General features: G+C 36.2%; 2 protein-coding genes across 2 annotated transcripts; one reads left to right on the top strand and one right to left on the bottom strand.

Annotated features, from left to right (window-relative positions):
- Positions 1–21,230: 21,230 nt before the first annotated feature.
- On the bottom strand, positions 21,231–34,980 carry LOC127153449 (SLAM family member 5). The gene is made up of 6 exons (XM_051094503.1): positions 34,657–34,980; positions 34,288–34,354; positions 29,136–29,471; positions 28,863–29,047; positions 22,096–22,198; positions 21,231–21,882 (listed from the first exon to the last, which is right to left on the bottom strand). Exons 1-6 carry the CDS (start codon positions 34,978–34,980, stop codon positions 21,743–21,745), a joined length of 1,155 nt encoding a protein of 384 aa, XP_050950460.1. The 3' UTR covers positions 21,231–21,742.
- A 23,669-nt stretch (positions 34,981–58,649) lies between these two features.
- Positions 58,650–64,367, top strand: LOC127153448 (uncharacterized). Its single transcript, XM_051094502.1, has 4 exons — positions 58,650–58,752; positions 61,877–62,203; positions 63,779–64,108; positions 64,315–64,367. The coding sequence occupies exons 1-4, from the start codon at positions 58,704–58,706 to the stop codon at positions 64,365–64,367; spliced, it is 759 nt and encodes a 252-aa protein (XP_050950459.1). The 5' UTR covers positions 58,650–58,703.
- The last annotated feature ends 29 nt before the right edge of the window (positions 64,368–64,396 follow it).

The raw sequence follows: 64,396 nt of genomic DNA, 5'->3' as shown, positions 1-64,396 counted from the left end.
GACGTCGGTTCAACTTTCATTTTGGAACTATTTTTCAACCATGACGGGACGTGTCGGAGGGACGTCATTTCAACGGTCCTTACACGTCCAAATGTTTGCTGGGTGGTTATTCTAATTAATAAAGTTCTAATGGCTAAAGCTGAATGCTAATTATAATTATAATATTATATCAGATATTTAATATTAGTCTGGTGAGTAAACTAAAAATGTAATTAATTTCATTAAAATTTCATTCATTTAACATATTTAATATTGGGGTCATCCAAGTTATTTAATATATATATATATATATATATATATATATATATATATATATATATATATATATATATATATATATATATATTAAGCAACACAGTAGTTACGATGTACTAACTCAGTTACTATTTGTGAGAAGTAACTAGTAACTATAACTAATTACATTTTTAAAGGTACGTGCCCAACACTGTTAAAGGATAACTCCACTTTCAGAACAACAATTAACAAATAATTTACTCAACCCCTTGTCATCTAAGATGATCATGTCTTTCTTCAGTCGTAAAGAAATTATGTTTTTGAGGAAAACATTTCAGCATTTTTCTCCATTTTTCTCCATTTATGGTGAAAATGGTGATATGGTGCCCCGATTTTGAACTTCCAAACTGTAGTTTTAATGTGGCTTCAAACGATCCCAAATGTGGTTGTAAATTATCCCAGCCGAGGAAGAAGGGTCTTATCTAGCGAAATGATCGGTTATTTTAATAAAAATAATATCATCAAAACTTCAAAACTTTCATCTCCCATCTCATATTCTCCCTCAACTTTGAAATCGATGATCTTCTTCGCATGTTCACTTTGCAAAGACTGGGTCGTTACTTCTGCAGTGATGTAGGATGATTTTGAAATTAATTTTAAGTTGAGGGAGAAAATACGATTGTATGTTGAGTTTCTCCTGTCTTAAGTCAGAATACACAGAGTTCAGGGAGAGAAAGGCAAGACGAGCGTTTGAGATTAAAAAGTTTTTTTTTTTTTTAATGAAAATGGAGATTGTTTACAACCACATTTGGGACCGTTTGAAGCTACGTTTAAACTGCATTTTGGAAGTTCAAAATCGGGGCACCATATCAGTCCATTATATGGAGAAAAATGCAGAAATGTTTTCCTTAAAAAACATAATTTATTTACGACTAACGAAAAAAAGACACGAACATCTTGGATGACAAGGGGTAAGTACATTATGTGTGAATCTTTGTTTTGGAAGTGGACCTCTCCTTTAATGTGGCACATTTGAAGGCTCTTTGAGGTTTCTTCCTTCAATTCTGCACAACTTTGATTGGCATGTGTTATTCAGGTGTTATTCAAAAACTATAATAGTCAGATTTGACTATCAGTGGGAATAGCCAGTCTGACTACGAGCTAAATACCAACAGCTACGCATAGAACATGTCAAAGAAATGAAACCAAACACCTTGTAAACGCTGTTCACTTTGCTTACATGATGGAATATCATATATCTCACAAGTCATTTTGCCAAAAAATGACATGTATCCAAATTCAGGGTTATTTGGGCTAGAAGGGGGTTACACATAACCGGACTATACCGGGTCTAAAGTTAACCTAGACGGTGAAATGACGGCTATTGCTTGCTGTGAAAACTCAACAATGATCTGTTAAAACCATAGGTTCATGAGTTCAAATTTTAAATATCGTCCTCTAAAGGAGTGTGACGCAACGAAGCATCGTTTTCTTAAATAACGCACTGCGAACAACTTAATTAAAACAAAATCCAGTTGCTGACATAGTTGGTGCCACTGGGCGGGACATTCATGAATATTTTTTTTCATGAATTTCTCCTTATCATGGGTGTGTCCTTTAGATAAGACTCAACTGAAAATGTTAGTACACGTTCAAATTCTTGCTTGTATGATGGATTTAAAATGACAATGACATTTTAGTTTCCAGTATTAAACAAACAGACTCGCAATTTCAGCATGGCTGTTAAATTTAAGCTAAAGTGTTAGCAATGTTTTTTTTTTTTTTGGATAAAATACGTTTTAAGACAATATATTTAAATATTTAGTACATTCTACGAAAAGAAAGAGTCAGCAATTTTACATCTTATGCTGTTTTTTGTTTTCTTTTTAGACCTTTTGACACTTCTACATTTCACATAAAATGGAATGCTTGTGAATGCTTTGTTCGATGACACATTCTTCACTTTATTTCCTCATTCACTTCATTCCCGTCGACTTTTTTCTACTTGACAGAGGTTCAAGTGGGATCCACCTTGTGAATTTTCAATTCAATCAATTTATTTTACTGTTGTGATTTACAAAAGTAATAGATTTATATTATTTCATAATAAGAGTTAAAACTGTACGTTAACGTTACCTGTTCATCTGAATGCGCTGCCAACATCTATTTATCAAATGCCTGTAATCAATCAGGCAAAACAGGTTAGACGAGTTATCATATTACTCAAACTAAAAATAGTTTTAAAACTAGGTACAGCTGTAGTTTAAACGAAACTTTATTAGACTTTTCAATTTATTTATAATTAATCAATTTACCATAATATCCCTTGAACAATTTGCCATTTGTAGACCAAATATTCTCAGTGTCATCCGTTTGTATGTTCCCTTAAGGACACTCCCACAAAAGGTGAAGCTCGGTAAGTTCGGGAGGAAGATAAACCGATCCATGCTTATGAGGAAACGGGTCGTTTGTCAGACGAAAAATGGGGAAATATCTTTTTTTCACTAGTTTGTGTGTGCTCTTCATGCACGGTAAGATTGTTATTATTATTATTATTATTATTATCATCATCATCATCTCTAACAATATCTTTGCTGGTTTAAAGAAAAAAATCAGTCCTAACCTGTTGTTGTTAGGCTATCTAGTGTTGTCTCTATATAAATGAAATATAACATTCATATAACATGTTCGACATTCATTGGATATTCGGGTTCATACTCATTAACCATTCATGCTTTGTGATGAATTTACACTGTAGATAAACAAACTTGCGTATTCAAGTCAAGTCAAGTCAAGTCAAGTCAAGCTTTATTGTCATTCTGCTACATGTGTGGGCATATAGTAGAATGAGATGTCGTGTCTCACAGGACCACGGTGCTACTGTGACGAGGCTACAGAGGGGTCATGAGACGTTGGATCCATTTGCAACAGTTTATTTAAATCGGACAGTTTAAACAGGCTGTGGTCAACAACGGCAAACAATCGTGGCGAAGGCAAAACCAAAAGAGTAGTATAAGTCCATGCAAAGGGTCGGGGCAGGCGGCGATCAAAGGCAATAATCCGTGGGAATAGCGTGGGTCGATAAAGGGCAGGCAGCAAGAGTTCACACACGATAAAGACAGTCCGGTTGGCAACAGTAAAGCAGTCCGATAGAAAAACGCTCAGAGTTTGGGGACATAGCCGGCAAAACTTCGCAACGAGCGAGCCGGCGAGGCACGCTGAAATGGCCGCCAAGGGGGAAGTGAACAGAGAGACCCGGAACTGGTAGCGTGAGTCCCCAGGCACGGGATTGTGGGTAATGTAGTCAGAATTCGGGCGAAGGTTCCCGCTGACGCAGGACAGAGGGAGCCACAGAGACCGCGTTCGTGACAGCTACATACTAGTTAAGCATAATATAATAAGAAAAGCAATTACAGACTTACACAACGGTTAACCATTTGACTATACATACTATAAATACTATAATAAATAGTGGACTACACATACAAAACTTTTAGACAACAAAAACTTTACATAAGTACTGTACATGACGTTTTACAAAAGAGACATTTGTACACGAAATTGTGCAAAAAAGATATTTTGTGCATTAAATTGTGCAGAAGAGAGATTTTGAGGGAAGCAGCGCATAGTGCCATGCACAAATAAACATATATAGTCTGACTGAGTCTTTGTAGCAAGTGTTTATAAAAAGTGTCTAATGTACGTAAGTGTGTTACTACAAGTGGTTTGTATAGCCCACTCACCTGTGTGTAACACACTCAGAATTGCACTTTGAAAGATTGTCAGCAGAGTTGAGGGGAGGAGGCTGAGGTTTTCATGGTTTAAGAGGAGGACAGGGAGATTGTTAAGGAGTTAAGGACTCTCACAGCCTGGGGGAAGAAGCTGTTGAGAAATCTGACAGAACGAGCTTTGATGCTCCGGTACCTTCTACCTGATGGCAGGAGCTGGAAGAGATTGTGGGAGGGATGGGTGGGGAAATACAAAGGCTTTGAAGCTTCTCAATGACCGCCGGCAAGAGTTGGTGTTTGTGTGCATTGCCGATTTCCAAAAGACTTTGGCGATCGTAAATCTGTTTTGGAGTGCTTTTCCTATGTTTTAGCGGTACATTTACACTGTTTGGAGACGAACGGATGACATTAAAAGACATAAAGGCACCGTCGTTGGGACCGGGAGTAGCCGCTGCGTCCGACCGCGCCGCCATCTTGGATTCTTTCTTTCTTTCTTATAAATTAGCCATATAAATCAATCAATTATTTAAACTATGTGACATCACACTAATAGTGAAAATTGCAGAAAATATTCATAGCGCAATTCCCTATGGATTCTTTAAGGAATAATAGGACTGTTTTAGGAGTATTTCAATATTTTGAAGAGAGAGAGAAAGAAACCTCAAAAACAAGCCTTGCTCTGTAAAGGGAATAATATTCTGATAGTTTGAAACTTTTGGATCAAAGTTGTCTTTAAGTTTAATGGTTTTAGTGTCACGTTTGTGTGTATAGAGAAAGCGCATGAAGACAAGAATAGCACGACAGGTTATAAAATTACCTTAAAAAGTATCATAAAAAGTATAAAAGGGATGATGTTCACTTTTTACTTCACTGTAGGTATGATATTGTCACGAATCTGGTCACTGTCCTGCTGTCCACTCACCACCAGATGTAACCCTCACCTTATCACTCACTGACTGTTGCATCACACATCTCCCAGTATCCATCGCGCTGATTGCATCAGCATCTGTGACCAATCACCAGCACTATAAATGCCCCGGTCCCTCCCCACGCAGGTCACGGATTGTTGTGATTGTATTGTTGTATTTGTTTCGTTAGCGTTTTCTAGTTTCCCAGTGTTTAGTTCTCTTGCCTGGCCCATCCCGTTTTCGACCGTACGCCGCCTGCCTTTTCGGACTCTCGCTCTTGCTTATTGGATTATTCTCTACGATTGCCTGTTACATTCCTGTCTGCTCCTGTTTCGACCCTGCCTGTACGACCATGTCTTTGTCACGTCCTATAAATAAAAGCTCGCGCATGGATCCGCTCGCCTCACGTCTCTCCTTCCTGGTAACAGATATAATGTCATACAGTTAAATTGTTTGATTGATTTATAGGACTAATTAATATATGTTTATATTTCTATAATGAAGCCTTGTGCTATGCGAAGGAAATAAATATCTAAAGACCTGGTAGTACTTTATTTCTTGCATTTATATTCACTGTCCCTTGTATTTGCACCCCTGTTGGCACTTTTAATTTCATTCTGTTGTGTACAGTAGTATACCTGCTAGAACATACGTACTGTATAAAGAAATTGTATTATTTGAGGCCTAATGTGCTGAAATGGCAGTCTGAATCCCCTTTGAAAGGGTAGTATTAATTAGGGGTGTATGAAGGTATGCAATCTATTTTGAGGACATGGGTTGTTTATGTGTAGTACAGTGTCGTTGTTCTATTGTTTTGGATGTCATGTATGTGCTGTTTTGACATTTTTATGACATTGCCTACAATTTTCATGATCTGTAGAAAAAAAACTGTATTACTGTTTAATTTTGTCTTACTATCCCAGATGGATTACGATTAACTGTTTTTTCTTCTCCAGGTGCGACTGATGATAATAACGGGACAGTTTCAGTGATGGAGGGAGATTCAGTCATTCTAAACACTAATGTTACAATAAACCATCAAGAAAAGATTAAATGGTATTTCAGTGACACTCGGATCGCTCAAATCACTGGAGATCTCAGGGTCTGTACAGATGTTCAGTGTAATAAAGATACTGAGAAATTCAGAAATAGACTGAAACTGGATCAACAGACTGGATCTCTGACCATCATTAACACCACAACCACAGACTCTGGAGTTTATCAAGTACAGTACTTTAAAAACAGCAGCAATAGTGAAAACATCTTCATTGTTACTGTTCATGGTGAGTCATTTAACAGATGTTTACAAGCAGGTCACTCACATCATCATGTTTATTGACATTTAGAATTGTCTTATCTCTTTACCTGCATCATTAAAGTAAATAGGATTTAATGTAAATAAGCTTGTTTGTAAGCACAAATTGTGGATAAATTCACATGATTACAAGGAAACATGTAGATCATTCATAAAAGTGCTAGTACCTAGTAATATAACAATGCAGTAAATTATATTATCATGCACTAAAAGTGTGTATAAAGTATGTGTATGATTTTAAATCCAACAAAGATATGTAATGATTTTTTGAAGTTTTTGAATAAAAAGATATTTTTAACCACAATTCTCTTGATATTTAATTTAACTTAGCATATGACTATAGCAGCTGGTTTGGTTTGGTTTGCGTTTCAGGTGTTTCTGCTTCTGAACAAGATGAAATGAAGAAAAAGTCAGTGAAGAAAGGAAAATCTGTTACTTTAGATCCTGGTGAAATAAAGAACAAAAATTGTGTGATGATGTGGTATTTTAATGAAACTCGCATCGCTGAAATCATTAAAGATCAGAGAAGAGTCTGTACAAATGAACAGTGTAAACACATATTTAATGACAGACTGACAGTGGATCTTCAGAATGGATCTCTGACCATCATAAACACTACAAACGCAGACTCTGGGCTCTATCAATTACAGATCAGCAGCGGAAGATTCAGGATCATAAGGAGCTTCACTGTTACTGTCACTGGTGAGTATCATTTAGTCATTCAGTCATTCATTTATACAATATAGTTCAATATTTTGTTGTTGTTGTGTGGTATGTTTTGAAAAAAATCATGTTTTATTCAATAATAAAATAATATTAATCAATATTAATTACATCATCTCTTCCATTTCATTCCCTCTAAAAAATATGTTTGAAGAGTTCAGATGCAAAACCAGCTAAAAGCCTTCTTGGTCAAAAATGAGATAATGATACTGAGTGAATGCTCTCAACACATATTATACGTCCATCAAATACTTTTACTTCAAACTCGCTAAATTCCAGCCTCAGCCCAATCAGAAGTACCAGTACTTACATAGAAACCTATACAAAGTAGCCAGAAAGAAATGCTAATTTTAAAGAAATATGTCAGATGGATTTAGAGGCTTTTGCATCTGAACTCTTCATTTGTTAATCATATGACTGACATGTAACCAAGTATGGTATCCTGTACTCAGAATTTGTGCTTTGCATTTAAATGATCCAAGTACACACACACACGTTTGTTTTTGTGAATTGTGGGGACTTTCCATAGACTTTTTATACTGACTAAACGATATTGTCTATCCCCTAACCCAACCTAAACCCTAAACCTACCCCTTACAGAAAACATGTTTGCATCCTTAGGTTTTCAGATAAACATCTTTACTATTTCTAATCATTTTTTTTTTACCGTTCCCTACAATGTCAAAAATTTCAGGTTTTACTATCTTTGTGGGGACATTTGGTCCCCACAATGTAGCAAGAACAAGTACACACACACACACATACACAGTGGCGTGCACGCACAGACCGCCGGAGGGGTTCCCGCTTGGTAGACATGTTGACACGACCACAAGGGCACTTTTGCATTGGACCTCAAAGGGGCAGGGTCTTGTGGAACTTGTGATATGTTACAAAATGTCATGTACATTTCATCAATGTCCAAAAAAAAAACAAAAAAAACTATATAGGTTACTTTTATGCAGGCTTTTCAAGAAAAGCATGCGGCCGAACACGTACCGCGTGATACACAAAACACAATCCACGTGGACAGAAGACCGTACAGCCAGAGCGAACTCGAGACCGCACGCTCCCACAAGAAGACAGAACATGGAGCGTGAGTGTCCGAACCCCGACACGAAACTGAAACTCAACAAGACATGAGTGCCGGCATCCAAACACTACACTCCAACAAGAAACAAGGCACGCAGACAACATGAAATCGAGACATGACGGGAGTGTCAGGGATTTGTCACAAAACCACAAGAAAACTAGACCAAAGTGACAGAACCCTGACAAAGCATTTTAAACTCTGAAATGATTGATTTTATACTTTTAATTTTGATAAACATTTAGATTAACAGTGCACTCTCAAAACTGGAGATAAGCACTGAGATTATGATGTCATTATGCAGATGTTAAAAATTTAATATATTTTTATTAAAATTGTTTTAATGACAGCGAGGAGTGCTATAGGCGCACAAAAAAATCATCTTTAAAGTAAACTGCAGATCACGTTATGAGAATTTTTTTTTTTTAGTGTGAACAAGGATAAATTATGCGCACTTCGACATTACGGCAGACGTGATGGATTTGGAAGTTAACTGACCATTGGCCGGTTTGAATAGTTCCGATGATAATACTGTACAGCAGGGGTGCTCAACCCTGGTCCTGGAGATCAACTTTCCTGCAGAGTTCAGCTCCAACCCTGACCAAATACACATGAACCAGCTAATTAGGATCTCAAGGAGCACTTGATAATTACAGACAGGTGTGTTTGATTAGGGATGGAACTAAACTCTTCAGGAAAGTCGATCTCCAGGAACAGGTTTAGGCACCCCTGCTGTACAACTACTACTGTACGGAGATGTAAATAGAATTTAACACTAGAACCGCCACGGGGTCAATTTTACCCGTACCTGTTATTCAAATGTTAATCAGTTTCATAAATAAAGTCAATATGAGTAAAAGAAGGCAGTTTATTGATGCTGAAGAGGTATTAGAAGCACTAAATACCTTGATTATTGGAGAGTCTGTTATGCGTCCTGGGTCGGCTCAGCATCTGACAGCGATCTCACATTTAGATGTTTTAGCCTAACGTTACACATATTGTTAAAACTTTGGATTATTTATTGTTTATTGTTCGCCCTGAAAAAAAAAAAAAAACGATCTATGTAATGAATACAACCTTTTTTTCTTTCTTTCTTTCTTTTTTTTTTTTTGATTACCCTAAGTTTATTCGTGTTGTTCTCTTATTCAAATTATAAATGATATAAGTAAACAAATTAATCATTCATTAAGTGAAGCTGTGCACTTGAATTTGACGTCGCATCATCATATGCAGTGTGCGCGAGTTATTATTACACATTGTTGTCTATGGGCTATTTTCGTAATTTAAATAACATGAATTGTCTTAATTTATTGAATAATGACAACGAATTCTAATATTACACCACACAATTATGTAGTTACTTCCTTTTAAATCCCTTTGTCAGCGCAGTCTTGTTAATGTTAAATTGACTGTTATGAAAACGGACTGTAGCTGTCAGGCATTCACCACAGCCACCTTCACCTGCCACACCACCCGGAGCACCGCCCACTCGTTCCTCATCACCGGAGTTTTGATCACGCGCACCTGCAGCTGATTACTCCACCCTTTAAATAGAGCACTGGATCCATTCTCAACTTGTCGGGTCTACCGTTTACACCCCCTGCGTTAGCGCCTGACTCCTTATGCTTCTCCCTTGGACTCTGCTCTCCGTGTTCCGGCTGGACTTATTGTGGCTCATTATCGGACTTTTATCTGCTCATCTCTACCAGGACAGTCAGCTAAGCTATTTCTCTGCATTTCAAACTACTACTCTGTTCTCCCTGTGTTGTGAAATAAATCCTAAACTCAACTGTTACTTACCTCTCGTCTCCTCCTGTGTGCATGTGTGTGACAGTAGCCTGCATAAAAATCTATAAACACAATATAGATTACACATAATCTTCTTTAGCCATATCAAAACACTTGTTTGCGCGTGGGTAAAATTTACCCGCATGGCGGTTTTAGGTATACAGCGACCTCTGGCGGTTCTAGTGTTAAAGGAAACTGTAATTTCCTGTTATAATAAGTATTTTATACTACTTAGTTTTTAAGGATATTTTGAAATATTTATTCTAAAACATAACAAGCTGGAAGATTTTTTTGCAAAATAATTTGAATGGTACAAATAGAATTTAAAGCCCAATCTCATATTTTTCTACCTTTGACGGTGTTAAACATGTCACATGGATGGAAATATGCATGAAAATGATATGCAGATGAAGTTATGCATAATAAAACTAGGTGCTGTAAGCTCCATATAGCCTATGGTGATTTCATGGAGGAGACGGAGTGGAGATGCACATATGCACAATCTTCACCTGACTGGGATTTATGAAGAGATTTTTGCACAGGTTCTGGCATACAAATGGATTCATAAATCAAAAAAAAAAAATTGTGCATACGCAAAATCTAGCTTATGTGCGTATGTACACTTTTAGGATGAAATCTCTGGAAAGTTTTATAAATGAGGCCTCAGGTCTCTAATTGGGAGTTCAGTGGCTGCTTGTTTCCTTAAATTTCATTCATATTTGCTGATGTTTTATAGTGTTTAACAGATCAGACAGATGACTGTCTGCTCTGTTTACTACAGATTCTCCAACACTTTTCCATGATTTGATAGCAGTATTTGTTGGCGCAGTCCTGTTGGCACTGACCATGGCTACTGTTGTGTGTTTGATGTACTGTTGCAGGAGCGTTATACGAGAGTTTTGTAAGTATTACTGCTATTACTGTTTAAGAAACAACACCATGTGTGTTTGGATTGTGAGGACCTTGTAATGAATGTTTGTAACCACACAACACTTATCAACATAAGTGAATATTTTCAATATTTTCAAAACAACACCAGTAAAGTAACACTATACTACTGAAAAATGTAAAAACAGGTTTTTAGTAATGATACTGCTAAATATGTTAGTGCTTTAATGTTCAACAGGAAGGCTGATATGGAGCAAATGATCAGCTCTGATTTTGTTCTTTTCTCTGTAGCACGTCAGAGCAGATCATACAATTCAAGTATCCATCAGAACATCATTGAAACACAAGGAGCCGAATTCCACAAAGAGGCCCAAGACAACAAATTCGACAGCTATAACAACATGAAACACTTGCAACAAAAGAACACTTATTGGTAATTTCAACTCAGGAGGGAGATTATCAAATTTGGGAAAGTAACAAAGATTAATGGTCAAAGACACAGCACATCATGACTATCACATGAGGAAAATCATTAGGTTCCCCCACCCAGGGCAAAGGTCTAGAAGGAGCCCCCTTCTAGACATTTTGCCCTTTCGTTCCTCACAGAACACAAAACATATTTTGTGTTTTGTTTTTCCCTCATTTTAATATTTTGCATTACATTTTACATTTTAATTACATATATTAAATCTTGCTTGTTGTATACTATTGTTTTTGTTTTTGATTCCTTCTTGCTTGCAAAGCACTTTGAACTGGATTAAGGTGTTTGGAAAAGTGCTATATAAGTAAACATTTTCTTGCTTGCTTGCTTACGTTCACAGAACGACACAGAGACTGTCTTTTACATATGTAGATGGACCAAAATTATGCCGAAAAGAACTTGTAAATGATGATCAGTCCATTGCATACCTCCATATCATGTATGTAACTCTCACATTTGTCTGTCATTTTCTATTCACTCATTGTGTATATCCTTTTAACAACTATTGAATATCTTAAAGGTTTATAGTTGTGTTTGGTGTGCCTAAGCTTGAAATTGCTTTCTTGAAACGTTTCTATCATTCAATTCTTTGTAAAATGTATTATATTCTTGTTGTAGAAATCATGTACAAATTATACTCTGCAAGAGTGGGGAAATTCGGACCATGTGACTGATGAGATAACATGCTCATTTATGTATTGGGAGGACAAACATAACACCCTGAGCTAAGACAATGACTAATCGATCAAGACACCATTTGGGATGTGTCCAACAGGCGAGTTTAAAAACTCAGGACACATAAAATTTAGCTTTTTAGCTATTGCTTTTTAGCCATTCTTTTTAATCACAGCTTTTGGATATTGCTTTTTGCCACCGGCTCTTAGCCATGCTTGTTTGCCACTGATTTTGCCTTTCAGTTTTGCGTTCGTCGAGCGCTCTTTTTGGCTTTCTGGCTTATATGCCAGCTGCTCTTTTAAAACCATGAGCATCGTCACACTTTCTTTTGCTCTAGTTACTTTCTCGTACTGTTGAGTTTCATGTTCTGAATTAAGTTTTGCCACAAGCTGTGTCCCAGATGTGTGTGCCCACTTGAACTTCAACCAGCCCACAACTCAAATCAGCAACTTTGGGAAACCCCTTTACTGCAATGATGACAACAAAAGGGCATCCCCTACATGGGTACTAGCTGAACTGGTGCATTTAATATAAAGTTCAATAGCCTCATTGAGAAAATGAGTGGGTTAACTGGATGACTGATGGTTGTCCAGGTCTAACCAATACCGATATAAAGTTGGTTCGATGTTTGAGGTTTGACATTTGTCAGAGATTCAGCCTTGGAAATCTTCAATAGTGCTTTAACGATTGAGCACAGTGACAAGTAACATGCTGTGTTCTAATTGTTTTCAAATGTAGAAGGCAACACACAATGTGTTTTATTTGTTTTAACCTGCCTTAAGGTATTGTAACTCATAGACCTTATAATGTAATAGTGAAGGACAAAAAAGCACAATTATTTCATCTAAATGCTTCACTTGTGAAAGTATAAAAAATAAAGCTCAAATGTAAGGGGTGTGTCTTATTACTGGTTCATAAAAGAGCATTTAGATATATGTTTTATTCACAGAACTATAGCACAACAAAAGTTATTGAAATGAAACAATTAGAAAAAGCTTGTAAACTGGTTCCCTATTAAACATTGTATAGATTTTAAAATCTTGCTAATTACTTATAAAGCCCTGAATGGTTTAGCTCCTCAGTACCTGAGCAAGCTCTTATCGCATTGTAGTCCCTCATGTCCGCTGCGTTCTCAAAACTCTGGCAATTTGATATACCTAGAATATCAAAATCAACCGTGGGCAGCAGATCATTTTCTTATCTAGCACCCAAACTCTGGAACAATCTACTCAGCACTGGGAGCCTAATGATTTGGGAGGCAGACACACTCTGTCAGTTTAAATCTAGATTAAAGACCTGGTTTACACATAACACATCAATATATTCCTATAATTCAAAGGATTGTTTGTTATCACATGGTCACTGCAGTCCCCCGGATCCAGTCCGTACCCAGCCCAGATGGTGGATCGGCACCTAGAGACAACCTCTACAGCACTGAATGTCAGCGGAGACCACATCGACTAGATGAGCCCCAGAGACGGATCCACAGTGAAGACCTCGTCACCTAGACGGCTGTCGGCACAAGACCACGGGAACCAGATGAGTCCTCTGCGTCTGGCTAGAGGAGAACTGCCCCCCCCCCCCCGACTGAGCCTGGTTTCTCCCTAGGTTTTTTTTTTCTCTCCATTTTGTCACAGATGGAGTTTTGGTTTCTTGCTGCTGTTGCCTCTGGCTTGCTTAGTTGGGGACACTTTTTTTCTTCAAACAATATCGTATCCTATTTGAACTGAACTGAGCTAGATGATGACATCATTGAATCCAATGATTGATCCAAATTGAGTGTTTACTGTTGCCCTTTTGCATTATTGATGCACTATTTCCTATTTAATACCATACAGCCGCTTTGTCACAATTCTGTATTGTTAAAAGCGGTATATAAATATAAAAAGGTGACTTGACTTGACTTGACAATGAGCATTAAAATGTTTTCACAAGAACCTGGAAGAAGCCTATTGCGTAACCACTGGATTATGGAATAATAATGATTTTTAATATTGTTTTGCTTTTAACGTCAAATGTCGAACCAACTTTATATCAGTTGGTTGAGGCGGTTGAGGATTCCGGTAAGAGAATCAGGCATTGGAAAAGAGATTCTTCACAAAGATGCATTTATTGAACAGTCTTTGGGTTGTCATCTGCACCATTTATTCTGTGGCAGTGATATCTGTATTAATGGTATCAAGGCATAAAACGCATTATACAGACAAACAGAGATGAGCATTCACCAAACGGTCTTTTTGTTGTAACACTAAATCAGTCCATGTGGACAACAACTTTAGTTCCTGGGACAGGCTTTCGTACACCTGTGTTTTACTAATTTCCTTGTTTAGTTCCTAGTTACTTAAGCCCAGTGTTTCCAGTGTCTAGCTTCCAGTGTTGAATGTCTTTCTGTTGTGTGCTCCCTGTGTTTCCCCTTGGTTTTGGTTTTGGTTTTGTGATGGGTTGTTAAATATGTTTATCTTAAACTATCTTTAAACTGTAAACTATCTTTGACTATGTCACTCCAATTTACACTGGGTAGGAGATCCCAAGGCCACCAAAAGAGGGGTCCCGCACGGCTATTCAATTCAATGAATATGCAAGGCAGAATTACCATAAATAATTCACTTTTATTAAATACAATAAATATAATCGTATCTGATTGTGCTCACAAGCTGGCCAAATACTGCTCATATGAGCTGGAAATACAGGAAGTCAGGGGGTAGTACACAGGGGTAGTACAACACTTCCAAAATCAAACCAATCATTACAATGAAAAACTAAAAATAAAATAAACCCAAAATAAATTACAATCTTCTTACACAGCACACTGACCCATAAGTAAAAAAGAAAAATATGAGACACTCTTAACACCCCACACTTCTGTAATCACACTGAGCAAGGCTATACATCAAGGCCTCGCTGGAACACAAAATAAAATCAAATAAAAATACGAAAGACAAGTCCTGGGCAATACTCAAAAAATATTTAATATTCACAAAACCAAAGTTACTAATCACAAAACAAAATACAACAAGAAATGAAGGTGGGGAAAACAGTGATCAACTGAGCTGGACTGAAACAAACTCTTTGAAACGTTTAGCTGATCATACACATGCTGCGCTGCTCGTTCAGCATCTGCCATGTTTGTCCAGCCCTAGTTAACAAGCATAAAGACTCAAAACATCTCCAGCTGAATGCAATATGCAGTGTTGATCATTCAGTATCCATAAGTTATTCAATTCAGAATAATCAGCATGAAAACGTCTAAGACACACATCTAAAAATCAACAGCGATTGTTCTTCCAGCGACAGACAACCATCTGCATGCCAAACAATTGGAATGCCGCTCATCAACTAATCGGAAGTACGTATTTAAAGATAATCCTGCCTACCACCTATAGGTACAACATTGCTTCCTAGTGGCTTGGCCACAGTTTGTTTATTAAAGACTGTATTTTGAGTTCACACCTACGTCTCCTCATCTCCTCGCTCCCATGCCGTACACAACTGTGACACCGACATATTAGTGTTACCCTGCTAATAAACAGTGTTTTTATATGTCCTTTAATTGTTTCCTTTTCTTTTTCTTTAAGTGTGTCTTTTTCTATCTTTACACGTCGATGATTTAACAAGTTAAAATCAGCTACTTTCTAATAGATGAATAAGGACATCACGATTAGATAAGTAGCAAAATTATCTTAATTCAATTGCATCGATTGACTTGGTGAAGAAAAAGCAATGGAAGTTTTTGTTTTGCTCACTCTGTTTGTTTTTGTCGTTGAGGGTAAGTTAGTCTACTTGAATTTTCAACCTTTGCTTTTTTCTCCCAACCTTTTCAACCTTTGCGATTGGTTTTGTTTCACATCAGCTGCGTCTTCCTCTTAACCATTTGTCTTCTGTTTTCCCTGTCGCTGTTTTAAATAATATCGTGTAATTTAGTACAATTTAGGGATATAAAGTAACATGATTTTTAGTCTTAAAGTACAGTTTTCACGCTTTCTATTCAACAAATAAATCATTCTTTATGTTTTAGTCATTGACGTTTAAATATTTTAAAATATCGTAATTAGGGAAGCGTTCAAGTCCTTGTTGTCATGCTATTATGTTATCATCTAAATTACAGTAATTACATGGCGTGAATGCAACATCAGAAAAGTCATATTTTACAAGCTGGAATTACGAGTTCTGTGAGGACATAAACACTTTTTACAAAATAAAATAATTTCAACATGTTGTGAATTCACCTGTAGATTAGCAACTCCTCATTTTGCCTACCTGCCATGACACATTGTCTACCAGATTTCTCATAATGCAACAAATTGCAGTGGTGTTGAAGCCCTTGTAAAATGCACACACTTAAGTAATTATTGTTCACTTTTTGTCTCCAGGTGTGGTTGGATCGAACATGGTGTCAGTGATGGAGGGAGATCCTGTCACTCTTGAAAGTGGTGTTACCAAGCAAGGAAGTGACAAGATGCTGTGGTATTTTAATGACACCCTAATTGCCATGATCAATGGAGATCCCAATAAGAGTTGTGTGTACCATGGCGAAGGTGAGATATTCAAAGGCAGACTGGAGGTGGACTTTGACACTGGATCCCTGAGCATCACAAACATAAGATCTGAACAAACTGGACGCTATGAAGCAAATTTCATCAGAAGCAAGAGCTCAGGAACTAGCCAAAGCTTGAACCGAATTGGCAAGTGTGACCCCACAAAAATCACCAGGAAAATGGTCAACACTGGTGACACCATAAAGACATTCAGCGTTTCCATCAGTGGTGAGTCATTCAGTGGTTATATAATCATTCAACGTTTTACATTATCGCCCTCTTGTGTTTTCTTGCCTCACTGTCAGGTCCTGAAAAACTCACTGAAGTTTCGTACAATGTGGAGAAGGAACAAGAGTGTGAAAGGAGTATGTTTTCTTCTTGCTTTCTTTTTTTTATATAGAATCTTTAATATAGATTACACCACATATATATTTTTATTTATAAAGGCACATTGTTCTAAAAAGGTGACAGCTTCCCTTATATTTCCTATATATTTCATAAGCAATCTCCAGTATGGAATAATCCCTATATTTTAAGAGAGGAATTAATCTTTCACATGGATCTCTAAAAAAAGTCCATAAAGAGAATAAATCCAATGAATACTGTAAGCCTGTATACTGTAATACTGTAAATTGTCAGATTCACTCACACTAATGAATGTCTGTCTTCATCTGTTCTAGATTCAATTCTGTCTTCAGGTCTTATAGTGGGAATATGTGCTGGTGTTGGTGTTGTTCTGCTGGTGGCTGCAGCTTTTGTTGGTGTGATTTGCTATTGTTACAAGAGCTCTAAAACAGGCAAGTATCACCTAGAGATACTTTAATGAATGGAAAACAATCTTTTTTAAGCAAAACTAGTGTTTAATTGTCTGTTTGTTTGTTTTTAACAGAACACATGGAGAAAAACAAGTTTGAGCAGCTTTTGAATGTCCAAGTATGAGGTGAGATACTGTATTACTGTAGCATATCTAAAATATAGGGTATGTTGCAAATTACATGTCCTTTACCAATTTTTTTAAGACAATTATAAATATCTTTTGCTTCAGCGTTCAGTTTTCCAAACATTCTTTTTGCCATTAATGGTAATTGTCCAGTTAGATTTCTATATGAACAAAGATTGTGATAATAGATGGTATAATGCACACAGAGATTTGATCTCACCATCTTCCAGTCATGCTTGGCGAAATATATAGTACCTTTACATTAACTGTATTTTTATATTTCCACTTAATTATTTCCACTTAATAGGACTTTTTTTAAATTTAGGCAAATTCACCTAAATGGAAACAAAACCCTTAAACTTAGTCTTATTAACTTATTATTAATGACAGATGTGCTGAGTTTCTGTAATTGTAAACATGGTAACTTTCTCTTTCTTCATCTTGTGATTCATTGTTTTCTTACAGAAGGGGTGGTCCCCAAAGGGCATACTACACTGGACATCCAAGGGTAAAACAGAACTAAAAGCACATTGATTCTCTTTTAAAACACTAAATAGCACAAACATTCACTTTTCTTAAGGTCATTTAATTATGTATGTGAACATTTTGAATTGCTTTAGTTTCATATTTGTAAAAAAAAAAAACAAAACACCTCATAATATAAAACATAATAAATATTTAAAACATACATCTCATAATATTAATATAAATCTAATAGTAAGTAGATTCATGCCACCCCTGAACTGCATTAAACAATCTGTGTAAATCCATCTAAGGCCTGCAGTGCCAACATGGATTTTGTTATTTCACTGAATAGGTAACAGTGTCTTCTAATTAAATAGATATGTAACAAATTTATGAATTTGACAAAACAAAAAGAAACTGAGGCTGTATTAAAGTTAGTAACATACATTGGTTATATTTTGTTCTTGTTGTTATTTGTTTTTGTATTGTTTGTACTGTTCTGAACTGATGATTTATGTGCAATAATAACTTGTCTAGTGTTCATTAAGGGGACACAGATTTTAAATATTTTTTAAACATATTTTGGTTTAAAATGATAATAAGTTCACTGAAAATTATATTTTTATCTTTTAATTTCTGTAATAATCTTACTGTTGAATATGACATGTTAAGATATGGAAAGTTCATTAAAACTTGTAATACCTTGGTGGCATGTCTGATTAAAACTGCAAGAAACACCAAGTCCTTTGCACTCTTTAATTCCACTTCAAGATCAAATCTTTAGCCACTGACATCAAATGCAGTGCAGTAATTCACATAATGCAGGACTACCATGATAAACATGATGAAATGAATGCCCAGGATAAACAGGATAGTTTTAGGTCTCTACAAACAATATGAAAAAGAAATTAAAATCATACAAACAACTCATCAATAAACACCAATATTATACTTAATATACATAATGATTAAACATCTAAACAATTCAAATAAACAAATTCAAACTATACTATTGACAAACAAACCTACTTAACACATCCAAAGGAAAGGACACAAAGGACATGGTTGGGTGCCTAATCAAACACCCAGACACCACACCAACACAAAAAGGGACAAAGGAAGGAAGTAAGATGTATTTATAGACCTTAACCAGAGGAACATGGGTAATGTAGTGCACCATATGCCTCACATGCCTAAGTCAAACTTGTCCAGACTGGTCTGGTGCATGCGCAAGAAGTTTTCATTTGGATAGCATATAGCATCCTTTAAAGTCTTTTTTTTTCCTTGTGTGGTATTGCTGTGCGTTGATAACTCCATAAGTAACAATATTTAGTATCATTGCAGATGTGTTTTAGAGCGTGTCATAGCATAATTCAGCTTATTTTACCTCAGGAAAATTATTGCAACAGTAGCCGTAATGCTCACGCATTTGACAAATGATTAATTTCTTTGTAATTTAAGATGCTAATTCATTCGTATAATTCAAATTCAATTCAATTCAAATTTATTTGTATAGCACTTTTCATGATACATATCGTTGCAAAGCAACTTTACACCAAATTGACATTTTTACAATATATGCAGTAGCAGCTTGATGTACATATGGAAGAGATGTGTGGTAAAGATCAATTAATGATGTAATCAAACAGACAAAAAACACTATAAATTAGTAGCAGAATTCGGTAATGATGTATGTTTTTAGGGTTGGCATCATCTGAAGTCCTCTGAGGGGTTGTCATCATCTCTTCTTAAGTGTTCTGGATCCACACTGGAGCTTGTGAATTCCTAGTTACCATGGGATGTCAATCCATTTCAAAAACAGAGAACAAATAGGAACATAATTAGCATAGCTGCTGTTCAAACTAAGAAAAGAAAGATTTGTTAAACCAGAGCTAAAAGATTAATAATGAACATTTGATCAGATATAGCTGCAGGAAAAGTTTATGAGATGCATTATTTGAATGCTTGGCTAAAAAGATGTGTCTTTAATCTAGATTTAAACAGAGAGAGTGTGTCTGAATCCCGAACGTTATCAGGAAGGCTGTTCCAGAGTTTGGGTGCCAAATGTGAAAAAGCTCTACCTCCTTTAGTGGACTTTGCTATCCTAGGTACTACCAACAGTCCAGAGTTTTGTGACCTTAAGGAGCGTGATGGATTGTAGCGTGGTAGAAGACTAGTTAGGTACGCAGGAGCAAAACCGTTAAGTGCTTTATAGGTAAGAAGTAATATTTTGTAGCTGATGTGGAACCTAATAGGTAGCCAGTGCAGAGACTTTAAAACTGGGGTAATATGATCATATTTTCTTGACCTGGTAAGGACTCTAGCAGCTGCATTTTAGACTATCTGTAGCTTGTTTATTGAAGATTCAGGACAACCACCTAGTAGTGCATTGCAGTAGTCCAGTCTAGAGGTCATGAATGCGTGAACTAGTTTTTCTGCATCAGAAACAGGTAACATGTTTCGCAGCTTGGCAATGTTTGTAAGATGAAAGAATGCTGTTTTTGTAACATGAGAAATATGATTTTCAAAAGACAAGTTGCTGTCTAATATAACACCCAGACTTTTGACTGTAGTGGAAGTAACAGTACATCCGTCTAGTTGTAAATTGTAAGTCAAAAGATTCTGTGTATTGTTTTTAGGTCCAATAAGTAAAATCTCTGTCTTATCTGAATTTAATAGCAGAAAATTATTGGTCATCTGATCTTTTAAAATTTTAACACACTCTGTTAACTTCAATAATTCAGAAGTTTCATCTGGTCTTGTTGAGATATATAGTTCTGTATCATCAGCATAACAATGGAAACTAATCCCGTATTTTCTAATAATATTACCAAGGGGCAGCATGTATATTGAAAATAGTAGAGGACCTAGAACAGATCCTTGTGGCACTCCATACTTTACTGGTGATAACTGAGATGACTCCCCATTTAAATAAACAAAGTGGTAGCGATCAGACAGGATCTAAACCATCTTAAAGCCTGCCCTTGGATACCTGCATAGGAGCATCATGTGTGTTGATGTAAATGTTTATTCAGGCTTTTATCAGCATATTAATAACTATAACAAGCACATACATAGTGTAATTTGACACCGCTTGCAGCAGCAGCCCCAGTCTGTTTATTAAAGCTGCATTTTGTGCTCATGTGTAAAAATAAAAGCTCTTGTTTAGTTTTGTTTACCATTGCCTCAGACAATTATGTAGTTTATAAAGTTTGTATAGTTTTATCTTTGTGTCTTTGTCATTGCATACGATCACATGTAAATTTATCATCTGTATTTTGTTCTCTGACAGAAAGCACATTTTGTACATATCCACACAAACTAATCAACATAGAGATTGGGCAAGTTCACTCTGGAGGAGCTGCAGTTCTTTCTAACCAAAAAATTAGGCCAAATGCACACAGAATATCCCAAATATAGAGTTCACCCTAAATGAAGTTGACTAATGAAACAAATTCACAACACTTACTCTGATATTTTTATACATTTTACCACTGAAAAAAAAAAAGTTGATTAAAATTAAAATTGTTTGAGTATATATATGTTTTTCCTTATTTCTGACAAACAGCACAAGACCATGTGAATTACAGTAATAGTGCTTTTTTTCATTGTTTTTTGCACTTTGTGCCCTAGTGACATCTTTGTTAATCTGCTTTAATATGGAATATGTCCACATGTATTTATACAGAAGGAATAGATTTACTGTTTACTGTTGTTCTTAGTTTGTCCACAGTGAGGGGCTATATAACAAGCTGTGAACTGAAGTCATCGCTAGCGTTCATAAGATACATCCTTCTAAATTAGGATAGGAATTGGAACGTTTGTGAATAATTGAATTTTTTTTTTTAATAAACTTAAATTAATTTACATCCAGATATTAAACCTCTTGTTTTGTTTGATAACTGTATTTGAATTTAAATCCCTTTTATATGTTTTCCTCTTAATAGTTCAAAATTCCAAGATGCATCAGAATATTTATGATATTTGTTTCTTGTCTCCTGTTCTTGTGGATCTGATGTCATAAACCAGAACAGCCACAGCAGCCACGCCCACCAGAGCAGAGATGACCAATCGGAGCACAGCTTCACTAGAATCACAACAGTGGATGTGGAATTCTGAAGATAAATAAATAAAATTGTGAATTTCTATGCTAAATAAATTAATAAGTATATATGGTGCCCAGACTCAAAACATAAGTATACGTCAGGTTTACATATTTTTTTACAGTGCATTGAACAGACAAATATGGGGGAACTATTAAAGGGTTTGACAGTGTAAATCACAACCAACTTTAAACAATTTAATTACTAATATCAGCGCTGCTGTACCTGCACATGTGTGACAGAGTTTGTTGATATTCAGATGTGTGGTCTGGTTGCTGATGGGATTGTTGATCACACAGCTGTAAGTGTTTTTATCCTGATATTCCACCTCCAGGGGTAGAGAGAGACTGATGCTGAGATCAGACACACTGATGCTGGACAATAAACTGTTTTCTTTGTACCAGGAGAGACTCACATGACCCACATTCACCACTGAACACAGCAATGAACAATACTGTTGTGATGATGAACAACATTGTGAAGAGCCTCTGCTAATGACAGGAACAGGCAGACAAGCTGAAAACATGAGAGAATAAAGAATAGAATAAGTTGTTAGTGAGTGTCTCATCATGTACTGACAGTCCTGATATTTACATCACTCTTTCTATGCATATACAAAAGATTCATATTTATATTATTCATATTGTAATTTGGACAAATAGCAGAGAGGGCAATTTTGCAATTATTTTAATAATCAAGGATCAAATAATAAAAATATTGAGCTACATCAACATCTAAATGAAACAGGTGAAAACAATATTTAACTCACCATAGACCGTGAGACTGAAATTCTTGCTCACACTGTTGGTCAGTAGTTTATAGAGTCCAGCATGTTGAGTTGTGATGTTTGTGATGGTCAGAGATCCAGTTTGATCATCTACATTCAGTCTGTCTCTGAACCTCTTATCATCATCATCAACATCATATACAGTGATGCTATTGGCCATTACATCGATTTTAACTATCAAAGTGTTTTCAGCTCCAAACCTCCACAGAATCAGATCATCATCCATTATTTCAGTAAGACTAGAATTTAGAGTGACTGAATCTCCCTCCAGCACTGACACTGACTCCACTGTAACCGTATCACCAAACATAGAGAAAACATAGAGTTGCTCACATATTAAAACTAAATAGCTTGTTTGTAACCATAAAGAATGAACAGAACAGCAGTACAGACATAGATTATCATGCTGCAAAAGTAATTAAAGGTAGAGCAATTTAAAGAGTGCACTGTGAACTAATGGGAATCACAGTATGACAAATTCATAATTCATCTCTGAATTATCTGGATGATTAAAAAAGTAGTCAACTGCTCTGAAAAACAGAATTCATGTCTTACACAGAATACAATTGTAACTCACCAGTCAGATGCCGCAAGCAGAACAAAACAAACAGGTGAACCATTATCAAATAATAGCACTTGAAATATGTGGACATTTCTGTCACAGACAGATTGTAAACTAAGAGCACAGTGTTAAACTGTGGTATTAATCTAGCATTGTGTGTGATTCCTCCCACACAGGATTTGACCACCACCCACTCACTGCAAGATGTTCTTGCATGTGCTGGTTGTATATACCCCTCTTTCAATTATTATCATGTACACTGTTCTTAATTGCAGACAGCACTGTTTGTTTTAACATTTAACACAAATTGTACCTTTTTAGTTGTGTATAAATTTTAATGATTAAGTTAAGACCATGTGTGATGTTTGCCAAACTTCACTGCAAGTCAGACTCACAAAAACACATTTCTTTGAAGCAGAAGCTGTTTGTCCACTAACCAGGTCAAACCACATCTCTGAGGTAACCACTAGTATTACTTTGACTCACAATGTGAGACAAGGTTAAATGAAATAAGCATTTTTGTCTATGCATTTCAACCGAGGTTCACCATATGCAGTGGCATTATCTCAGTGTTCACTTTCGTTTTTCTAAGGTCGATGTTTTCATTAACTGTGATGAGTGTGTGGTTTATTTCAGATGCATATGGCATCATAAGCACCCACTCATCGCAGTCATATTTGTAAGGGTTGTGGACTTTATTTCTGGCCACTAGAGGTCCCCACTGCCTTTTTTGTTGGTTTTTAGTCTGTCATTATGTCTAATAGTTGTCACCTGTGCCTTGTTTCTGTTTGTGTATTTAACTCACCCTTTTTCCTGAGCACTTTGGAAAGGCAGTTTGACCAATCAAATAAAAGTGCCATTTCAGCACCACCCACATGCTTCAATGAAATACTGGAGCCATAAACTAACTTACAAACCACCAACAAAATAAAATATGTCATTGTTAAACAAAAACAAGCATACAAGCCATCTTTCCATTTCTTCAGTCTTCCTCCACAGAATGCCAACTTTCAATGTTTGGTTCATATTGAAATAAATAAATATATAAATACTGACCAGTTTTTCATTTGCCAGTGATATAGCCACTGCTTCTTGATTTCTATCCGTGTTTAAACGACAAAGCAGTTCATAATGTTTGTGTCTTATCATGCTTTTAAAATCCTTCATAAATAATTATGGCACTTGATGGAAAATCAAATTGCACTGCTTCATCCTATACTGTATAATCACAGAGCTATTATAATTAAAAACTTTAGATTAATAACTCCTCACAAAGACTGCTGAATCTAGGTGATGATATATAATGTTATAAAGCCAACTGTGAAGAGCCCAACTAAAGCAAACACTAATCACCACAAAAAAGAAAACATCATCATCATCCAAATCTCTGTTAATTCTCAATAAGTGCTTTTTGTAGATGTTCTGTATGTTAATAATGTGTGAAGCTGGTGATGTTGTTTGTGGAGTTCTTGAATCATACTTGGCTGAGATCATATGAGATTTAATGTCTTTTATTTCAGTTGATTTCATCAAGTCAGTTGTATATGTTTGGAGAATGTTCTTATAACAAAAATGTGTTAGCTGGACGTGCACTCATACTGTGATATCACTGTGATTGAGAAACTTGAGAAACAGGATATAGTTCCATATGGAACTTAAATTCTGCTGCATACTCGATATATGCACTTTAGCCTTTGTTTCATACGTAACATCACTAATAAATCATCTTTGCAGGTTTATTCTGATGTAGATGGTCTCTAAAACTAACCAGCTGAAAGGTGCTCAAACTTCTTTAAAAGCAGCAAACAAGCCAGGTACTAGCAAACAATGTTGGTTTAAGGTATTTTTCAGCAGAGCCAACTAGTCCAACATATTCAGTTATAATCACGTCTGATCATAACTACATTGTTAATATCTTATCTATACCACCTTTGGAATTTGAAGCACACATTAGCCTGGGTTACTAGCGTACTTATCATGTAACCAGGAACAATGTGTAATATGTGCCCTTTATTCTTTACTGTATGTGTCTCTGTTTCTTACTGTTTGTTGCTTTGATTTATCAGGTGAACACCAGATGAAATAATGGAAATCTATTTTGTTCTCACTCTGTTTGTGTTTCTGGTTAATGGTAAGTCACGCAACTTTCTATTTACAACTCTTTCTTCTTTAAGCGAACAGTTTAATTTCATGTCTTTCTCCTTCTGTAATTCCTTGTCTAACCCCTTATCTTAATTTTAATGGTCCATGATTTTAGTCTTAAAGAAAACCTTAGTAACTTGTTAAACTCGTAACTTCTTATAAGGACACAGACACAAGTTGGTTCCTTAACATGGGGGTTTATTCCATTGGCATGTCTGGTTCACGCTGTGAGAACTCGTTGGCTGCTTGTCATGAAAAGAGATCCTTGAAAACTATTAACTACTATCAATATCAGGGGATTGAAAATGCTTTTGAATTATGGTAATGATTTTACAAAATAAGATATTTGTTAATGATGCTTTTTCAAGCCAACTTAAGTAGAAGAAGAAGCCAACAGTAATAGTCCACAGTGATAAACCACTAATAATAAGTTAAATAGCATTTCAGTAGGTTCAGTAAGTTTTCCTGCTGCCTTAAAAGAGAGCTTGAAAAAAATAAAAGAAAAAATATTTAAAAAAAATTATAAATTGTGTGCCTTTTTATTTCTTTGTTATTCCATTGTGTTTTCCAGCCCATTTGTCTGGTCCAGACAAAATCAGTAAAAAGTCGTACGTTATGGGGAAGGTAAAAGAGTGTGAAAAAAGTATGTTTTCTCCTCCCTTCATTTTTTCCCCTTTATTATTTTCTTTTTGTTCACTCACACTAATAACTGTCTGTTTTTCTCTTCAGGACTGTCTTTAAATCTTATGGCGGGAGTATGTGCTGGTGTTGGTGTTGTTCTACTGATGGTTGCAGCTGTTGTTGGTGTGATTTACTTTTGTTGCAGGAGCTCTAATAAGGGCAAGTATCACCAACAGATACTATAGTAAAAACATCAGGCAAAATTGTTTATTAGGCAAAATTGTGGTTTAATTTTCTTTTTTTTTTTCTTTTTTTTTTACAGAAAACATAAAGAAAAACAAGACTAAGCCACTGATAAAAGCCCCAGTATGAGGTAAGATAAGATACTAAACAGAATAAACAGAATCTTATTAGCTGTAAACACTGTATATATTCCAGGATCAGCATTTTATTCCCATTCAAAACAAATGTACTATTGCTGTAAACTGAATAAACTGAATAAACAGAATCTTATTAGCTGTAAACACTGTATATTTATTTCTCTTTACCTTCTTTTTTTTCTGACAGAAGGAGAAATGTCACATAATCAGAGAGAATTTTAACAGGATTTGAATTATCTGCCCTATGATATGATTTTTGCCTGTTTAATTGACTGCAGTTGTGGATTACATTTCAATAAACTACTGCACTTGGATCATCAAGTGTTTCAAAGCAGTTCATGTTTGTGGTGAAGGTTTGTTTTCAGCTCTTTCTTGAAAGTTGAAATGGTCTCAGCAAATCAGTTGGAGGTTGAATGTTTTTGGAGTCAAGCTACTAAAAGAAATCCACTTCTATTGAACCACTAGCTGGCTTTATTACAATATTATTACATTTTATTTCTACATTGGTAAGTTTAGTGAGTTATGGGCCCTTCAATTAAAAATATAGGCCTATATATGATTTATAGACATATATCAGTTCAGTAGGTGCTGTTCCAGTTTTTTTTAGACTTTTATTGGCATAAACAATATTTTTATTTGTGTATTTCCAAAGCATTTGCAGTATAGAGAATAAAAGGAAATATTAAAAACCACTTATCATCTTAGCCATTAGATGGCATTAGCATATGCAGTGTTAAAATAATTTGAGCGATGAGCTATTTTTATGATTCGAAAGAGCAAAGCATTTGTAAGCAAAACTTTGTTTCGACATTACTGAACAAAACCTTTAGACCAAATTATATTTTGAATGTAATTACACTGACCAGAATTATAAATGCAACACTTTTGTTTTTGCCCCCATTTTTCATGAGCTAAACTCAAAGATCTAAGACTTTTTCTGTGTAGAAAAAAAGGCCTATTTCTCTCACATATTGTTTAAAAATCTGTCTAAATCTGTGTTAGTGAGCACTTCTCCTTTGCTGAGATAATCCATCCACCTCATAAGTGTGGCAAATCAAGATGCTGATTAGACAGCATGATTACTGCATAGGTGCACCTTAGGCCACAATAAAAGGCCACTCTAAAATATGCAGCACAATGCCACAGATGTTGCAAGTTTTGAGGGAGCGTGCAATTGACATGCTGACTGCAAGAATGTCCACCAGAGCTGTTGCCCGTGAATTGAATGTTCATTTCTCTACCATAAGCTGTCTCCAAAGGTGTTTTCAGAGAATTTGGCAGTACATCCAACCGGCCTCACAACCGCAGACCATGTGTAACCACACCAGCCCAGGACCCCCACATCCAGCATCTTCAAGATCAAGATTGTCTAAGACCAGCCACCCGGACAGCTGCTGCAACAATTGGTTTAAATAATCAAAGAATTTCTGCACAAACTGTCAGAAACCGTCTCAGGGAAGCTCATCTGCATGCTTGTCATCCTCATCGGAGTCTCGACCTGACTGCAGTTTGTCATCGTAACCGACTTGAGTGGGCAAATGCTCACATTTGATGGCATCTCCCACTTTGGATACAGTAACTGCACATTTTAGAATGGCATTTTCACTGTACAGGGCAGATGGCAGACAGCATCGTGCATGGCATCATGCTGTCTAATCAGCATCTTGATATCAACACCTGTGATTTAGACAGATTTGGAACATTTGGGATGGGATGGGCAGGCGTGTGTTATGGAAAAAGTCTTAGGTCTTTTATTGAGCTCATTTTGAATACAGTAAAAAACAAAAGTGTTGTGTTTATAATTTTGGTCAGTCAACATCTTGATATGTCACACCTGATAATGTGACTTTTTTTTTTTTTTTTACCATATGATATCTAAAAACATTTATATTTTTTGCATCAATATTTTTTTGAAATTTGCATTTGAATGTACATAGAAAAAGTCTATTTTGATCATTACAGATTAAAACTCCAAAATATATTACATTATTTACAATATTTCTTTCTTTTCCCCTCCTCCTTTAGATCTGATGTCATAAACCAGGAAAGCAACAGCAGCTACGCCCACCAGAGCAGAGACAACCAATCGGATCACAGCTTCAGTAAAACCACAACAGTGGACGTGGACTTCTGGAAAAGAAAGAAAAACAGAAAGAAAGAAAGACATAAATAATAAATAATAAATTAGTCTCTTTCAGGAACTCCAAACGGCAAAATACAGGTACTATCTACAAGATGAAAACAATCCCAAGGTTACAAAAATGAAATCTATGGAGGAATTTATTTGGGGCTTGAACAATGTGACTCATCAGAAGCTTTCACTGTATAATCATTATTGATATTATGATGATTTATATAAAAAAATAAAAAAATAAAAAAAAATTGGTGCTATTGTACCTGCACATGTCTGACAGAGTTCACTGATGTTCAGATGTTGAGTCTGGTTGCTGATGGGATTGTTGATCAAACAGCTGTAGGTGTTTTTATCCTGATATTTCACCTCCAGAGGTAAAGAGAGACTGATGCTGAGATCAGACACACTGATGCTGGACAATAAACTGTTTCCTTTGTACCAGGAGAGAGTCACATGACCCACATTTACCACTGAACACACCAATGAACAATTCTGCTGTGCTGATGAGGATGAAGAACAGTCTCTGCTGATGACAGGAACAGGCAGACTAGCTAAAAATGAGAAAAGGATGGGAAATATAAAACTTTCAATCATTTTACAGTGTTAATGTGAGCAGCTAGACCAACCATCTCTACTCACCATAGACAGAAACACTGAATGCTTTTGATAATCGTTTCGCACCACTTATCTGTAAATTATAGAGTCCATCATGTTCAATTCTGGTGTTTGTGATGGTCAGAGATCCTGTTTGTTTGTCCAGCTTCAGTTTGTCTCTGAATCTCCCTTCAGGAACACCAGATGTGAAGAAGATTTGCTGCTCTATGCTAATTTTAGCTATCAGAGAGTTTTCAGGTCCAAATTTCCACAGAATGTCATCGTCTTCATGTATTTCAGTAACATCAGTGTGTAGAGTAACAGAGTCTCCCTCCATCACTGACACTGACTGTGTTTCATTTGTCTCAACACTAAATACTCCTGAAAAAACATGAAGAGGAACAGATTAAGACTCTTGTTGGTTTACAAAGCCTGAGGTCAGTTATAATTTGTATTTACATCCAGAAAATGCATTAGAAGAATGCAGGATATATATGTATATATATATATATATATATATATATATATATATATATATACACATGCCGTTTTCAACATTCTAGGCCTCGAAATTTGGACACATTGCACTTCTTTTGTTCAAGCTGAGTCTAACGCATTTAACCCTAGAGACTCAAAAATCCCCAGATAATCTAAAAAGGTAGAATCTGGTATAATGGAAAGGGTTTGTTCATGAATGTAAAAAAAGCCTCAAGCAGAATCTTCAGCCCTATTAATCCACCTAACCAGGATACATTTTTGAGCAGAATAAACTAAAATAAGGTCTCTGTTCTGACAGTGCAAGGGTTACCCAGTAAGCAGAAAGCGGGTATCTAAAAAATAGAGTTTCATTTAATGTCTAACCTCAGGTGTAACAGTCTGTGCAGAATTTCAAAAATGACCGGACTCCAAACAATTGCTTATAAATCTGTCATCATGCCATATTATCACCAAATATTGGATTCAATCTTTTTGTCAACTTGTTTTCTTTCATTTAGGACTGGTTTTGTGTTTCTGTTTGCATCCGATTAATCGTAGGCCTCATTTATCCGGAAGTAGGCAAAACTGTACAAAATTGCAGAAAATCACACTTGTCAAAAATGGCCGGCCATTGAAAGTGAATGGGGAACAACTAGTGTTCAGGAGCATTTTGTGCTTGCAAACATAAAGGCCTTGGACTTATACCCTGTGTGAACAAAGTCAGTAAGTTTGAGTCCAATGCAGTAACATTAACTAGTATTTTTGGGAAAAAAGAAAATCTTTTCCGGGTCTTCCGGGTTTGACCCGAACACAACCAGAGGGTTAATATTGTCAGGCTTATCTGTTTTAAGGTTATTACCATGGCCTTCCAGTTTCCCAATTTGTCACCATTTATTCCACATATTATTTAAAATAATGATACTTTTTATCAGAGCAGAAACGTATATATATATATCTCAAAGCTATACAAAGAGCATTGATTAATGATGATAAGAAGTCTTCATATATTTTGTGAGGAGAACCTCCATTCCTGCCACTAAATTAAAAACATGTCATTCTGACAATTCTGACTTTTTTCCCCCAGAATTATGAGACACAAACTCGCAATTGTGAGAAAAAAAGTCACAATTATCTTTTTTTATTATTATTATTCAGTGGCAAAAATGGCCTCCCATACTATAAACCTGTGCTTTATTATTAGGAAGAGATTGAATACTATTTTTAATTTCACTAATAGTTAACAGGTCATCTAAAGCTCTGAAATTTGATGCAACAAATTTTAATATCAAAATGTAAAAATTTACTTTATTCAAGGACCCTGTGCATCACAATCACAGACCTGAATCTAAAGCAGATTTCACAATACTGTTCGATTTAATTTATCTGTGAAGAAATGCAAAGGGCAAACATTCTAGCTTGTTACTAATATTACGCCATACAAGTGCTTTTATAACTTACCAGTCAGATGGCACCAGCACAAACAGAACAAAACAAGCGTGCGAAACATTTTCATCACCGTTTTCTTTGGGTTCAGGGTAAACTCTGATCAAATCAGACAATCTGCTGTTATCTCAACTGTTATTCTGGTTTGTGAATCCCCCACCTAGTTTTCACACACTCACTCACATACATGTTCTTTGAATCTTATTAAGACAAAGTTTTCTTAATGATAAAACCATTCTTCATTTTTGTCATTTAACACTTATTTTTGTTTTGATACTGGGTGGATTATTGTGTGAATCTCCTTATTTCATGGCAAAATAGAGCTGATTTATTTTATAATGGTCGTAATTCATTAGTTCTTAGTTGTTGTGAAAGTCAAACCAAACTAACAAAAAGTCAAACTGAAACCTGCCATGGTGGTTCAAGGTTTTTTTTTTTTTAGAAAAGTGGTTTGACCTGTTGGGTGGACATGAGTGTTGTGCATGAGTGCTTGGCGTTCAAAGAGTCTGTGCTTAGTTTGTAGGTAAGAGGCCTCTTCCTGTCATGCTGTTATGATTCTCACAGTCTGGCTTCCTCTCTAAATGAAACTGCTTTACTGAATCAGTCAAAATAATAGTCACAGGTCTGAGGTCATACAGGACCAAACAGGATTCTTACCCATCGTGCATGATGCACAAATTGACAGCAGATCATCTCTCTAAACTGGAAAATGGAATCCAGCTGACAAATATGTCATGTTAATTTGAATGTTAATGAATGCTAAAGTTCTGGCACAACGCATCTAAAAGCCCTAGCAATTATATAGCTTAATTTGCATTTTGGAAAAGTCAACAAATCTGCAGAGGATGATATTAAGGAACACAACAGAAGGTCAGAAAGACAAGGAGGGGCCAAATTATGAAGATCTTTAAAAGTGAGCAGCAAGATTTTGCAATGGATACAGTAGTGAACAGGAAGTGGTAAAGTTGCACACATTAGACGTGTTCAGAGGTTTCTAACGGCCATTTGTATAACCACAGTTTTACAACAAAAACACTTGTTTTTAACTATAATTGTTGCGTTAGGATGGCTATTTGTGCGAGTTTTGTGTTCAAACAAGCCAGGTGAGACCAATGTAACAACATGCAACTTTTATTGTCCCTCCACTAGGGGGCAGTAGTTTACCATATCACAACATCCCCCTTTTCTGAGAACCTTCTCTACTTCCAGAACATATATATACACACAAAAATGGCATGATGTAACCATACAATACTTTTGCATTTTTCTATAATAATACTGTAGGGTGTCAGAGCGAATCAGACAATGGAAGATTCGATCAGAACATTTGGTTGAAACCAAAGAGCCGAATTCCACAAAGAGGCCCAGGACCACGTCATAAATCTGTCCAGGATACCCTGGCGCCAGCCAGCCTGAAGTAAGCCTAACCAACCAACTTTCACAGCTTTGAACAACTTGCAACATTAAAACAAAAGAACACAATTATTGATAATCCCAACTCAGGAAGGAGATTGTCAATATTGGGGCAAGAAACCCAAGATTAATGGTCAAAGATACAGCACATCAGGACCATCACATGAGGAAACTTTGTTGGGTGGTGCTCCCCCACCCAAGACAAAAACCAGACCGAGTTCCTTCTAAATTCCTTTGCTCCTTGGAACATGCCCTTAGTTCACAGAATGACAGAGAGACTGTCCATTTTACCTAAATGTGCATGCTTAAAAGGACTTATGAATGAACATCAGACCATTGCATAACTCCCTACTATGTATGTTACCCACACATTTGTCTGTTATGTTCTAATCACTCATTGTGTATGTCCTTTTTAATAACTATTGAATAGCTTAAGGGTTTATATTCCTGTTTGGTATGTATGAGTTTGAAAATTCATGCTTTGAATGTTTCTACCGATCAATTCATTGTCAAATGCGTTGTATTCATGTCATAGGAATCATGGCCAAATTATACTCTGCAAGAGCGGGAAAATTCTGACCATGTGACTGATAAGATAACATGCTGATTTATGTTTTGGGAGGAGAAACATAGCAATATCCCGAGTTAAGACAACATCTAATTGGTCAAGACACCATTTTGGGATGTGTCCAAAGCTGAGTTTAAAACCACAGGACACCATAATTTCGCTTTTAGTTTGTGATTTTAGCTATTTCCATCGCTCCTAGCCATGCTCTTAGCCATCAATTTTGCTGCTGCTCTTTGCGTTCTTTGAATGCTTCCTGGCTTGCATGCATTCCTCTAAACGAAAACATGAGGAGACCATCACATTTCTTTCTTTTACTTTAATCTTTTCTTTCCGTTGAGAGTTTCGTGTTCTATGTTAAGTTTTGCCGCTAAGCCGTGTCTCAGACTTCGTGGCCGCCTCAAAACTTCAACCAGCGTACACGACTCCATCCTCCAGCCAACTCCCAAGACATCACTTCCAACGACCACGAACTTCGGACCAAACAGCAACCTTGGGGAACCCCTTTCTGCAACGACGTCATCAAACGAAACCCCTTAACACAAAGGCAACGCAAGTACAACCTCCAGATTCTGGCTGAACTGGTGCATTTAATATAAAGTTTAATAACCTCATTGAGAAACTCAAGGCGAGGGTTAATTAAATGATTGATGGTTGTTCAGGTCTAAGCAATTGCATATACTTATGCTATAAACTTGGGATTTCACATTTTCACTCTTCTAAACTCATTCTTTCCTCATCTCTCTCTCTTTCTGCAACTTGTATGAATGTGTGAATGCGCGTCTATGTGTTAGATTAGTTTATGTGTCTTAGGTCTTTCCAATAAATTCCTATTCATATTGAAAAGAGAAGTATCTTGTGTTTTGTGCTTATAAATTAATGTCTTAAACTGCCGACCTTGTTACCGTGCTAATAAATAGTGTTTTCACTATATTTTGGATACTAGTATCCAGTACCGAATTGATGTTATACGGCTCGCTCAATGAATCACTGGCCGATACATTGATCCGCTGTAAAACGGAGATTCTGTTCAACCTTAAATGATTCCCTTTGAGCTAAATTGACTTCTGTAGATCCCCTACAATACAAAGCTGTTATCTTTTTTTTTCTCTTTCCCAAACTTTCCACACACATTACATCCACATGAACAGAACACAGTTTTTCTTTCCTTTTTAACTAAGAAGAGTGGGGTAGACTACCCATCCCTTCTACTGAGTGTGGGAGTTTATTCTGCCCCGTAGCAAATCACTCAGTTTTCCCAATAGCACCTGCTAACTATGTACAAAGTCCTTCAGGTACTTTGGGGGTTTCCTTTCCCTAGAAGGATATCTTTTCTTAGGAATGTTGAGTAGTCCTGGAACATTATCTGAACACAGAACATCTTGTCCTGGTACAGAAGCCGTGTTTTCCAGTTCAGGCACCGGTGTACACCCTGAGATTCCTTGTGGTGGTCTTGCCACAGGTGTGGGTACTAGGTGACTCCGGTTTTGACGAAGGATACCTTTAGGAGAATCCACAAGGTAAGATCTGGGAGTCCCTGCTTGACATAATCACAGTCCCCTTTTCTCTCGTGTCACCGACCCACACAGACTCTCCTGGATGTAGCTGTGGTAAATCATGTGCTCTGTGTCTTTTATTAAATTGTTTCTTTTGTTTTCCTCTCCTAACCTTTTCTTCTTCTTTCAGATGATCCAAATCCATCCAGCCTGGGTTCAACACAGATGGCATGACTGGGACTGTAGTGCGAAGCTTTCTGCCCATCAGCAGTTCTGCAGGACTATATCCATTGGCTAATGGTGTTGCCCGATACTCCATAAGAGCAAGGTATGGATCTGCTGCTTTGCTAATAAAATCCTTCACAGTCCTTACTGCTCTTTCAGCTTCCCCATTGGCTTGGGGATATCTGGGACTGGACGTTGTGTGAGAGAAACCCCACTCCTTAGCAAATTTCTGGAAGTATTCCGCACTGAACTGTGGGCCATTATCTGACATCACTTCAGTAGGAATTCCATGACGAGCAAACACACTTTTGAGATGAGTTACTACACATGCAGCAGTTGTTGATGACAGTTTTGCTATTTCCACGAACCGGGAAAAGTAGTCAATCACTAGCAAGTATTGATCATCCTTCCACTGAAACAGATCTGTTCCAACCTTTGTCCAAGGTCTCTCAGGGAATTCAGTGGGAATCAAAGTCTCTTTGAAGTTCTTCCGATGGCTAGCACAAATGTCACATTTCTCCACCTTTTTCTGAAGTTGTGCACTGAGACCTGGCCACTATACTGATTGCTTGGCACGTTCTCGACACTTAGCTATACCTTGGTGTGCAGCGTGCAATTTTTCAAAAATATCACTCTATAGAGATTTTGGAATGACCAGTCGACAGCCTTTTAACAGCAGTCCATTTTCTACCGTTAACTCCCCAGCAAATTGGAAGTATGGCTGCACCATGGCTTCAACTCTGCTTTTGGTTGGCCAGCCTTCTAGAGAGTATTTCCTCACCAGCTGTAATATTGGATCAGCTTCCTGATGTTGCTGAATTTCGTGAAGTCTCTTCTCAGTAGCTGGTAAGCTTGTGACAACTAAATTCACATACAGGTTCAAATCTTCTTCATTCTGCTGTTTGTCTGTGTCTCGTCCTCCTTCACCAGGTGCTCTGGAGAGGACATCAGCAGTCGCAATGCTCTTCCCTGGAACATGTGAGATACTGTAAGTGAATTTCATGAGTCTCATTCGCAGTCTTTGGATACATGGTGGTAATTCATCTAGGTTTTTAGAACCCAGGAGAGGTACCAATGGTTTGTGGTCTGTATCTATGTGAAAAGAAAGACCCACCAGAAAGTCTGAGAAGCGCTCACAAGCCCAGGTGACAGCTAAAGCCTCCTTTTCAATTTGCGCATATTTCCGTTCTGTGTTTGTGAGTGCTCTTGATGCATAAGCTACAGGTTTAAGCTGTTTGTCGCCTTGCATTTGTAGCAACACAGCTCCCAGCCCATATGACGACGCATCTGCTGACACAATTGTGGATGCTTTTGGGTCATACAGAGCAAGTACAGGTGGAGTACTTAAGTCTTGTTTAATGCTCTCGAAAGCCCTCTGTTGTGGCTCACCCCATGCCCACATATTCTTTTTCTGCAGGAGATCTCTCAAAGGCTGTGTTTTCTCTGCTAGGTTAGGTAAAAACTTCCCTAGGTGATTTATCATACCCATGAATCTCCGCATTTCACTTGTGTTTGTTGGTTCACTCATATGTGTGATCGCCCAAACCTTTTCAGGATCAGCTTGAACTCCTGACTCATCTAGTATCTGTCCGAGAAACTTCACACTCTTCTTGGAGAATTCGCATTTCTGATTGAGAGTCACTCCGCCCTTCTGCAGTTTTTTCAGCACCGCAAAGAGACGTTGGTCATGTTCTGTCTGGGATGCTCCGAACACTAATATGTCATCCATGTGGCACAGAACACCCTCTAGACCTTCCAGCATTTGTGACATTCTCTTTTGGAAATATTCTGGGGCTGACGATATCCCAAAACAAAGTCGGTTGAAGCAGAACCTTCCAAAGGGGGTGATAAAGGTTGTGAGAAGGGCTGAATTCTGTGACAGAGGGATCTGCCAAAACCCTGAATTGGCATCCAATTTCGAAAAGATTTTGCCTCCTTTGAGCTGACCCAGAGAGTGTTCCACTGAAGGAAGAATGTATCTTTCCCTATTTACTGCATTATTGAGTTTGGTTAGGTCTACACATATTCGTACTGCACCACTGGGTTTTGGAACAACAACCATGCCAGCACACCAGTCAGTTGGTTGTTCCACTCTTGTAATCACACCTTGACTCTCCATGTGTTCCAATTCCTGTTTCACTTTTGACATATATTCTCCTTGCATTTTCCCTAGACCCTGGAATAAATCGGGAAACTGTCTTTTAACTGACTCAAGACTGTCGAGATTCACCGTATCAATTCTCGATATAATTGCTAGAGCATGGATTGCTGGCCTCCCTAGTAGAGCCATTTTCAGTCCTGAGATCACATAAATATCTTGGGTTTTACTTTTTGTGCACATTTTTACAGTGCACATACCTTTAACCTGCAGTGAGTCTTGACCTGGTCCCAAAAGTTTCTTTGAAGTTTTCTGTAATTTTCCAAAATTTTCCTCATTAAACAGCTCTTCTGAAACCACAGTGGAATCTGCTCCTGTGTCCACTTTGAACAGCACATCAGAATCATTCACTTTGAGTTTTATCAGCCAGGGGGCATCACTCTGCTCTGTCACTCTCATGTTCCTCATGGCTCATACTCACTTCACTTATTCCTCTGGACCTTTAGCATAATGTCCTTTTTTTCCTACAAAGGTTGCAATATGCATGTTGTGCTGGGCAGTGAAATTTGCTGTGAGATGGAGTTTTTCCACACCTCTTGCACTGAATGGACTTATCCGATGCTGTTTGTTTCTCTGCCCTTCTAGCAGGCCTCTTACTCTGCATCATGCCTCGTCCTTTATTGTAAGGTCTTTGCTGAGAATGAACACTGTCAATATTTGTTGCAGTGTCACTTTTGAAATTGGCTTTCAGCTCCTCTTGCTGTTTTTTTACCAGCTCACTTTGGCGTATGCGTATGACTGCCTTCTCTAAAGTGAGTTCGGGATCCATCTGAAGTTGTTCTGACAGTCTTTTATCCCTGACTCCAACCACTAATCTGTCCCGAATCATTTCACTGTATAACTGTCCATACCCACAATGTTCTGCTAGGCAATGTAGGGCTGTGATGAAATTATCTGCAGACTCTCCTGCTTCTTGCTGTCTCATGTTAAACTTTGCACGTTCAAATATGACATTTCTTCGCACTACGAAGTGCTCATTCAGTCTCTCTATGACAGTATTATACTCACTGAGCTGTTCTGAAGTGAGACGCAATGATGTGAGAATATCCTCTAGTTTAAGTGTAGAAATCTACCATGTATTTTGTTTTATTATGATGTGATTTAATGATTATATAATGTATTTATATGTTTTAAGTCAGACAGACAATGCTGCCATTCTTCTGAAAAAAACTGCTGCTCTTCAAAGAACAGTGTAACATAGACTCAGGGTTATTTGGATCCATATGCAGCTTTATTGCAGTGTCAAACAGAACAGGGTCAATCGCCAGCAAACAGAGTCCTCAGAGGATAAACACAAAGCATAAACGATAAGGCAGGCAGAGTAACAGCAGAAATCAATAAACAATCCGGGTCGAAAATACACAGAGGAGAATCACAAACGATAAACAATCCAAGATCGATAACGAGTAGACAAAAAACAATGAAAGAATAAACACTCAGAAATGACAGCCGTGGCAAATCAAGACTTTGCGGGGAAGTGCTCTGTGTGTGTGGCTTATATGGTGTGGATAATGAGGTGCAGGTGTGTGTGTGGGTGTGTCATTCCAAGGTATGAAGGGGCATGGGAAATGGAGTCCGAATGTGACTGAATTAAAACTCAGGAGAGGGTTCCCTCTGGTGGTGCGGAAGAAGGCAGTACGGAAGCCTCCTCTGTAACAAACAGTCATCAATCAGGTAATTTGCACACTGAAATATTTTTGGAATACCATTCATTTACCCAGGTTATCTTATGTCTTATCCAGTTACTAAATCTGCAAGATAGCACTTTGACTAACTTAATCAAGTTTATTTTAAAGTATAAGAGATACATTTTCAGATCATCCAACCGATTACCATCAGAGTAAGTCTATATATTGCCACTTTTCTCACCTCCATTCCTAGAGGACAGCAGACCAAATATTCTTATTCTTTACCCCTTCCTATGTACATCTTCAGTTCACTCAGTTTTGTTGTGGCTACGTCATATTAACTTGTGGGAATGTTTTGCAGAATGTAGACAGCATTCGAAAGGAGTTCATGAATATGATGAATAAATGTTACATAAAACAAAATAGGCCTACAACAAAACATTTTTATCCATCCCACAGTCTTGTAAGTCCATAAACTGATCATCTTTTTTTTCTATAATATCTTTATACTATTATTATTATTATTATTATTATTGATTATATTTTTATATTTGTTGTTATGTATGTGATTGTTTTCCCTCTTCATTTCGATCTCTTTACTTAACGTTTTGAATAGTTTTGTAAATAACAGCCTACTGTAAATGCTCGACATGCCATTAAAGCTTTGATTATACTATATGATTTATGGGAATTTTTACTGGAAGTGCAGTTTAAAGGTTGAATTTAACATATATTGGATAATTAATAGACTATAATTATAAATTCTATTATGTTTCATTAGTGAATAAATCATTTATGTAGTTTCATTTGTAAATTAAAACAGCACGCTAATTTATCATCACATACCAGTGTAAATATAATCATAAAGTCAGAACTTTATACAGTTTTTGCATATACCGTTTTTGCAATACTAGCATAATTATACTGAACATTAATTGAACTGAACAAACTGAGAGGGGAAATAAGCATATATAACAATACATATAAAAAACATATACATAAAAAATATAAAAAAAATAGCCCTAAAAAGTTAATATAATAATATTATTATATTACAGTGTAATAATAGTAATAATAATATACATTTAATAATAATAACATATAATTAAAAAAAGAAGACTCAATCAGTTAATGGATTTGCAAGACTGTGGTTTTATCCATCTTTGATAATCCCAGGTTGCTATGATTACTCAGGTTTGTTTACATATACGAGAAATCGATGCTGTTTCCTCAACATAGGATTTCGAGGCCACAACTTCATATTGCATGGCTACGACATAAGGATGTCATTATCTCGACAAAATAATCTTGTGGCCACAACAAAACTAAGTGAACCGAACATGTCCCCTCTCGGTCCCCGTAAATATGACAACTTGTAAATTGCTGTACAATTTACCTAATAAAATAGCTGCCTGTTATCATTGCATTTGTATTATCATGTTATGTTGAATCATTTTAGCTTATGCTTAAGCAATTAAAGCTGTACAATGTATTTAGAAGAAAATTGTTTATTTATTTTTTTATTTAAATTTTTTTTTCACAGGATCCTCTGTTCCCAGACCCAGCCATTCATCTGAAGGACTGTGAAAATATGACAGAACCACCAGTGAAAGTTTCAACAAAATAAATAGAAAGGACATGGCAGAGGAAGATAGAGGTATTGATATTTCACTGAACTTAGCCTGCTGTATGTTATTAAACAAAATAAGTTATTATTATTATTATTTAGGACTTGATTAAAAAAAAGGAATAGTGTTTCTTGTTTGTTTTGTGATGATTCATGAGTCCTTTGTTTGTCCTGAGCAGTTCAACTGGCCACTTTTCTTCAGACAAATCCTCAAGATCCTGCACATTCTCAGGTGTTCCAGCATCTTTTGCAGATTTGAACCCTTTTCAGCAGTGACTGTATAATTTCGGATCCATCTTTTCACACTGAGGGACTCATACTATTACAAAAGGTAAACATATTTACTGATGCTCAAGAAAGCAACACAATAATGGAGTCACGTGACTTCGACCAGCGATGTGGCTGTAATTTTTTAGGCTTGTCCTTAAATGCCCACTAAGTTACTACAGTGAGGAATTCCGTGCTAAGAATCATAGTCATTTGATTGCTAGTGTCGTCTAGCAAAGTTACAACAGAGAGGGGATCTACCAATTCCCCGGATAAGAAAAGACAGAAAGAAATCGTAGGCGTTTTAACAGAGGAACTTGACGATGCCATCTTAAGAGCTGTTAAACAGGCCCTGACAGAGCAACAACATCACTTCGATAAGGCAGTTCAGACAGCGGTCAAAGGGGCTGTTGATAACTTGGTGATACCGCAACTAACAGATTTAAAATGCTAAGTCAAGTAGGCGAATGAATCTGTCAGCGGTCTCGCACGTGACGTTGAAGAGTTGGGTAAATCCATACAAAAAAGTGAACTCTCGATTTGATTCCCTCCACGCCACTGTTTGAGCTCAAAATCAAGATATTAGAGACCACGATCGACAGATTGTATCACTCTCCGCAAGACTAACGGAGATGGAAGACAGGAACCACCACTCGAATTTGAGGTTAGTGGGCTTACCAGAATCTGAAGAGGGGTCGGACCCGTTTTCTGAAAAAATAAAGTTTGTTAAAATACATTCTAACACTGAATGTTTGCTTCTTTTTTTCTACATGCATTATTAAAGTTTATTCAGTTTTACCATGAACAGTTCAATAAATTCTTTTTCTGAACAACCATGTCTCTATCTGTTCACGATGTTTTAGTGTAGAATTTTACAGAAAATGAATGGCAGTCTGTCACAATGCATTATATAGCATATATATTGTTATATTCTCTTATATATCTTTTAAAGATGTCGATGCCGATAGCCTTGTGGGCAGCACGCAAACATACAGCGGCAATGCGTTCCGGGCATCTCGAGCTCGAATCCCAACTCGGGGACCTTTCCTGATCACACACCCATCTCACTGTCCCATGTCGCTTCCAGTCATTTCTGATGTGTCCTTTTGTAATAATAATAACGATAAAAGGCAAAATGTTTTTTATCATTTATCAAACAAAAAAAGTTTTCAGAGTTAACAGGAAAATTTCTATTCATACTTCTTCAGAATGTGTCAACTTTTTAGCTTAGAATTTTAGAGAAAATAAAAAAGCAAAGTCTGTGACATTGCACTGACCATTCTTTCACATTTATACATGCATTATTTAAATTCCTTCAAACTTGACAGCAAGATTTCTATTCATACTTCTTCAGAATGTGTCAACTTTTTAGCTTAGAATTTTAGAGAAAATAAAAAAGCAAAGTCTGTGACATTGCACTGACCATTCTTTCACATTTATACATGCATTATTTAAATTCCTTCAAACTTGACAGCAAGATTTCTATTCATACTTCTTCAGAATGCCCAAGACTCTGTATCAAGTTTTAATGCATTATATAGCACTGAGCATTCTTTCACATTTTATACAGGCATCATTTAAATTCATTACATTACATTTAGTAACGCTTTTATCCAAAGCAACTTACAAATGAGGACAATGGAAGCAATCAAAATCAACAAAAGAGCAATGATATGAAAGTGCTATGACAAGTCTCAGTTAGCCTAACACAGTGCATGTAGCAGGATTGTTTTAATTATATAATAATTTATAAAATAAAATTTTAGGAAAATAAAATTAAAAGAGATAGAATAGAAAAGGAATAGAGCAGGCTAACATTAGAGGCTTTTTTTTTTTTTTTTACTTTGCTTTTTGTTAATTGTGTAATAAATAAAAAGAAAACAGAATACAAAAAGAATAGCATTGCCAATAGTGAGCTAGAGTTTTTTTTTTTGTTTTTTTTTTTTGTAAGAAAAAAAGCAGTTAGTAAATTATATTTATATACAGTGCTGCTTGAAAGTTTGGGAACCCTTTAGAATGTTCTATATTTCGACATAAATACAATGCAAAACATCATCAGATTTAAAGTCCTTAAAGTTGACAAAGACAATCCAATCAAACAAACAAGACAAAAATATATACTTTGTCATTTAGTTATTGAGAACAATGATCCAGTGTTGAATAATTGGGAGTTACAAAAGTATGTGCTTTCAGTATCTGTTGTGACCCCTTTTTGAAGCAATAACTGCAGGTAATGTTTTTTTTTGTAACTGCTGATCAGTCCTGCACAATGACTTGTAGGAATTTTAGCCCATTCTTTAGTATAGAAACACTTTAACCCTATGATGTTTGTGGCTTTTCTCCTCAGAACTGCTTGCTTCAGGTCCTTCCACAACATTTTAATGGAATTAAGGTCCAAACTTTGACTAAGTCGTTCCAAAACATTAACTTTGCTCTTGTTTAACCATTTTTTGTTAGAATGACTTGTGCACATGGGGTCATTGTCTTGCTGCATGGCCCACTTTCTCTTTAGATTTGAGTTCATGGACAGATGTCCTGACATTTTCCTTTAGAATTTGCTGGAATAATTCAGAATTTATTGTTCCGTCAATGATGGCAATTTATCCTGGCCCAGATGCAGCAAAACAGGCCCAAAACATACTGCCACCACGTTTGGGATAAAGTTCTTCTTAGGCTGGAATGCAGTGTTTTTCTTTCTCCAAACATAACACTTCTCATTTAAGCCAAAACTTATATTTTGGTCTCATCTGTCCACAACACATTTCTCCAATAGCCTTCAGACTTGTCCACATGATCTTTATCAAACTGCAGACAGGCAGCAGTGTTTTTGAGAGTTGTGGCACACCATGGTTGTTTATTGTTCTCCTGATGATGGACTCATGAACTTCAACATTAACCAATGTGAGAAAGGCCTTCAGTTGCTTAGAAGTTATCCTGGGGTTCTTTGCAACCTCAGAAACTATTATACATCTTGCTTTGGAGTGATCTTTGTTGTTCGACCATTTCTGGGGAGGGGAACTGTGGTCTAGAATTTCCTTCATTTGTACACAATCTGTCTGACTGTGGATTTGTGAAGTCCAAACTCTTTAGAGATGGTTCTGTAACCTTTTCCAGCCTGATGAGCAACAACAACTCTTTTTTCTGAGGTCCTCAGAGATCTCCTTTGTTTGTGCCATGAATTACTTTCACAAACATGATCAGACTTTAATAGATCCCTGTTCTTTAAATAAAACAGAGCATAAACTGACACTTTGTTGCCATCCTATTGACTGAAAACACTTCTGAACAGATAGACTCTCACCTTCAAATTAACTGCTAATTCTAGAGCAGGGGTGCTCAACCCTGGTCCTGGAGATCGACTTTCCTGCAGAGTTCAGCTCCAACCCTGACCAAATACACCTGAACCAGCTAATTAGGATCTCAAGGAGCCCTTGCTAATTACAGACAGGTGGGTTTGATTAGGGTTGGAACTAAACTGTGCAGGAAAGTTGATCTCCAGGAACAGGTTTGGACACCCCTGTTCTAGAGATTCACATACTTTTTGCAACTCACAAATATGTAACACTGGATAATTTTTCATAATAAATAAATAAAGTATATGTTTTCATCTCATTTGTTTGATTGGGTTCTCTTTGTCAGTTTTCAGAACTTGTGTGATATGAACTTTGGTCATATTTATGCAGAAATATTGAAAATTCTAAAGGGTTCGCAAACTTTCAAGCAGCGCTGTATATAAATATGATTTACTAACTGCTTGTTTTCTTACAAAAAAAAAAAAAAAAAAAAAGCTCACTATCTTCTCTATTCTTTTTGTATTCTGTTTTCTTTTTATTATACAATTAACAAAAAGCAAAGTAAAAAAAAAAGGCTCTAATATTAGCCTGCTCTATTCCTTTTCTATTCTATTTCTTTTAATTTTATTTTTCTAAAATTTTATTTTATAAATTATTATATAATTAAAACAAAAATCCTGCTACATGTACTGTGTTAGGCTAATTGAGACTTGTCATAGCGCTTACATATCATTGGTCTTTTGTTGATTTTGACTGCTTCCATTGTCCTCATTTGTAGGTCACTTTGGATAAAAGCGTTACTAAATGTAAATGTAATGTAATGGATTTAAATAATGCCTGTATAAAATGTGAAAGAATGCTCAGTGCTATATAATGCGTTGTGACAGACTTTGCCATACATTTTCTCTACAATTCCACACTAGTGAAGTGTAGAACATCTTGTGTAACTTGAAACAGACAAAGTCTTGGGCATTCTGAAGAAGTATGAATAGAAATTTTCCAGTTAACTGTGAAGGAATTTGAACAATGCCTGTATAAATGTGAAAGAATGGTCAGTGCTATGTGATAGACTTTGCCATTCATTTTCTGTACAAATCTTCATTAAAATCTTGTGAAACTTGAAACAGGCAAAGTCTTGGGCATTCTGAAGAAATTTAAATAGAAATCTTGCAGTTAACTGTGAAGGAATTTGAATAATGCCTGTTTAAATGTGAAAGAATGGTCAGTGCTTGGTCATGTGACACTGTGCTTTTCATTTTCTCTAAAATTCTGGGCTAAAATCTTGTGAAAGTTGACACAGACAGAGTCATGGGCATTCTGAAGAAATATGAATAGAAATTTTCTCTGAAGTAAAAAAAAAATGGGGGGCATTTTATTATTATTATGAAAGGACAGATCAGAAGTGACAAGAAGCATTATAGGACAGAGAGATGAAAGCGGGACCGGGAAAGGTCCTCGAGTCGGGATTCGATCACGGGACGCCCGGAGCTACATTGTGTCAGACTTTGTCATTCATTTTCTCTACAATATTACACTCAGACCTTGTAAAACTTGAAAAAGACAAAGTCTTTATTGAAGAATTTATTGAAATGTTCATGTTAACTCTGAAGAGATCTTAATAATGCATGTAGAAAAAAAGGAGCAAATATTCAGTGTTAGAATGTATTTTCACAGAATTTATTTTTCCAGAAAACTTATAAGAATATAATATATTCGAATGTAATATAATTGTATCTTCTATAATGTACAATATAAAACGTGTTGTAAATACTTTTCTCTGTTTTCGAGCACATTTAATTTTTAACCGCTGAAATATAGATGTTCGTCAGCTTTTTGGCCGCTTCGTGTTTCCGTACCGTAATTCCACTAATAAACGTGCAGCGGAATCCAGATGGCGGCTAGCTTAACCAGGTGTTCGCAAATAGCGGCTCGCTTGACTGAGGTGAGATGATTACCTAGGTTGAAAGTTATGGTGCGCTCCCCTGAAAGACTTTTGTGGCCCTGAAAGTGTTTGGACGCTATGAAGGTTCGGTCTGTTTATTTGCTGATGTCACGACAGGCTCAAAGCGGTGACAAATCAATGGAGGACAAAGTCGAGTTGGTTAGGTTGCAACAAAATTATTTGTAGCTGCACTGGTCTAAAGAAATGATAGCCACGCTTCGTACTGATGTCTTTGCTGTTTACTTGTCTCTCTTTCTTTTCTCTCGCTCTCTCTTTTCAGCAGACACCGTGAAAACTACAAGAAACAAAGCATACAATATTCAAAATATGCAGTTCTCCGAGTCCTTTTTCACAGTCACTTATTCAAATGTCCGCTGATATGCATATGAACGTGTGACATATCCAAATCCGATAACTTCACTCTTTACACAAAACATCGTTCACATAAACTGATATAAAACAACATTATACACAAAATGCAACAGACTTGAACATGAATTTACCGTGTGCACCCTCTTAAACCATGCAGATTAATAAGATCTGTATCAGGCTGTGACACATGCGTTTCTCTTTGCCTCCATGTTAGTTTTACCCATAATGCAATGGTCCTGCGCTCCACTTAACATAAACGTGATCTGTTACACTTCAATGGCGACTCTTTCTTAAAGAGACCGTAACCTTAAACATTCGAAGGGTGCATATTCTCTGCTTATGACCTTGAATATTACTTTCTTACACTTTGTAATCAAGTATTTTTAAACAATTAATAAACTTTAATTGATTTACATTTATAACAGAAACAAATGTGCAAAACTCTGTCTCTGACATTTACAGTATGTATTAACATAAGTAAAAAACACACATAAAACAAAATCAACATAACCACTACTTCTCTCGGACTATGATGTCAAAGCGTCCGACAGAACCAAGTTTAATAATGAAATCTAAATAAACAAAACAAGAACCGGGAGCAGGCCACCCCACGCCAACACAGCCCCAACATTTATGGCCGGAAGAACAGGTGGAGATCGTTCACTTGATGAGTCTCCTGGCCCCACCCACTGGCCGGCCGCAGTAGGGAGAACCGGAGACTGTCACACTAACAATCTTTACATAATGTAACGTAAAGCACGGGATGTCGTGTGAAGAAATCGGGGGAATGAGAAAATTAAGCTGATTGCATCGCCGTCTAAGAACAGTCACGGCTAGTGATTTTGTTTTTCTTTTTCTTCTCAAGACTCGGGGTCGCTATACATGACCTGGCGGCTCGTGTACATATTTATAACTGTCAGCACAATTGTTCGTTTACTTAGATATCATAAACAATGTCTGGTCACATGGAAATATGCTTTCAAAATCCCACTCTGTATAATGTACGCTATTCTCTTTGTCTGAATGGCGGGGCTCTATATTATTAGTTGGAATGTACGCGGGCTGAATTCTCCTATCAGGCGTACTAGATGCTTGGAATTTTTACACCGTAAATCTGTATCTATAGCACTAATTCAAGAGCCGCATTTAAAATCTTCCGATGTCCATCGTTTTTAAAACAGACGGTTCAAGTTGGTGGCGCACTCCTGTGCTGACACTAAAACAAATTAGGAGTTCTAATTTTAGTACGAAGGAAATTACAGATATCAATAGACTAGAGTAGAATCCGTGTATCATTCGTCCATTCATTTTTTATTTATTATTGAAAGAAGAAACATGAGAAAATGGCTCCTTTTTCGTTTTTTCATTCTTTCCAGAAAAACGAAAAACAAGAATTCAGCTTGATTTTTCGTTTTTCGTTCAGGGGTGGAAAGATGAATAAACAGCTTGAATATTCTGCTTAGGTATTTGTTTTCCAGTTAAATGTTTTAGTTTGAGAATAAAACAATCACTTCATAAATATATCAATTTTCATTTAAACTATATTTGATCAAATTGAGTTGGCCAAACTCAATTACATTTCATTGCATGAATTTAATTTTTATGAGTTGGGGTTACACATATTTATTGGATGGAAATCCTGCCCTTAATTAAATTGAGTTCATCCAATGAATTCTTTTTTTTGAGTGCAGAGACACAAGGCAGAAAGCGCGTCTTTTTTTGCTTTAATTAGTTTACAAAAAAACCTTGTTTTTCTGAGTGCACACAAATAAACGTTGAGTCTATACAGATTCGAAAGATGCCTATTACTCTTATCTGCATGACCAAAAATGATGATATTTTAAGAGCAAGTGACCGCACTGGCGCCTCTGTCATGCAGTACAGCACTACTATTCAGCTTCCACACTCGCACTTACACTTCAATAGCGCACATTTTTCTAGGTAACATTAGATTGATCAGCCATGCAAAGTTGCTACTACATACATCTTTCAGATGAAAAGCCATATGGTCGATGAATGATAGGTGAGCATTTGGATGTCCTGCTGTATTACCACATAGACCAGTCGTTAACGATCTGTCCATCATGAACTCACTTGCTTAACCAGCCACACCAAAGCATACAGAAGGAGAGCATAAAGAGACAGGTCAACTAGAATTAAGTTCAAAATTACAATAAATAGTTTATAGTTTATTTATATAAAGGTTTATTTGTGTATAAAGTTGGGTTTCATAGCATTACGATTCCCGGTCCCGCCCACTCCCACTGACATTTTTTCCTGTCCCGTCCCAGTCCCATGATTATTAGTGATTTTGTTTCCCATCCTGCGGGATTCCCAAAAAATGTCAGCCTGTACAATAGACTACACAGAGAATCTGATGAATGAGAGATGTGTATGTGCTCTTGTTAAAATTAATAACACTAAGCTGCTTTTGGTCTGTCTATGCCCCAAATACACATGAGCCGTCATTTTTTATGTCACTGGAAAAAAGTTGAAGTAAATTTCCTGATACACCCCTTATTATAGGAGGTGACTTTAACTCCTATCTAGACCCAGTGATGGACCGCTCATTTGGGGGACAATCCTCTCCCTAAGTTGCGTTGCTTGCATTTAAAACATTTATATCCAATCTAAACTTAGTTGATTTATGGCGCTTTAGAAATAACAATTTGAGAGATTTTTCTTTTTATTCAGCCAGGCATCATTCATATTCTAGGATTGATTACATATGTGTCTCACCATCTCTGATTAATAGTATTCCACATATAACGATGTTGCCCATTCTCATTTATGATCACTCTCCGATACTTTGCAATATTATCCCCTCTACCATCACTCCTAAGTTTTGTAGGTGGCGATTTAATGACAGTTTGTTGACAAATTCAGAATTTATGGCACAAATTAATCAACAGATTAAGGAGTTCTTGGAGATTAATAGATCACATTGTAAAAATCCACAGATATTATGGGAGACTTGCAAGTGTTTTATAAGAGGGTTCTGTATAGCTTACTTCTCAAAATTGAAAGCATCAAAAATGAGGAGAATGTCGGAGATAGAACAAGAGGTGGAGACTTTGGAGGGTCAACAAAAAGTACAATTCACAGAGCAAAGAAGTAATATATCCACTTTAAGGGGGGGAATAAAATTCTCTGTCCTTGCACAAAGCAGAGTTCATCGTGCATAGAACCAGACTAAAATAGTATTTTCAGGGAGACAGACCTTGTCAGTTGTTGGCATGGAAATTGAAACAAAATGAGGCAAAATGTTCAATAAATGTCATAAAAACCAATGAGGATGATCCTGTAACGGATCCCAAACAAATTTTCAGGTATTTTATAATTTTTACAAGAGCTTATACACTTCTGATAATTCTGTTGATTTGCATAAATGTAACATCCTTCTTAATAGTATTACTTTATCAAAATTGCAATTGGCAGATATAGATTTTTTTTTTTTTTTGGAGGACCCCCTAACACTCTAGGAGTTAAAGATATCAGTAAAATCTCTTCAAAAAAGGAAAATCTTCAGGCTCGGATGGAATTCCGCCTGAGCTTTACCTGGCCTTGTGGGACACAGTAGGAGCATTAATATTAGATTCTATAAACTATGCTCTAGAACATAAAACATTTCATAGGGATCAAAAGACTGCTCTTATTACATTACTGTTAAAAGATGGAAAAGATCCCATGGAATGCTCCAGCTATTGCCCCATATCACTAATATGTGGAGATATTAAATTATATGCTAAAGCTCTAGCGCTACGATTGGGTAAGGTAATGGATAAATTAATCCATTTTGATCAAACAGGCTTTATTAGGGGGCGTTTGGCAGCAGAAAATGTCAGGAGATTGTTTCATATTTTGGATATGTCAGAATTGTGTACTGAAGACTGTGCTGTGCTCTCTTTGGATGCAGAAAAGACCTTTGACAGATTGGAATGGCCATACCTGTGGGCAGTAATGAAACATTTTGGGATTCCCATTGCAGAGGGGCACACGATAAGGCTGCCCTCTCTCACCATTATTATTTGCGTTATCATTAGAACCCCTTGCACAAGTCAAAAGAGAGCATAAATCTATACACCCCATTGTTGTTCATGGCTCTAAACATTCTATTTCACTTTACGCAGATGACATTCTTTTGTTCCTCTCCAATGTCAAAGTATCAATCTCACAAGTGTTATCCATGTTCAGTGAATTTAAGAATTTAGCAGGTTATAAAATAAATTGGGATAAATCCACACTGCTCCCCCTTAATTTGGCTGCCACTAATGTTCAATATCCTCACTCCATTCCCGTAGGTAATGTTATGTCTTATTTAGGAATTAAAATATATGCAAAGTTATCAGAAATTGTTCATTAAAATTATAGGGAAATCTCTCAAAAGGTGACAGAAGATTTACAGCGTTGAAATACTCTCCCAATTTCTTTACAAGGAAGAATTTATATTGTTAAAATGAACATTTTTCCTCACCTTAATCTCTTGTTTTTCATGATTCCAATGTCTCCTCCATCTAAGTTTCTAGAGGAAACCCAATCTTTGATCTCCAAATTCATATGGAACAGTAAACAAGCTAGAATTAAATCTTCCACGTTGCAGCGTCCTAAATTGATGGGAGGGTTGTCTATCCCTAACTTAAAACTATATTATTGGGCATTCCAATTAAGAGCTTTGAGGGTCTGGATGGACGAGAATTGTAAGGTGCCATGGAAATCCATAGAGACTGCACTGGCACAGCCTAATAGGCTTCAAGATCTTCCATATACAGATTTAAAAGGTAAAACACTTAAGGTTAAATTTGGCACTATAATTGCAAATTGTCTGGCAGTATGGAAAAAAACAGAGAAAATGTTTGAAACGGTACCTAAACTTTCTCCCCTATAGAATAATACTAATATACTGACAGGAAAAAAAAAAAAAAAAAAAAAAAAAAAAAAAACTTTTCACATGCCCACTTTGGGCCTCTAAGGGAATTTGCACGCTGGGAGATATCTATAGTAAAGAGGGTTTATATTAATTTCATAATTTACAGACTTTGTTTGACATACCTGGTCACTCTTTTTTTCTTTATTTGAGATTGAGATCAGCCATGAAGGCTTATGGAGTTCCATGGAACACATCACTACCTTCACACCCAATGGCAGGATTGTTTGATCCTGCAAAAGATTCTAGAGGTCTGGTTTCACAAATTTATAACTCTCTTTTAAAAACACAGTGAAAACGTTTGTCAATTGAGGTAGTGTGGGAAAAGGATTTAGAACAGGCTGGGCTTTGTCCTGATTGGCTTATGGTATGGTCAAATATAAGTGAAACATCTCGAAATTGGAGTCACCAACTTATTCACTTTAGAAACATCCATAGGGCCTATGCGACGCCATATAGACGATACAGAACGGGATTAACGTCTGATCCTAACTGCACTGTATGTCAAAATTCTGTAGTTGGTACAATGTATCATATGTTTTGGGAATGTTCGGTAATCAACCATTTTTGGACTCAAGTTTGTCGGGACTTAGAAGAACTGGTTAACTGCAAGATCACTCTGGATCCTTGCCTGTGCTTGCTGAATGATGACTCTTCTTTGAACCTTGATGCAATGGACAAAAGGATTATTTTTTCAGGTTTCACTGCAGCAAAGAAAACAATAATTGCACTTTGGTGGGACACCAAGGCAGACATTTCTAGACTGTGGTTATCGAATGTGCAACATATAGTAAATATGGAATGCTCTTTAGCTAGACTTAATAAAGCCAAACCAAGAACAGTGCAGGCCTGGCAAAGAGTTGTAGAGTGTATTTGTGTCTGGTTCATTGGGTAGTAAGGTGTATATCCTTAGAATTGTGAAGTATTCATATCTAGGGTGTTACTATGTCATGTAAGTATTCATTTTGTTTCTAGGTAGTGCTGACAGTATTTGTTTCTTTGGTCTGTTTTGTTCAGTTCTGCTTTTATTTTGTATGTTGTTCTTTTAAAAATCTAATAAAAAAGATAATAAAAAATAAAAGAGAAAGAAAAAAGAAAAAAAGAAAGCAACACAATGCATTGAGAGATGCAGGGTGTAAGCCATTTGAATTGATGATAATGGTAAACCACTTATTTTGTCTGAAAAGTAAAAAAAAAAAAGTATTTTATTTAGCTTCTGAAGGGCACTACTAGAAGAACAAATATAATTTACTCATCATCATCATCCTGTTAAAATGTTTACACCACCAGCTCTTAATGTATTGTTTCGTTCTGGAGCATCAGTGAATGTTTTCACCTGTTATAATAGTTGTGTATGAGTCCTTCAGTTTTCCTCAGAGTGAAACAATGGATCTCAAAATCATAAATCATTGTTGGACACCGGCCAAATATGCAGAAAATGCTGGAAATCCAAAGAATTTGCGTGACTTGCAGAATTTTTCTGAAGAACAGCAAGCAAAACACTCTAAGCATAAGAAGATTGTAAAACCTGCAGCCATCACGGGACTCATAAAAAACATAAAAACAACTGTGGGTCATCCGGGTAATCACACAGTATTAAGAATCAAGTGTATGTAAACTTTTGAACATTTTTAGAAATTATATATTTTCATTTTTATAAATTCAGTTTAATGTTTATAAATTCAGTATATGTAAGTATCTTTTATATCTGTAAAAACTGCTAATTCAGGACAGTACTAAAAAAAAAAAAATAGTATGAGATGTTTATGATCCCTCTTTAGTTGTAATGATTTCATGTTCTGCTAGGGGTGTGTCAATTTATGAGCATAACAGTATCATCTGTAGCTTCTGAAGGGCAGAATTAAATGGAAGAAAATGGCATGGTCCTGTTGGTGTAGAATATGTGTGTGTGACTGTCTGAGATGGAGGGGCAATCACTGCCCTGACTTTGCAGTGTCCATTGTAAGTGTATTCATTAATGTGTTTGTTTTTGATAAGTATATATATATATATATATATATATATATATATATATATATATATATTATTATTATTATTTTTTTTTTTTTTCTTTTTTAAACATATTTCATTGTTTAATCAGTTCAATGATTTACTTGAACTGTCTGTTTGCAAAATATTTTTTTCAGTCTAAATGATTAGTTAAATGTAGCAGTCCTGTTGCATTTGTTGAATAATATTTGCAGTCCTGCATTTGCTGAAAAAAATAAAATAAAATAAGAGTTTTGTTAATACTTTGCTGTGTGTGTGGCTTTCTTTACAGCGTTTAAGTGCATATATATATGACGCATTTTTCTGTAGAAGGCCAGTAGAATTTTAAATATATTAAGTGCACGGTAATTTACAGACGTTTACTGAGATATATGATCGTCCGTTTACGGAGATTTAACTGCTTGTACTCTGGATTTTGCGGGGGGATTTACTTCTCGTGCACTGGACGACACGTGAATTTACTGGTGAGTGCGTCAACATTTCCGTCTGTGTCTGGGGGTTTATCGCGTTAGTGAGCGGACTGGAAAACTGCCGCACACAAAAAAGTACGTTTCTGTCCGTGTCAAGGAATCAGAAACGCCAGTGCACATACACGGACACTGCCGGAAACTACCCGCTTACTGGTTTGTGCGCTGACGTGAACAGTCCGGAAACGCGCATTTTCATGCAGTGGAAAAAATGCTAATTATATGAGACCCAAAGGTAAAGAAAATATATAAAGCAAACTGCTAAATTTCATGATTCTCTGTTTCTTTCTTTCTTTCTTTCTTTCTTTCTTTCTTTCTTTCTTTTTTTGTGTGATTGTGATTGTCATTAAAACTAAACCTGCAATAAACTCAACAGCGATCTGTTAAAACCATAGATTCATGAGTTAAAATTTTAAATATCGCCCTCTAAAGGACTGTGACGCAACGAAGCATCATTTTCTTACATCACCCACTGCGAACAACCCAGCAAACATGCCCGTGCGGGCCCGCTGTGGGTTTACTGTGGGACAGTGCGGGCAGAGCAAGCCCACACTAAACCCGCTGTGGGCCCATAGTGGGCTCGCCTGTTTGGGCCCCCATGATAGTTTTCTGTGGGCAAGCCCGCAGTGGGCTTGCCCACACTAAACCCACCGTGGGCCCCCTGTGGGCTTAGCCCATGCGGGTCCACAGTGGGTTTGCCCTTTTGGGCCCTCATGATGGTTTTCCACACTAAACCCGCTGTGGGCCCCCTGTGGGTTAGCCCATGTGGGGCCCATACCAGTTTGCTCAATTGGGGCCCCATGTGTTTTTTCTGTGGGCAGTCTTGTTAACAGCAAAAGACAGCTAAAACTAAACTTTTTAAAAATGTTTTATGATTGGATTCTAATCAAAATTGTTGTTTTTTAAATTATTGTTATATCTACATGCAAATGTTACATTTAAAATTGTATTTCTGTGACAATGGCAGTAAAATGTAAACAATAAGTTTAACAACAATAAGTCCATAACAAAAATTGTACAAAAATTTAGTACTGTCCTGAATAAACTATTTAATATGACAGATGTTTTAATATACTCCACAAGACAAAATAATAACTGAAATTATATAAATGACCCCGTTCAAATGTTTACATACCCTTTAATCTTAACACTGTGTTTCGATTCCTGGATGATTAACGACTGTTTTTATCTTTTGTGATAGCTGTTCATGAGTCCCTTGTTTGTCCTGAGCAGTTCATCTGCCTGCTGTTCTTCAGAAAAATCCTCCAGCTCCTGCACATTATTTGGTTTTTCCAGCATCTTCTGCTTTTTTGAACACTTTGGAAAACTGACTGTATGATTTTGAGATCCATCTTTCCACACTGAGAACAACTGAGGAACTCATACATAATTATTACAAAAGGTGAAAACATTTACTGATGTTTAAGAAGGCAACACAATGCATTAAGAGGCAGGGGGTATAAACCTTTGAACAGAATGATGCGTAAAATATGCAGATGCTGCTGGAAAATCAATTATTATTGTGTCTTGTGGAGTATATATAAACAAACAGCTGGTATGTGAAATATAGTTTATAACCAGGTCAGTAATAAATAAAAAATAACATGCAATTTCCATGATCCCTCTTATTTTGTTAAAATTATTAACATTTTGAAGTAGTTCAAAAATCCAACCAAATTACAACAAAAGCCGTTTTCTGAGGTAACGTTAATCTCTGAGGTAATATATCCTTCAAAATTGCACTTAAATTCACTGAATTAAATTAGTTTACGTCCATATTGGTGTTCATTTGGATTATTTTCGTTTTCCGTTGCTGTTTACGCGATGAATTAATAATAGCCGAGCAAGAAGGAGCTAATCTTTGTTTTAAAGTCTTAAATAGCAACACAAACGGGGATTTATATATAGCACAATACAATACCTCGGCTACACGCTTAAAAAATCTCGTTACATATCATTAATGTATCTGTTTATAACTGATAGACATCGGTAAATTGTCCGCGCTGACCGGTAACTGTTAACGTTAGGACAGTTTCGCAAACAATGTACATTTGATTAAAGATTATTACGAAGATACAGCTATATTACTGTCATGCTATTGTTACTTAAAAATTATATATCATACGATTATATCAAAACTATCTAAGCTCCTGAATCAGTATGTAGCCATAAAGATTATCACTGTCATATGTAATCAGCCATCTGGAATACTAATTTAACAATTATGAAAATATGTAATGAAAGTAAAAGTAAAAACAAAACAAAACAAATATATATATAGCCCAGGAAATAATATTAAGGTAGCATATTCATGTATAATGATTTCTCCTGGCTGTTTAACTGTAACCTGTGTAATGCTTAAGTTATTTTTATTTATTTTTTCTTCCTTTTACATTCTCAGATATTATTGTATATAGTGTTATTTATTTATTTGTGTGTTTGTTTGTTTTATACCATTAATATAATGTTTGTCTTCTTTCTCTTTTGAGTACTGACCTAGGACATCCATGAGTGACCGGAACAACTGTTACAAAGATCTAATTGTTATAACCATATATTAAAGTAGACTTTAGTTCATTTTGTATGCCTTTTCCTTGATGCTGTTCACATAGTGGGATGTGTAACCAACCATACTGATAAGAACCCTGCCAGGACTATCCAACCTTGGAAGATGGATAAGAGTTCGACTACATGTGTGTGTGTGTATCTGTCTCTGTGTCTTTGTCTAGGAGCACAGCAGAGCTGACTACATTGGCACCCTGTTCAGAAATAGGTCTCGGGAACGACCTGTTGTGTCTGATCCGGGTTCGGTTGTCGCTTAGATAATCATGTATAGATATGCGTTGAGTTTGACGTCCATATGTGGAGATTTACTAAGTTTATCTGGATTTGAACCAATCAGAATCTTCCTGACCTATGTATTTGCGTAGTTAGCAACTTGTGTTAGAGTATAACTACTGGTGATTTTAACATGTACGCAGAGCAGCCTACGAACTCCGTCGAGAGTGTTGAAGCTGGCTTCTGCTGATGACACTGCAAACTATCTTCTTCAGTAAAATTTTCTTCGACTGACTACATCGCTGACTCCTGGCCTTTATTACCACACACCTACACTTTGGGTTTTAACTGTATTTCCCCTAACAATATATATATATATATATATATATATATATTTACATTTTAATTGTTCTTTTCTTTCTCACTTAGATGATGGAACAAAAAGTAGGCTGACCACAGCATCTGAAATGGAAACATCTATTAAAATGCTTCCGCAGCATAACACACTTGGGATGGTGGAAGGAGCAGAAGAACAGCGATCAGGCAGAGTTCTACTGTTGCCCCTTAGGGAACTGATTTATGATCTACTTAACGTTCTGATTTAGTAATAATTAATCATTGCTCTGTCCTATAAAATTATTTAATACATTCAACTGTTCAATAGTTTGGGGTCAGTATTTTATTATTATTTTTTAATCTAAGAAATACATACGTTTGAAATGTTTAAGAAATTATTTTTATTCAGCAAGGATGCGTTAAATTGATAAAAACTTTTACATTGTTGCCCAAAAATCCTATTTCAAATAAATGCTGCTCTTTTAAAAGCATTATTTAAAGGATCCTGAAAAAATATATCATGGTTTCCTCAAAAATATATATCATGGTTTCCTCAAAAATATAAAGCAGCACAACAGTTTTCCAGACTGCTGATGATAAGAAATGTAGTTTTGTTAAGCATAAGAGAGCTCTTTCAAAAACACTGACAAATCTTACCGACCCTAAACTTTTAAACAGTAGTGTTTTCTGCTTTTTTTTTTTTTTTTTTTTTTTACGTGGCTGTGAATAAATGATATGAAGTATATGAAATTTATGACTCTTAATTTATTGCTTCTACTTTCAGCCTGCAGTTATTCTGCATATGCATTAATAGTAATATTGTGGCATTTTGCAGGTACAAAGTAAAAGCAAACTAATTTTGTTATTTGTTAAGGCCACAATGGCCATTCACAGGTGCCCCCACCCAGCCTACAGCATGCCCACATTTTCCCCACTGTGCCCACACCCAGTCCACAGCATCCCCACACTATCCCGACAGTGCCCACACCCAACCCACAGCATGCCCACACTTTATGGGCCCACAATCGGCCCAACTGGGGGCCCACACTTAACCCACACTTTTGGGCTGTCCCACTCGGGCCCCACGCGGGCCCCATAGTGTGGGGCCCACACGTGCCCCGCATTTCACGCCGGTATCGGGGGCCCATAGCGGGCTGCCCGCGCGAGTTAGATTTTTTGCCCACAGTGGGCCCACGCGGGCCCCAAACCGGCATGTTTGCTGGGAACTTATTCCAACCAAAATCCAGTTCCTGACGTAGTTGGTGCCACTGGGCGGGACATTCATGAGGTTTTTTTTTTTTCCCCATGAATTTCTCTTTATCATGATTGTGTCCTTTAGATAAAACTCAACTGAAATTCTTAGTACACGCTCAGATTCTTGCTTATATGATGGATTAAAAAGATAATGACATTTTAGTTTCCAGCATTAAATAAATAAAGTAGACTCGCAATTTCAGCATGGCTGTTACATTTAAAGCTAAAGAGTTAATGTTTTTTTTTTGTTTTTGTTTTTTTTTTAATACGTTTTAAGACAATATATTTAAATATTTACTACATTCTACGAAAAGAAAGTGTCAGCAATTTGACCTCTTATGCTGTTTTTTTTTTCTTTTCTGTTTAGACGTTTTGACGTCTTTTGTACATTTCACGTAAAATGTGAATGCTTGAATGCTTTGTTCTGATGACACATTCTTCACTTTATTTCCTCATTCACATTATTCCCGTTGATTTTTTTTTCTACTTGACAGAGGTTCAATTTTAATAAATTTATTTTACTGATGTAATTTACAACAGTAATATATTTCTATTATTCTATTAGTTAAAAATGTATGTTAACGTTACCTGTTCATCTGAATGAGCTGCCAGTATCTATTTATCAAATGCCTGTAATCAATCAGGCAAAAGAGGTTAGACGACGTATCATATTACTCAAACTAAAAATAGTTGTAAAACTAGGTACAGCTGTAGTTTCAACGAAACTTTATTAGACTACCTTTTCCATTTATTTATAATTAATCAATTTACCATAATATCTCTTGAACAATTTGCCATTTGTAGACCAAAAATTCTCAGTGTCATCTGTTTGTATGTTGCCTTAAGGACACTCCCACAAAAGGTGAAGCTCAGTAAATTCGGGAGGAAGATAAACCGATCCATGCTTATGGGGAAACGAGTTGTTTGTCAGATGAAAAATGGCGAAATATCTTCTTTTCACTAGTTTGTGTGTGCTCTTTATGCAAGGTAAGATTATTATTATTATTACTATTACTATTATTATTATTATTATACTTTTTTTAACAATATATTTGCTGTTTTAAAGAAAAAATTAGTCGTTGTTAGGCTATCTAGTGTTGTCTCTATATAAATTAAATATAACAAGTTAAAATATAGCGTTTGACATTCATTAGATATTCGGGTTCATACTCATTAACCATTAATGCTTTATGATCAATTTACACTGTAGATAAACAGACGTATGTATTAATTAGCCATCTAATCAATCAATTCAACTATATGACGTTATGACATCACCCTAATAGTGAAAATTTCAGAAAATATTCATAGCACAATTCCCTATGTATTCTTTAAGGAATAATAGGACTGTTTTAGGAGTATTTTAATCTTTTGGAGAGAGAGAGAGAGAGAGAGAGAGAGAGAGAGAGAGAGAGAGATCTCAAAAACAAGCCTTGTGTTGTAAAGGAAATAAATCAAAGTTGTCTTGGGGATTAATGGCTTTAGATTATACATTTAAAGTTATCTTTAGAAGTATCATAAAAAGTTATATGAAAGGAATAAATAGCTATAAACGGAATGGTTTTCACCTTTTACTTCACTATTAGTATGATATAATATAATAGTCAGGGTTCGTGTGCGGGAAGGAGGAGCAGGGACGAGGAAATAATACAAAACGTGCTTTTAATATAAAAGTCCAAAAGGGGAACAGGAACAAACAGGTACAGCAGGGAAACCAAAGGACGGAAAAATAACATTAAGCGACATTAAGAAAGAACAGAGAAACAAGGAACTGAATCAAACTTAAGTAGGAGTGCTAATTAGACATGGACAGGTGAGAGTAATTAACCAATAAAGACATAACAAGAAACAGAACAGGAAAGACCAAAAAAGGGCACAGAGGGAAAAACCAACGAAAACAGTCCACAGGGGTGTGACAGTAATACAGTTAAATTGTTTGATTGATTTACAGGACTAATTAATATATGTTTATATTTCTATAATGCAACCTTGTGCTATGCGAAGGAAATATAAATATCTATAAACCTGGTGCTACACTTGATAAAAATAAATAAATAAATTAATTAATTAATTAATTAATGCTTTTTTGAAGAAGAAGAAGAAGAAGAAGAAGAAGAAGAAATGAAGAAAACATTTTATTTCTTCCATTTATATTCACTGTCCCTTGTATATGCACCCCTACTGGCACTTTTAATTTAGTTTTGTTGTGTATACCTGCTAGAACATAATGAAATTGTATTGTTTGAGGCCTAATGTGCTGAAGAGACAATCTGAATACTGCCCCTTTGAAGGGGTAATATTAATTAGGGGTTTCTGAAGGTATGCAATCTATTTTGAGGAAATGGGTTGTTTGATGTGTAGTGCAGTATTGGTGTTCTATTGTTTTGGATGTCATGTATGTGCTGTTTTGACATTTTGGTACCTACAATTTGTATATATATATATATATATATATATATATATATAGCGCTGCAAGCAATTGGCACCCTGGTGCCATCAGAAAAACGGTGCCCATTGGGCACATGCATTAATAGTATCCCTGTACCAGTTTGGATTGAAGGGTTACAGCAATGAAAGGGTTACAATCAAAATGTTTTTAAGTCATTCTGATACAATGAGACTGAGATAGGATTAGAGTTAAAAAAAGATTCCTTATCCTATGAGGTCATCTTGTGTTCATCCTGGGTATTACAGTCTTCATCTGCCGGTTTACACGTGTGATATTTTAAATGTTTTTGCGGTCTCTGAAAAGATGATAAACATATTTCCTAAGAATGACTTGTTTTTCATATGTAAAAAGTTGTGAAGATTTAGGATAATGAACTTTAAATGCACTCTGTCACTCTCTGTTTGTCTCTCTCTCTCTCTCTCTCTCTCTCTCTCTCTCTCTCACACACACACACACACACACACACACACACACACACACACACACAGCCACTCAACTACCCCCAGTCACACTTACACACACACACGTTTGTTTTTGTGAATTGTGGGGACTTTCCACAGACTTTTATAGATTTTATAGTGACCAAACGATATTGTCTATCCCCTAACCCAATCCTAACCCTAAACCTAGCCCTCACAGAAAACATGTTTGCATTGTTACACTTTCAGATAAACACCATTTACTTTTTAATTTTTATTTTTTTTATTTTTTTTTTTTAATTTCAGGTTTTACTATCCTTGTGGAGACATTTGGTCCCCACAATGTAGCAAAAACAGGTACACATACACACAGTTCATCCCATCCCCCTACATAGAGTTAGAGTGAGAGAGTTAGAGTGAGATCAGATGTTTAATAGTTTTTTAATTTTCTATTTTTAGTAGACAATTTTATATCGATGGAAGTAAGCATTTATTTCTCAGAATGACTAGTTCTATGTATGTAAAAAGTTTTGAAGTGTTTGGATGCTGCATTTTCAAATTACGGTTATGTTTTTTACTGCTATTTTAATAAATCGCCATAAATCAACCGTTCCCAAATCCGCTCGCAATTTAACATCTTCAGTATGTTGGCATCATGTTGACAAAGCTTGGTGTGAACTACTTATTCGTACTTGGAGGAGTATGAATTTATTTATAGCCTGATTTTTCCAAAAATCCACATTCTACATTTCCTGTTTCTCATTTCTCGCCATAATTTTGTCACTTTGCCACGGCCAAACCATTCGAGATATTCCTCAGCAATTTAGCATCCCCAATGTCTTGAGGTCATACTGACCGAGTTTGGTGGCCGTCGGAATAAAGGCCTCCGAGGAGTATATCAAATTCCAGAGCATGCGCTTTTTAAACAGCCTTGAATAGCTCACTTCCTGTTGGGATTAGCTAATGACATAGAGTGCGTGAGTTGTTCGGCTCAGTGAGATCTACATGATTCTGTACCGAGTTTCATATGTATACGTGCAAGTATATGTGGGATATACAATTAGTTTTTGGAAGGTGTTCCAGGGGGCGCTGTAGAGCCCCTGTGCCAGTCTCTGCGGCGTCCTAATGACCGCAGATTCCAATGTGTGCCCTTTTAGGGCTCGGGCCCTAAAAACAGTACTACTGTTTAATTTTGTTTTACTATCTCAGACGGATTATGATTAACTGCTTGTTTCTTTTCTAGGTGCAACTGATAATAATAACAGGACAGTGTCAGTGATGGAGGGAGATTCAGTCATTCTAAACACTGGTGTTATAATAAACAATCAAGAAAGGGTTAAATGGTATTTCAATGACAGTCGCATCGCTCAAATCACTGGAGATCTCAAGATGTGTACTGATGCTCAGTGTCATGAAGGTACTGAGAGATTCAGAGACAGACTGAAACTGGATCAACAGACTGGATCTCTGACCATCATTAACACCATAACCACAGACTCTGGACTTTATCAAGTAGAGCTCTTCAGAAACAGCAGAATCAGTGAAAACATCTTCATTGTAACTGTTCATGGTAAGTCATTTTACAGATGTTTAAAAGCAGGTCACTCAAATCAGCATGTTTATTGACATTTAGAGTTGCCTTATCTCTTTATCATAAAAGAAAATGCATTGATTTTAAACTTATTTTGTCATTTAGTTGCTGATAACAATAGTTTTGCCATTTAGTTTTGTACTGGTCAAGATGATATAATTCATCATACAATTTCTGATTACCATATTTTATCATATCTTGTCTCTGTGTGTGGAACTGATAATCATTCTTTCACACTCTACTAAATACGGACTACTTCATTATAAAGAAACATAAATTAATAAATATGATTATGATGTTAGTGGATAATTCAGCAGCAAAAGTTATTCTAAAAAAATCTGTGCACAGTAATTTTAGAAATCCTAACATTTTGTGAAAAAACAAAAAACATTATTTTTTGGGGAGCAAATAAAGGTGTTACACTAAATCTGGTAAAATATTACACATTGATATTTGTATTATTATAAAATCCATTCATGAAAAACAATGCATTTATATATAAGTATATAAAATTAGAATACATTTATTTTAAATGTATAGCATATTTTTAATAAGGCAACAACATATGATAGATAGGACAAAACAAATACAGTGTGGCAAGCACCGCTTACAATATGCGCATCCGGTGTGCCGACTGATGCGCTTAAAGCAACACGGTGTCACAGCACGCAGCGCTTTGCGTTAAAAGGTTCAAAACACAGAAGAGAAGAGAAATTGATGTGTAGTTTATTATATCTGTGCAACAGTTTATTGAGCCTTTCTTTTAACAGTTTTAAATTTTAGTTTTTAACGCGCACAGTAACTATCTATAGTCTTCTACTATCGTGATTTGTTCTCACAGACACCCGGTAGCAAATAACATGATTTAGAAACAACATTAAACTCCGGCATGATAAAGTCCTTTTTATATGAAATCATAAACATTTATCCACAAATCAAGCATAATAATGGGAACACAGAATGATCTTGGAGAGAGCTTTACCGAATTGACTGTCGTAACCGAATGCAACCAGGGTTTGAAGGCTGAACAGAATGACTAACAGCCACAGCGGAGAAAAGAGTTTGTGTGAACTTTAATGTAAGGACTTAAATATTCATATGCACCTCACATTAAGCTATTGTATGGCTTCAGAAGTCTTGGAATATAGTGCACGAAAATGTTATTGTGCTTTATAATGCTTTTATACTGCTTTATGGTAACACAGAATAATCGACCCTCTATGACCGATACTGATCTGACAAAAATGGCAGTATCGGAGCCGATACCCGATATGAATATCGGATTGGCGCATCCCTAAGCACTTATCTTGTGGATAAATTCACATGATTACAAGGGAACTTTTTGATCATTCAAAAAAGTACCTAGTATTATAATGCAATCAATTATATTAACATGTACTAAATTTGTGTATAATAAAGTGTGTGTAATTTTGAATCCGACAAAGATATGTAATGATTTTTTGAAGTTTTTGAGATATTTGTAACCACAATTCTCTTGATATTTAGTAACTTAACTTAGCATGTAACTATAGCAGCTGTTGGTTTGTGTTTCAGGTGTTTCTGTTTCTGAACTTGATGAAATGAAGAGAAAGTCAGTGCAGAAAGGAGAATCTGTTACTTTATATCCTGGTGAAATAAAGAACAAAAATTATGTGATGATGTGGTATTTTAATGGCATTTGCATTGCTGAAATCACAGAAGATCAGAGAAGAGTCTGTACAGATGAACAGTGTAAACACAAATTGAAAGACAGACTGAGAGTGGATCTTCAGACTGAATCTCTGATCATCATGAACACCACAGATACAGACTCTGGACTCTATCAACTACAAATCAGCAGCAGAAGTTTCAGGGTCATAAGGAGCTTTATTGTTACGGTCACTGGTGAGTATCATTTAGTCATTCAGTCATTCATTTTCAACAATTATACAATAGAGTTCAATTTTATTTATTTATTTATTTTTTTGTTTTGTGGCATGTTTTGGAAAATCATCTTTTATTCAATATTTAAATAATATTAATCAATATTAATTACATCATCTCTTCCATTTCATAATCCCTTTAAAAAATATTTGTTAATCACAAAAAAGTCTCAGGTTACGTATGTAAGCCTGGCTCCCTGAGAAGGGAAGGCATCCTCTAGGGGTCGCTATGGGAAACACCATCTCCGTG

The sequence above is a fragment of the Labeo rohita genome, chromosome 22 (assembly GCF_022985175.1).
Source record: "Labeo rohita strain BAU-BD-2019 chromosome 22, IGBB_LRoh.1.0, whole genome shotgun sequence".
Classification (NCBI taxonomy): Eukaryota; Metazoa; Chordata; class Actinopteri; order Cypriniformes; family Cyprinidae; genus Labeo; species Labeo rohita.
Note: the sequence above shows the minus strand (reverse complement) of the source record. Positions and strands in the feature narration are given on the sequence as shown.

Excerpts from the sequence above, each read along its gene's own strand:
- LOC127153449 (XM_051094503.1), bottom strand. The coding sequence starts at position 34,980 with ATGTCAGATAATGGCCCACAGTTCAGTGCGGAATACTTCCAGAAATTT. Across the intron at positions 34,355-34,656 it reads ATCTGAAAGAAGAAGAAAAG|ATAATGTTCCAGGACTACTC; the intron begins GTTAGGAGAGGA and ends TTCTGTGTTCAG. Across the intron at positions 21,883-22,095 it reads ACTCTGTCACACATGTGCAG|AATTCCACATCCACTGTTGT; the intron begins GTACAGCAGCGC and ends ATTTATCTTCAG.
- LOC127153448 (XM_051094502.1), top strand. The coding sequence starts at position 58,704 with ATGGCGAAATATCTTCTTTTCACTAGTTTGTGTGTGCTCTTTATGCAA. Across the intron at positions 62,204-63,778 it reads CTTCATTGTAACTGTTCATG|GTGTTTCTGTTTCTGAACTT; the intron begins GTAAGTCATTTT and ends TTTGTGTTTCAG. Across the intron at positions 64,109-64,314 it reads CTTTATTGTTACGGTCACTG|TCTCAGGTTACGTATGTAAG; the intron begins GTGAGTATCATT and ends ATCACAAAAAAG.